The sequence below is a fragment of the Phascolarctos cinereus genome, unplaced genomic scaffold (assembly GCF_003287225.1).
Source record: "Phascolarctos cinereus isolate Bilbo 61053 unplaced genomic scaffold, phaCin_HiC Scaffold_1;HRSCAF=81, whole genome shotgun sequence".
In the NCBI taxonomy this organism is placed as follows: domain Eukaryota; kingdom Metazoa; phylum Chordata; class Mammalia; order Diprotodontia; family Phascolarctidae; genus Phascolarctos; species Phascolarctos cinereus.
Window position 1 is genome coordinate 186135116 of NW_027555514.1, and position 71014 is coordinate 186206129.

General features: G+C 42.8%; 3 protein-coding genes across 6 annotated transcripts in view; all 3 read left to right on the top strand.

The window, feature by feature from the left end:
- Positions 1-8790: 8790 nt before the first annotated feature.
- On the top strand, positions 8791-50281 carry CD4 (CD4 molecule). Of its 2 annotated transcripts, XM_078155600.1 has the most exons (11): positions 8791-9022; positions 23911-24066; positions 24203-24376; positions 40500-40520; positions 44321-44479; positions 45177-45425; positions 46695-47039; positions 47460-47681; positions 47990-48108; positions 48735-48802; positions 49129-50281. In XM_078155600.1, exons 2-11 carry the CDS (start codon positions 24018-24020, stop codon positions 49136-49138), a joined length of 1416 nt encoding a protein of 471 aa, XP_078011726.1. In that variant the 5' UTR covers positions 8791-9022; positions 23911-24017; the 3' UTR covers positions 49139-50281. The 2 variants fall into 2 exon arrangements, with proteins under 2 accessions (XP_078011726.1, XP_020849910.1); XM_020994251.2 differs by lacking the exon at positions 40500-40520 and having other exon boundaries at positions 8792-9022.
- A 9038-nt stretch (positions 50282-59319) lies between these two features.
- On the top strand, positions 59320-63356 carry GPR162 (G protein-coupled receptor 162). Its single transcript, XM_020994250.2, has 4 exons — positions 59320-60277; positions 60687-60876; positions 61683-61840; positions 62588-63356. The coding sequence occupies exons 1-4, from the start codon at positions 59411-59413 to the stop codon at positions 63104-63106; spliced, it is 1734 nt and encodes a 577-aa protein (XP_020849909.1). The 5' UTR covers positions 59320-59410; the 3' UTR covers positions 63107-63356.
- Positions 63357-64347: 991 nt separating this feature from the next.
- Positions 64348-71014, top strand: part of P3H3 (prolyl 3-hydroxylase 3) — a 12360-nt gene continuing 5693 nt past the window's right edge. Inside the window, exons 1-7 of one of the 3 annotated variants that reach the window (XM_020994249.2) lie at positions 64348-65050; positions 66892-67044; positions 67932-68148; positions 68253-68384; positions 68935-69071; positions 70663-70752; positions 70956-71008. In XM_020994249.2, coding sequence (XP_020849908.1) covers positions 64574-65050; positions 66892-67044; positions 67932-68148; positions 68253-68384; positions 68935-69071; positions 70663-70752; positions 70956-71008 — 1259 coding nt within the window. In that variant the 5' untranslated portion in view covers positions 64348-64573. The remainder of the gene's footprint in view (positions 65051-66891; positions 67045-67931; positions 68149-68252; positions 68385-68934; positions 69072-70662; positions 70753-70955; positions 71009-71014) is intronic. The other 2 variants (XM_020994248.2, XM_078155611.1) reach the window with 2 other exon arrangements.

The following is a 71014-nucleotide window of genomic DNA, read 5'->3' on the forward strand; positions in this document are numbered from 1 at the left end:
TGTTTTCCCTCCACTGTAAGAGACTTTTCTTTTCTGGTTTTTTTTTGTGAGATAATTTACCCTGTTCTACCTATCCCTTTATTCTTCTCCTATATAATCCTCTTTCATCCCTTAATTTTATTCTCCAGATATGACCCCTTAATCTTCAACTCACCCTGTGCCTTCTATCTATCTATCTATCTATCTATCTATCTATCTATCTATCTATCTATCTATCTATCTATTATCTATCTATCTATCTATCTATCTATCTATCTATCTATCTATCTACATACATACATATAATTTTTCCCTCCAACTACCCTAATACTGACAAAGGTCTCATGAGTTATAAATATCATCTTTCCATGCAGGAATGTAAACAGTTCAACCTTAATAAGTCTCTTATGATTTCTCTTTCCTGTTTACCTCTTCATGTTCCACTTGAGTCTTGTGTTTGAAAGTCAAATTTTCTATTCAGCTCTGGTCTTTTCATCAAGAATGCTTGAAAGTCCTCTATTTCACTGAATGACCATTTTTTCCCCTGAAGGATTATACTCAGTTTTGCTGGGTAGGTGATTCTTGGTTGTAATCCTATCTCCTTTGCCCTCCGGAATATTATATTCCATGCCCTGCAGTCCTTTAATGTAGAAGCTGCTAAATCTTGTGTTATCCTGATTGTGTTTCCACATACTTGAATTTTTCTTTCTGGCAGCTTGTAATATTTTCTCCTTGACCTGGGAACTCTGGAATTTGGCTACAATATTCCTAGGAGTTTTCCTTTGGGGATCTCTTTCAGGAGGAGATCAGTGGATTCTTTCAATTTCTATTTTGCCCTCTGGTTCTAAAATATCAGGGCAGTTTTCCTTGATAATTTCTTGAAAGATGATGTCTAGGCTCTTTTTTGATCATGGCTTTCAGATAGTCCAATAATTTTTAAATTCTCTCTCCTGGATCTATTTTCCAGGTCAGTTGTTTTTCCAATGAGATATTTCACATTGTCTTCTATTTTTTCATTCTTTTGGATTTGTTTTACAGTGTCTTGATTTCTCATAAAGTCACTATCTTCCAATTGCTCTATTCTAATTTTTAAGGAAGTATTTTCTTCAGTAATCTTTTGGACTTCCTTTTCCATTTGGCCAATTTTTCTTTTTAGGGCATTCTTCTCCTCATTGGCTTTTTGGACCTCTTTTGCCATTTGGGTTAGGCTTTTTTAAGGTGTTATTTTCTTCAGTATTTTTTGGGTCTCCTTTAGCAAGCTGTTGACTTGTTTTTCATGATTTTCTTGCATCACTCTCATTTCTCTTCCCAGTTTTTCCTCTACTTTCCTTACTTGCTTCTCAAAATCCCTTTTGAGCTCTTCCAAGGCCTGGGACTGATTCATATTTTTCTTGGAGGCTTTGGATGTAGGAGCTTTGACTTTGTTGTCTTCTTCTGGTTGTATATTTTGATCTTCTTTTTTCACTGAGGGAAGATAATATAGTCTGATTCTTTTTGTGAGGTTTGCTCATGATGCCAGCCAATTACTTGAATTTTAATCTCTTTGTTCAGGTAAGAGTCTGCTTCCAATGTGGAGAATATACTGCCCCAAGCTTCAGGGGTATATATAGCTGTTTTCAGAGATACTTGTAGGGACCTGTAAATTTTCAGTTCTTGCAAGGTGGTATGATAAGGGGCGAGGTGTTTACTCCTTTCCTGTCCTGTGCTTTGGTCTATTAGTGACCACAAGCACTCCTTTCTATCCTGGAACTGTGAGGAAGGTTTCCTCTCCTCTGCCACTACAAGCTCCACCACGCCAGCACTCCTCCTCACCCCAGGACCACTGCCCAGAACTGTGACCCAGATCCAAGCATGGGCAAAACAAGAGATTCCTACCTCAGCACTGGCAAAGAGATCCCTGCAATCCCTCTCTGATCAGACACTGGATTCCCCCTCAGTCTGTGGGCTGGAAGCTCAGGATGCAGCCACCACCCCTGCTCCCACGCTTTGCACTCTATGCTCTGGAGCTGTCTCTGACCTAGCTCCTCTCTCACCACAGAAACAGACTTTTCCCACCGACCTTCTAAGTTGTCTTTGGTGTTTGTGGGTTGAGAAGTCTGGAAGCCGCCACAGCTGCCCAAGGTTCAGTCTTCTGAGGCCTGCTCCAGGTTCCCTGTGGCCTGTGCGCCCACGCCACACTGCGCTCCTCTTACCACCTGGCATGATATACCTTTCCGATCAATCATCCAGATTGTCTTGGGCTGGAAATTTGGTTCACTCTGTCTTTTTGTGGGTTCTGCTGCTTTAGAATTTGCTTAGAGCCATTTTTTATAGGTATTTGGAGGGGTTGGGGGAGAACTCAAGCAAGTGACTGCTTTCACTCTGCCATCTCAGCCCCACCCCCAGTTTTCTGCTAAAAACAATTTTTAACTTTCATTTTTTAAACTCTGAGTTCCAACTTCTCTCCCTTCCTTCCTTGAAACCCCTACTCATTGAGAAAGCAAGCAATTCCATATAGGTTATACATGTGTAGTCATGCAAAACATATCTATGATAGTCATGTTGTGAAAGAAAACACAGATGAAAAAACTCAAGAAAAATAAAATTAAAAAGTAAAAAACTAAAGTAAAAAATAAGTATGCTTCAGACACTTTCAGTTCTTTCTCTGGGGATGGATAGCATTTTTTACCACAAGTCCTTCAGAGTTGTCTTGGATCACTGTATTGCTGAGAATAGCTAAGTCATTCACAGCTGATCATCTTACAATATTGCTGCTACTTTGTACACAGTGCATTTCACTTTGCATCAGCCCATACGGGTCTTTCCAGGTTTTTCTGAGAGCGTCATACACGTCATACTCATCCTTTCTTTTAGTACAACAGTATTCCAACACAATCACATACCACAACTTGTTTAGCCATTCCCCAATTGATGGGCTTTCCCTCAATTTTTAATTCTTTGCCCCCAGAAATGAGCTGCTATAAATATTTTTGTACATATAGGTCCTTTTCCTTTTTGTTTTTTCTCTTTTGGGATACAGACCTTGTAGAGGTATTGCTGGGTCAAAGGGTATGCATGGTTTTATAACCCTTTAGGCATAGCTCCAAATTGCTCTACAGAATGGTTGAATCAGTTCACAACTCCACCAACAGTGTGTTAATGTCTCATTTTTCCCACATCCCCTCCAACATTTGTCATTTACCTTTTCTGTCCTATTAGCCAATCTAATAGGTATGAGGTAGTACCTCAGAATTGTTTTAATTTGCATAGATAGCTTTGATTACTTTTTCTGAAAACTTATCATATCCTTTGCTCATTTATCAATTGGTGAATGGCTCTTATTTTTATAAATTTGACCCAGTTCTCTATATGTTTGAAAAATGAGGCCTTTATCAGAGAAACATGCTTCAAAGATTTTATTTCACGGTTACTATTGCTAACTGCATTTCCCTCCATCCTATCCCCCCCATTTATACTATTCTCTCTCTCCTTTCACCCTATCCCTCCTCAAAAGTGTTTTGCTTCTGACTACCCCCTCCCCCAATCTGCCATCCCTTCTAGCACCACCTTCCCCTTATTTTATCCCTTTCTCCATCTACTTTCCTGTAAGGTAAGATAGATTCCTATATCCAACTGAGTGTATATGTTATTTCCTCTTTGAGCCAGTTCTGATAAGAGTAAGGTTCACTCATTCCCTCTCACCTCCCCCTTCTTCCCCTCCACTGTAAAAGCTTTTTCTTGCCTCTTTAATATGAAATAATTTACCCCATTGCACCTCTCCCTTTCTTTCTCTTTCTCTTAGTACATTCCTCTCACTCCTTAATTTTATTTTTTTAGATATCATCCTTTCATATTCAACTCACACCAGTACCCTGCGTGTGTGTGTGTGTATACATATCTATATATCTATATCTATATCTATATCTATATCTATATCTATATCTATATCTATATCTATATCTATATCTATATCTATATCTATATCTATATCTACATCTATATCTATATCTATATCTATATCTATATCTATATCTATATCTATACTCCTAACTATTTTAATCATGAGAAAAGTCTTATGAGTTACAAATATCATCTTCCCATGTAGGAATGTAAACAGTTTAACCTTATTAAGTCCCTTATGATTTCCCTTTCCTATTTACCTTTTTATGCTTCTCTTGCTTGAGTCTTGCAATTTAAAGTCAAATTTTCTATTCAGCTTTGGTCTTTTCATCAAGAATGCTTAAAAGTCCTCTATCTCATTGAATATTAATTTTTTCCCTTGAAAGATAACACTAAGTTTTGCTGGGTTGTAATCCTAGCTCTTTTGCCCTCTGGAATATCATATTCCAAACCCTCTGATTCTTTAATACAGAAGCTGCTAAATCTTGTGCTATCCTTACTATGGCTCCACCATCCTTGAATTGCTTCTTTCTGGCTGCCTGCAATAACTTCTCCTTGACCTGGGAACTCTGGGCTTCGGCTATAATATTCCCATCAGCTTTCATTTTGGGATCTCTTTCAGGAGGTGATCAGTGGATTTTTTCCATTTCTATTTTACTCTCTGGTTCTGGAATATCAGGGCAGTTTTCCTTGATAAATTATTGAAAGATGATATCTAGGTTCTTCTTGATCATGGCTTTCAGGTAGCCCAATAATTTAAAAATTATCCCTCCTGGATCTATTTTCCAGGCAGTTATTTTTCCAGTGAGACATTTCACATTGTCTTCTATTTTTTCATTCTGTTGGTTTTGTTTTATTGTTTTTTGGTTTCTCATAAAAGCCATTAGCTTCCATGTGCTCTATTCTAATTTTTAAGGAATTATTTTTTCCAATTTAAAAAAAATAAATTTATTTTTAATTTTCAACATTCACTTTCATAAGCTTTTGAGTTTTAAATTTTCTTCCCCTCCCTGTCTGTCTCCCTTCCCAAGATGGCATGCAATCTGATATAGGCTCTACATATACATTCCTATTAAACATATTTTCACATTAGTCATATTGTAAAGAAGAGTTAGAACCAATAGAAGGAACCACAAGAAAGAGGAAGCAAAACAGAAGAAAGAGAAAAAAAAAGAGCAGATAGTACACTTTGATCTTCATTCAAACTCCATAGTTCTTTCTCTGCATGTTGATAGCATTTTCTATCATGAGACTTTTGAAGATGTCTTAGATCTTTGCATTGCTGAGAAGAGCTAAGTCTATCAAAGTTAGTCATTGTAGAACATGGCTGTTACCATGTACAACATTCTCCTGGATCCGCTCACTTCACTCAACGTCAGTCCATACAAGTCTTTCCAGGTTTTTCTGAAGTCCAGTTGCTCATCATTTCTTATAGCACAATAGTATTCCATTACCTTCATATACCACAACTTGTTCAGCCATTCTCTAATTGATGGGCATCCTCTCAATTTCCAATTCTTTGCCACCACAGAAAGAGCTGCTGTGTACGTGTGGGAAGGAATTATTTTCTTCAGTGAGCTTTTGGAACTCCTTTTCCATTTGGCCAATTCTGCTTTTTAAGTCATTCTTCTCCTCACTGTCTTTTTGAGCCTCTTTTACCATTTGTCCTAGTCTGTTATTTAAGGTGCTTTTTTAACGTATTTTTGTGTCTCTTTTACCAAGCTGTTGACTCATTTTTCATGATTTTCTTGCAGCACTCTCATTTCTCTTCCCAGTTTTTCCTCTACCTCTGTTACCTGATGTTAAAAATCCTTTTTGAGCTCTTTCATGGCCTGAGACCAATTCATATTTTTCTTGGAGGCTTTAGATGTAGGAGCTTTGACTTTGTTGTCTTCTTCTGAGTATGTGTTCGATTTTCCTTGTCACCGCAGTAACTTTCTATAGTCAGAGTTTGCTCATTTCCCCAGCCTATTACTTGATTTTTAACTCTTTGTTAAAGTAGGGCTCTGCTCCCAAGGTGAAGGATGCACTGTCCCAAGCTTCAGGGGTTTTGTGCAGCTGTTTTCAGAAATAGTTATAGTGACCTGTAAGTTTTCAGTTCTTCCAAGGTGGTATGATCTAAGGAGAGGTGTTTTCTACTGTCCTGGCCTGTGCTTTGGTCTGTGAGCAACCAGAAGCACTCTTTTCTGCCCTGGAACTGTGAGAAGGGTCCCCTCTGCACTGTGGCCACAAGCTCTGCTATGCTGGTGCTCCCCCTTGCCCTCAGACTGCCACCCAGGCCTGTGACCCAGATCCAAATATGGCTAAAGCAACAGAGTCCTACTTCAGTGTTAGTAAAAAGACCCCAGTAATCTTCTGACCAGTAGACCCTTACCGTTTCTGGGCTGAGAGCTCTGGAGTGGTCACTGCCACTGCTGCTGACTCAGTCACTTCCAAGGCCTGCTTCTGGTTTGCTGAGGCCAGGGTTGTGCTGGCTTGGCCTGCACTGGACTGCTGTCCTCTCTCACCCTGTTGCAACAGACCTTTCCTGCAAACCTTACAAGCTGTCTTAGGCTATAAATTTGTTTCACTCCATCTTTTTGTGGGTTCAACTGCTCTAGAATTTGTTTAGAGACATTTTTAAAGGGTATTTGGAGGGGTTTGGGGGAGGGTTCAGGCGAGTCCCTGACTTTACTCTGCCATCTTGGCTCTACCTCCAGGTGTTCTCTTCAGGTTTGGGGAAAGATGCCAAGACTTCCTCAGCCTGAAGCAAAAGAAAGCAGAAAACAAGCATTTATTAAGTGCTAAGTGCTTTACAAATATCTCATTTGATCCTCCCAACAACCTTGGGAGGTAGATATTATTATTATCTCTATTTACAGTTGAAGGACTGAGGCTGAGGTTAAGTGACTTGCCCAGGGTCACACTGTAAGTGTTAGCAGCTGAATTTGAATTCAGGTCTTCCTGACTCCAGGTCCAGTCCTCTATTCACCTTACCACTTAGCTGTCTCTGGAGCTGCCCATTATGGAAGGGGGTGGTAGAAAAGGAATCTGTGGTCTGTAACCTATGCTCAGGAAATGGAAAAAAGCAAGTTGTCTACTCTTTTTTATAAGCCCAACCCAAAGAGGGTAGTTTCTTCCATAACAGTCCCAGTCAATCAATTCTTTCCCAGTCACTGAGACCCATCTTCTATGAGGTGCCAAGGAGCATGGCTGTACCTCCATAGGAAGATTTGGTCAAAGGCTTGCCATCTTGTAAGCTCAAGTTGATTAGGCAACTCCCCAGGCTAGAATAAGCAGATCTCAGGCCCTTTTGAATGCACCAATCACAAACAGCCAGGAGATATGCTTATGAATTCATCAATCTTTCTAGCTGTTTCTGACTTCCTTCCATGACCCCACTGGAGGTGTCTAACCAGCCTGCATCAAGCAGGCAGGAAGCGGAGTGAGCACCATCACCTAGGAAGGTGTTGCCTCACCAGTTTGAAGACTCAGTATCCTCAGAACTTTGTCCATCGCTTGACCCTTCCATCTTGGGGTCTGACTGCCAAAGGACCAGACAGGGGAAGACTGGAACTGAGTATTCTAAAGCATGAATTTAGAGTTAGACCACTGTGGCTTTCACTCCTCCAGTGCAAATATATTTTTTTAAAATACAGGGTTCCCTTACAGGCCAGAGTCACTGGGCAAAAACCTATTGCTTCTTGTCCTCTCCCAGAGGAGGAGCATCAGCTCCTCTGAGGGGTGGTGGGGGTGGGGGTGCTGGGGAAAACTTTCTGAGGAAGTGAGGAGAGGGCTGCCTTTGTAGACTGACAGTTTCTGCCACAGCCACAGCTGCAGGTGTCAGCTGCCTCAGCCATCTTGAGATCTTAGGCATTCGACTACCCAGATCTCTAATGGGTGAGGGCTGGGGAGGCCCTAAGAACAGGGAGGAAGCAATGAGTCCGGGAAAGGATCAAGTGGTGTTCAGAAGGATGTGCATGTTTGCACTGGGGGAAAGGAGTCAGAATTTGAGGCAGTCAGGATCAGCTCTTCTTGGCGATGTGAAAAGAATCCCCATCTGGTCCAGTCTTAGCCATCATCTCCCAATCTAGCCTTTACAGAGGAACCCAGGCACAGCTACTGTTTGGTAAAGCACCAAACACAGACAGCTGCACCTGGAGGCCCTTTACTTTCCTCTTTACACGTTCTTGTCTCCTCTGTAACTAACAACCTACATCTTGAGCTTGAAAATTCTTTCAATTAGCTGTATCAATACTAGCTGCCCCTTGAGACCAGGAAAACCTGAGGATCTAGGAGTAGGGTCACCTGGGTCTACTCTCTGACTTTTCCCACCTTAGTTTCACCTCCTCCATCTTGGAACACCATGAATCTTCAAAATTAGTAGTAATGAGGCAGTAGTCCATTATTAAAAAGCCTCCTGGAAGCTCCGGAAAAAGCATTCTCCTATCCCCGAACTTCCAGGAAATGGAAGAAATAAATATATTCTTTGGTCTACTTGGACACCTATGATGAAAGAGGTGAAACATCAGGGTCCACAAAGACCTAACTTAGGATGCCCAGTGGGACAGCTGCTACAGAGCAGTTGGGTATGTTGGCTATGAAGCAGCTTTCTGGTGTGACCGGCCTTGCTGACAACCTTCCAGTGAAGTATAAAAAAATACTAATAAGTCTAGAGGCAGATGGCCCATCAATCACCCTGGGATAGTTCTAGAGATGCTCCTAATCCCTTTTCTTACTCCTACATACCTATGTTCCTTTCTTCCTAAATTCTTGTTTTCCTGGAAGCCCAGTCCAGATGACAGTGTCAATGTCTTTGTGTTTTGAAATTTTATTAAAATGTTGATAACTGTAGGTTTCTATTCCTCATTTGGTCAACTTTTCCCTTAACTCAAGCTATTCCACTTTGACATTTTACCCTGAGTCTTGAATACAGAAAAATGATAGGGGGTGGGGACCCAAACTAGAGAGGTGACGTACAGGGCTAGGCTAGGCCTAGGAGTTTGGAGAGCACTTCACTGACGGATTTCCTGTCTTTTATCACTCCATTACAGTCTTGACAGATGGCAAAACCCTCTCCCTACTGTATTTCTGGGTAAAAAGCTCCAAGTTCTCATGAGGACACACTTGCATCAATCAGTGGACCAGATATTGATCAAGAAGAGAGAAAAAAAGACAACTTGAGGTAAGACAGACAGGAGTTCCACTTTTCATTCCTAGGTCAAAGGATCAAAGTATGGGTGAGGGAAATAAGAAATATCATCAGATCATAGATTCAGAGCCAGAAAAGCCCTTAAAGGTGATAAATTCACCCTCTGTCCCCCACCCTTTTACAGATAAGGAAACTGAAGCCTGGAGAAATAGTGAGGAAACTGGGATGAAGAGGGAGGGTCAAGGAATAGGAATCTCTGGTGACTTGCGGACTTTCCAGGGCAGGAGAGGTAAAGAAAGAAACATACCTACAGGAGAGGAGGGGGTGGTGAAAGGGAAAGAAAGGAGTGGAAATTCAATGTTTAGAGCCAGTTCTTGGAAAGAGAAGGCAGGAATTAAGATTGAGAAGGAAGGAGGTAGAGAAAAAAAATAGGTATGGTAGGGCAGGAGAAGGTGCATATAAATGGAAGACATGGAGAGTGAGGAGGAGAGAGAAGAGGAAAGCAGAGGAGAGGAGAGGAAAGGAGAAGAGAGGAGAGGCACCTGCTTCTGCAGTCATATGTTCAGTGTTTTGGAGTGGTAGAGATGATATGCCACAGTGTGATGAAGACACCGATGAATTGAAGTCAAAGGATTGGGGTTCAAATACTATTTACTGTCTTTGTGATATTGAACAAAACACTTTACTTTTCTAGGTCTTCGTTTTCCTTTCCTATCAAATGCAGGAGTTTGTAGAATCATAGATTCCGAACTGGAAAGGGCCTTAGAAGCCATCTAATGGAATCCCCTCATTTTACAGATAAGAAAATGAAAGACAGAGAGGTGTTAAATGGCTTTTGACTAAGTTCGAACAGGTAGCAGGGCCAGCTTATGGACCCAAGTTTCTCTGATGCCAAATCCCTCATTCTTTCCACTGCCTTCTTTGAACTGGAAGGTCACAAAAGGCCCTTCCAGCTTTCAATTCTGTGATTTTAGGCTTCTTCTCCAGCTGGTTCCTACAAAGTAACAGCTTTCCACCTCTGCTTCCTAATTCTTTCCTCAGGACTGAAGCCAGCTCAGTTCCTGAGGCCCCGATGCTCCCCAGCTCCTCTCCTGACTCCCTTTAAAAAACTAACTTTAATTTTTTTTGTTATTCTGAAGTTGAAAATTATGAACAAGTATGAATATTTTCATCTATTCCAAACAGAAAAAGAGGATTATATATGAAACCATGAATCTATTATATCTACTAACATTTTTTAAAAAATAAAATAAGTTCAACATATTCATTTCAAAGCTGTTGTGCTTGTCTGTTTCTCCTTCAGAACCTCATTCTGTTCTCTTCCGTGATTCCAAAAATGTTACAATGACCTTTTTTTTTTGTCTTTTCTTTCTTTTGGCATCAGGATCGACAGTCTGCCTCTTCCCCTCTAACCCTCCCCCTAGTAAACAAAACACATTTTCTTATAACAAGCAGTGTCAAGCAAAACAAACCCATACTTTTGGCATTTCTGGAAATGTACATCTCAGTTTTTTCCTGAAGTCCCCTACCTCTCTGTCAGATGGTGGTTAGTATGCTCCATCATCAGTCTCACCTTCTTTTAACAGGATAATTCTGGGAGGGAGTCCAAGGAGAACACGTCTACTCTTGAGAAACAAGGAATACCCATATTCCCTGTTTCAGGGTTCTCCCTCACTGCAATTAGGTCAACTCTGCTTTTAAAATAGGGTCAGGACGAGGATTTAATAGTCCAGAGTTCTGGCCCTGCCTGGGATGCACTTACACTCTCGGCAGAGCGAAGTTTGGGGTTGAGAAGTACAGAACCTGGGAGGCAGGGTTTGGAAGTAAGCATTTCATCTTGGACTCATTTTCCTATGAAATGCTAGATTTTTGTCCACTAGACACAAAATGGCTGCTATCAGGTCCTACCTGTCAGGGTTAGAAACACTTTAGAGCTCTTCCCCTTTGCTCCCTCTAGAAAAACCAAATAAAGCACAGATGGGGAGGGGGAAGGCAGGGGTAGTGAACTTTCGGCCTCGAACATCTCCCGATTTCTGTGAAGTTTGGGTTCAGTCAAAGGGCCGCACTTGAGGACCTAGAGGGCCACATGTGGCCTCGAGGCCGCAGGTTCCCCACAGGGGGAGGGGAAGCAGGATAGACAGATAACTCCTTGAGTGGAGGAGGTCAATTTGGAGATTATCTTAAGTACAAAATACCTCTGGCTTCAAATGGAGAACATTTGAAAAAGAGGCCGCTCTGCCACGGTACCCTGGGCCTTGTTGCTAAGTGAAGAGAAGATGGAATGGTTTGCAGACCACAGGATGGGAAACCAGATTACTTTTCTGAAAAGGCACAGATCAGGTGGGGGTGGGGGACAGCAGGGCTGAGGGGAGGAGGACGCTGATCTCAGCTCGGCTCCTCTAGGGACTAGGTAGAGTATGGGGGTATGGGGTGGGGTGGGGCTGTACCCCCCTCAAGTGGGCGTCAGGCAAAGGAGAGGATGGTAGAGGTTGCAGCAACTAGACCACAAAGATCCCTTCAGAGGGATCGTGGTCTCTAGGAAGTTCACCTAAATGAAACCAGTAAGGGGGAGGTGCTTGATATTTGTGTGTGAGGGAGACTGGGGGCACATGCCCATGGTAGGGGTAAGGGGGTAAATGAGCGGTCATAGAGGGGAGATAAAAGTGCCTGTGGGATCATATACAGATGCTGTGGTGAAGCTGTGCCCTCTTCCTCTCCCCTAAGCCTCTTACCCCCCCCCCCACCCGGGGCTGGGGACACAGTGCCAGACAACCTGGAGAGCTCTGTGTATGCGTACATATATTTCTATAAACATAAATGTGTGTATTTTATTATCTCTTCTGTTTCTTTGTCTTCCTTCTGCCCCTTTTCATTTTGGTTCCCATTCTTTATTTGGTCTTTGCCTCTATATTGCATTCTCTCTCTCTCTCTCTCTCTCTCTCTCTCTCTCTCTCTCTTCTTTCTTTCAGTCTCTATTGTTCTCGAATTGTGTGACTGCATGGGGCTTGAGTATGTGCATTGTGTGATGTATGTATGTATGTATCTATCTATCTATCTATCTATCTATCTATCTATCTATCTATCTATCTATCTATCTATTGTTTTAATGTGTTGCTCTGGGGCTCTCTATCTTTATCTCTCCCTAGACTTCCTTACCTTCTCTCTCCATCTGTCCTTTTCCCTTTCTGTATGTGTACCCCTCCCTTTGTTGCCTGCCCTGCCCTCTACCTCCTAGGCCCATGTCTGAATCGTGGAGTTTCAAATTGTTGTGTTGGTGGTTGTTTTCAGTTCGAAGACCTGTTTCAGATCAAAGCTTATCAAATGTCTGGGTTCCTGCTAGGGAACAGGATGGTGTTTACAGACAAGAGAAAGAAAGAACAGAGTGGCAGCCGGAGATGGGGTTGCTAAGAATGGAGCAGAGGGGCTGGAGCTTAGAGCAAGGCTGGGAGGCGCAGCCTCTTGAAGTAGGAGACAGAAATGCAGTGGCAGAGAGTTCTAGGTATCAGCATCAAAAAGCATAGATGCAGGCAGACCCACTTAAGGCCAGACAGAGAGATATGCAGAGACCCTTGGCTAGATACACCAGAGCTGACATACGCATCTCTGAGGATGAGGGCTGAGGAGCAGTGGGGCACAGGATGTATAGTCTAGCTCCATGGTGGCTGGAGATTATAAGAATCAAAGACCTCTCTCTGGGGCCTCCCAGGCTCAGCGGAAATGTGAGCTCCAGGCCCTCAGCAAAGGCAAACAGGCAGCTGGAAAACCTTAGCCTCTGGTGAGCCCTGGGGCCCAGAGGTGGCAGAGAAGACAACCCCCACACACATCCAGGGACTACAGGCTCTCAGGTGGGGGATGTGCAGGCTTCGAAGGAGAGTGGAAAATGTGCACCCTCCTCACAAGGGAGGATTGGGGGTTGAAAGACAATAACCCAACATGAAAGGAGGCAAGGAAAGAGGCAATCTCCAAGCTAGAAAGTCCTTCCTCCCTCCCCCCTCAACCTGTCTAGCATCCAATATCCATCCTTCTCTCCTCCAACCTGCCCCAGGCCCCATTCTCAGTGCTATACCGATTTTACAAATGACCTACTTTCAGCCCTTCTCAACTCTCATTTGTTCATTTGGCAAATGTTCATTCAGCGTCTACTATGTGCAAGTCTTTGTGTACCTACATATTCAACCTCCTCTTGCTGGGATGTTTATTTTATTTCTTTAAATTTTATTGATATCTTTTGTTTTTATATCATCTTCATTCCCCAGTATATCTCTCCCATCTCCCCACACAGAGAACTATCCATTATAATAAATGATAAAGAAAGGAAAAAAGCAGTTTAGTAAAACTAACCAACACATTAACCAAATTGGCTATTATATACAGTATTCCCCATCAACAGTCTCCTACCTCTGCAAAGAAGGTAGGGTGGTACATTCTCATATCTCTTCTTTGAGGTCCAGCTTTGTCACTATAATTATATAGCAATATGTTTCTTTTTTTCTTCTTTTTTTTGTTCTTTTCCTTTATATTGTTGTAGTCACCATGTATACTGCTTTCCTGATTCTGCTTACTTTCATTTGGATTAGTTCACTGTCTTTCCATACTTATCACTATTCTTCATATGTATACTTTCTTGCAGTGTAGTAATAATCCATTATATTTATGTACCACATTTTTTTTTAACTATTCCCCAATTATTGTCCATTTACTTTGCAGTTTTCAGTAAGGAAGTGGAGAGTATAGATGGCCCCTTGTGGCTGTGGGTGGGTGCCTAAGGCACCTTTGCCAACTCCCACTCTTCTCTGCTTATAGGCTTCTTTCCTTGCTAAATTTTTCTTCAGGTTCATAAATAGTCTAGCAGATGTGAATCATAGTTAATGACCACATACTTTAAATCAGGATCACATAGCATTAAAATAAGGTATATCAGGCTGCAATAGAACTTGAGGCAGGGAGAGGGAGGGTGACTTAGGTCTATTATTCCTGCCTTTTATCTTTACTAGTTGGTGGGGGAAAGGGAAGCAGAAAGTTGGAGAAATGAGCTGTGAGTTAGGCATCCTTTTTGCCAAGCCCTGCAGCTGCTGGTTCTCAGTGAGTTCGATTCTCCTTTGTTCATTCCCAGTCTCACTTCTGTAATCCCCTACTTTGGGTAGCATGAAGGCCAGTATTCCTGTCACAATTCCTCTGAGCTTGACAGAGAGAATCATGACTCACACTTCTTCCTTCTCTAATTCTCTATGTGGCTTCTCCCTGGAGAAAAATTCCCTTAAGGCCAAAAGTCCCCCACCCCAAACCTAGGGAACTCTCAGTAATGCTTACACCACTCCTGTTACTTACAGCAAGCCTCCATGGTATGATCAGTTCATTTTTTTCAGCTTCCTCTTCAACCCAGCTGGCAGTCTCAGTCCCTTAGCACTTTCTCAGAGAAGTGTGAAAGAAATGGTTTACATAAAATCATAGAAATTAGAGCTTAAAAGGATTTTATACACAATCTAGTCCAACCCTCCTTATTTTTACAAATGAGGATTCTGAAGCCTAAAGAAATTCAGCGACTTGGCCAAGGTCACACAGTTTAATTAGTAGCAGTGCTAGGATTTGAACCCATCTCCTCTGCATACAAATCTAGTCTCTTCCCACCACACAATATTCCCTTTCAATGTGCTCAGTGTTTGTTCACGAATTAGGATGAAGCTGGTTCTGTTTAGGCTTTTGTCTGTCCCACAGCAAGTGCATTCTCAAGGTCCCGAGATCCATAAAGAATAATCAGAAACTCATTTCTCCTATTCTAGACTTTGGAAACAGGAAGCCACTAATTTCCCTCTTCTTGCTATTTCCTTAACCGCTTCCCCCAAACCCTCCCCCTTTTCTTCCCTCCCTCTCCAGTCTGGTTCATATTGCTTCTTTCCTAGAACTGAGGAAGTTGGGGGTGGTGAAATGCTGAGTGGGGGGGAGTTTTCTAGTCAGGAAATGTAGGGGTGTAGGAAGGATACAGAAGTGGAATACAGGGGTGGAAGGAGTAGAAAATGGGGATGGTTGACAAGAGAGCCCCTTTCTCTTAGGATACTGATCTGGCCACTCTTGTGTTTGTGTGTGTACATGTGCCCACTTCAGTTTACTGGCTGCCAAACTGATCTTCTTAAAGTGATGTGCACCATCAGCCGAAACTACTCTTTCAGCTGATTCTGTTTAACTCTTTTGGGGGAGTAGACTTTGTGTGCTTGTTCATTAGGATGTTATCTGCTATGTCGAAACAAATAAAATACAAATATTTTTAAAAAGAAGAAAAGTTAATATTTAAAAATTATCTTTTAAATTAACAAGCATTTATTTTCTCTCCCTCCTAACCCTTCATTGAAAAAAAAATCCTTATAACAAATATACATAGTTATGCAAAACAAATTTCCTCAATTGGCCATGTCCATTACTTCTCCAACAGGCGGTAAGTAGCATGCTTTGTCATCGGCCCTCAGGCATCATGGCTGGTGATTACACTGAAAAAATTTCTTAAGTCTCTCAAGGTTGTGTTTCTTTATGATGCTGTTATTATATAAATTGTTTTTCTGGTTCCTTTCATTTCATTCAATAATAATGATAGTTAGCATTTATATAGCACTTTAAGATTTACAAAGTGCTTTGCAAATATGATTTCATTTTTATCCTCACAACAATGCTGGGAGGAGGTAACTACTATTTTCCCCATTTTATAGCTGAGAAAACTGAGCCAGGCAGAGGTTAAATGGCATGCCCAGAGTCGCATAGTTAGTGAGTATCCAGGTCCAGTGCTCTATCCCCTGGTTGCCTCTCAAATTGTATACAAGTATTCCAAAATTTCTCTGAAGCCATCCTTTTTGTCATTTCTTATGTCATTATATTATATTCATATATATATATATATATATATATGTATACACACATACATACATACATACGTATATATATATGTATATATAATGTATATATGTTCAGCCATTCTCTGATTGACGGGTGGCCCTTTAGATTCTAGTTCTTTGCCAAATAGAGCTACTATAAATGGTTTTATACATATGTGTCCTTAAAGAGAAATTAATCTTGGGGGCAGGTAGGTGGCGCGGTGGATAGAGCAGTGGCCCTGGATTCAGGAGGACCTGAGTTCAAATCCGGCCTCAGACATATAACACTTAACTAGTTGTGTGACCTTGGGTAAGTCACAACCCCATTGCCTATCCTAAAAAAAAAAAAAGAGAGAGAGAGAGAAATTAATCTTCCTAAAGAACAGCTTTGCTCATGTTTCCCCCCCCCATTCAAATACCTTCAATGGGTCTCTTTTGGGAATGATATATTTATTACATGATAAAGATGGAAGTCCTTATTGTGGCATTCATGGCACACCACAATATGACTGAAATCTCCCTCTCCGATCTCATTTCTTGCTTCAACCTTGCATAAACTCCCCACTCCAGCCAGACTTATGTCTTCACTGTTCTCACAAATATTGCTTTTGTATTTGTTCTCTGTATCTTTGTATATGCTGTTGTAAAATGCTTTGTGAATCTTGAAGGGAGAGGTAGGGACTGGGCCTGTGATTTCATCGGCACAGAATTGTCAGGTGAGGAAAATCCTTCTACCAATTCAGGTGGGTACTAGCAGGTTAAGGGATGGACCCAGGGCAACCCAGTCATGCCTTTCTGGCTTTGAGGAGGGATCTCTAGTCCTTTATATTACATGACTTCTACATGTTAAGTTACTACCGCTGGTGGTGGTGGTGGTGCTGGTGCTGCTAGTCTTTTACCTCCTATCTATAAAGTTTAAGTGTTGGGGCAGCTAGGTGGCACAGTGGATAGAGTACTGGCCCTGAATTCAGGAAGACCGGAGTTCAAATCCGGCCTCAGACACATAACACTTACTAGTTGTGTGACCCTGGGCAAGTCACTTAACCCCATTGCCTAGACCAAAAAACAAAACAAAAACCATAAAGTTTAAATGCCATCTTCTCTGTTAAGCCTGTCCTATTCTTCTCAGCCCATTGTCATTTCTTTCTCCTTTTAACTTCCATTTTTCTCCTAATGCCTCTTCATTACTCATTTTCACTTATCACGCATAGTATGAAGGCGGAAGGGACAGCTAATGTATTGAACAACAGAGTTCCATAAAGATGTCTATAGCGGAGGATGTCAGGCCAAATTTAATAAGATGGAATTCAATAGAGACAACTTTAAAGCATTAAAGATAAGTTCAAAAAAATCACTTGCCAAGCATAGGATGGGGAGGCATGAAGAGACTACAGTTTTAGATGAAAATGATGCAGGGTTTTTAGAGGGTGGTGCGTTTTGTAAGGGAAGGGAAACATAGGATCTAGAATGAGGACGGTGATAGGCACACTGTACCCTGGACTGGGCAGTCATTTAGTCAGTCAGCAAACATTTATTTAGTGCTTCCTATGTCCTTGGTGAGGCAGCTAGGCAGCTCAGTAGATAGAGCTCTGGGCCTGGAGTCAGGAAGACCCAAGTTCAAATGCATCCTCAGACACTTACAAGCTGTGTGACCCTAGGCAAATCATTTAACTTCCATTTGCCTTAATCTACTGGAGAAGGAAATGGCAAACCACTCCAGTATCTTTGCCAAGAAAATGTCATGGACAGTATAGTCCACAGAATCTTGATCTGTCCTCAAGGAACTCATTCAAATGAAGGAGACAACATGTAGATAGCTATTTATATTAAGGATCTGGAATGCCATTTTCCATTTTGAGCACTATATATTTTACTTATTAATTTTTTAAAAATCCAGTTCATTAGCACAAGGAATTCCTAGGGGAGGAAACTCCTCTTCCAATGCAGATCAACAACTGTTTTACAAATCATAGTCACAGAGAGTCCCTAGGGGCACTGAGAGGTTACATAATTTGCCCAGGGCCTGGTAGCCAGTATATGTGGGTATGTGTGTGAACCCAGAGCTTCCTGATTCATCTGTCTTTCTCTCCATTACTCCATTCTGCCTCTATTGGGCACCTCATTTTGAAGAGGGATGCTGACAAACTGTAGTGGATCAGAGACGGGTAATCCGGATGGTCATAATACTGGTAAACTTGCTATTTGTGGCAGTGAACACCTGGTGCTGGTCAAGTCAATACACTTTGCCAGAGGGTGAGATCATCCAGAGTGCAAAGGACTGTTGTTATGCCAAGCTTAGGGCACAGACTGCTTGCTGGGCCTTAGCCCTGGGAAACAGGATGCCTCTAAAATATTTTGACATTTCCCCCTTTTGGCCAAAGGGAGGGGGTCTGAAAGAACTCCTATCCTTATGACCAATAAAAGAGAGGCAGATAAGCCAAGATGCCATTAGAGGCCAGCTGGGCCATGACAAGATGTTGCCCATGATGGGGTTAGTTCCTTAAGGGGCCCAGGTATCACTGTTAACCATTGTTTGCTTGCAAGCAGAAAATAGAGGGAAGGGCAAGAATGTAGGGTGAGAAAATGATAAGACATAATTACATTAAGTTAGTTACAAATCAAACTACTTAGAGGGCTCACAATGGGATGGTTCTGAGAAGGGAGATTTCCATGTCAGCCAAGATAGCCAAGAAAATTTAACATAAATATCTTGGAACAAAAGACCGAAGCAATACAACAGTTATCACTGATATTAATTATTATCAAGTCTCCTTGTATCCTAGTAATCCATTCTCAATATTCATTTAACCACCACATTTGAATCCCACATGTCTCCCATAGTTATCAGGTCCCTAAGTATCTTTTACTTAATATAATTTAGTACAATCACTTAAATTCGGTTCTGCAAGTTTGAAACTTCAGAGAATTTCAGTTCTTATACCTTTTACTGTTTCTATCCTTACCTAAATCCTATACCTGATATAAGAATCTTTTAAAAATTTATGAGGGTCTAAATGAACTCTTCTGCCCTTTTTAAATGATCAGACAGATATTTTAAAATTGGTAAAATAATTTTACTTTCTTTACTATTATCAGTATAATTTATGTGTAAAATTCAATTAATGCTTAATTAATAAAACCTTAATCCAATTTTGAGAATTTATTACTGAAACTTAAAACTCAAACTCAAAGCCTAATTTCCATGATAAATAAATTTTGGAAGCCAATTATACATATATATGTATAATTCTTAGAGAAAAGTCTAATCCCATTGCTTTTTCCAAAATTTACTATTAATTAGAAAACCTTCACATTACATCTTTGTCTTATTACTTTATCTAATCATTTGCTCCTTTGGAGAATATCATTCCTATATTATAATTTGACCACAAATATAGGTTAAAATTATAAGATGTTCATACTTGCATCCTATCATAGTAACTCAGAGATGTTCCAGTATCAACTTATTATTTAAAAGATTAGTATTGTACTCACAAAACTTCTTCATTATAGAAATTTGCTATAAAAGGAAAAAGAGGGAAATAGTTATAACAATGTCCTATATCATAACAGAGGGGGAAACTGCCTTGCCTCTGTTTGATTCCAGGCATGAGTCATATCTAACAGTCAATCATGTAGTCACAACTGTTATAAGCAAGGCTTAGGATTAACCAGGTGAGGAATTTTCCTTTTCAGAAAGGAAATAACTCAATGGGGAAATAGAGTCAGGGGGATCCTATGTAGTCTGTGTCCGAGGTCATCCCCAAAACCTTTCCCAGGCATAGACATGCACTTTTAACCAGTTTTCAAACTGCTTCACATGCCATTTCTACTATTGACTTTGTGACATATAGATATATGGACATCATATAACTATCCCTGTAATCAAAACTCAAAACAATAGTAAATTGCAGTCCTAGAATTTTTTTTTTAACCTTAAATAACAAAATTTCACTAACCACAACTTAGGGCTTAAATGTCTTTCTTGATGTTTCCCTAACAGTTTCATTAATCTTTTACTTATAAAGCTACCCATATTCTGGGGCTTCAGAAATACAGCAAACACCTAATAGTTGACTCATCATTAATATGCTGAAGCTACATCTTTAAACCACCTTATACACTTTCATAATTGCCAAGATTTTCAAAAGAAAATTTGTTATTATAGTAAATATTATCAGTAGTAGTAGTATTATGTGTTTTATAACTAAAATAACTTATTAAATTTTAAACAGTTTTCAATTATCTATTTTTTAATCACATCCTTTTAAAAGCCCAATTCATAATCTAATAGCATCCATATTAAAAGGGAAGTTTTGTCTAACAGCATTTCTGTTACAACGATCTCTCAAATTTCACAATGTAAGAGAATTTAGAAATATAAAACAATTTAGAAATACAACAACATAAACAATATCATGTATTTAAAACATGACACAAAACTTCAGATGACATCAACTGCATTTCCAAATTATCACATATAAAAATCATTGATCTTATTACCTTTAGCATTTAAAAACCACTTTAGAGTTATCAGGCATGGAACAATTACATTCAATTAAAGAAATAATAATAATTATGAGTCAGGAAACTGGAGCAGAGATAAGATAACTTGCCTAAGATTACACAGCTAATAAGTTTCTGCAACTGGAAGAGAAAAGGGTGAATTTACCAAGGGCAGAGGCAGGCTGGCTGGCTCCCCCACCATTTACTGCCATGCTAGGTGCTGCCAGGGGCATCTGGACCCTCCTAGGCAGTATCTAGGTGGGGCCTGCTAAGGGCAGGGCCCACCTTGGAGACACCAACTGACTGGGCTTTGGGGGTGTGGCAAAGGGAAAAGCCTAGGGGTTCGGGTGGCTGGTGCCAGGACCTTCCCATTGGTAGTAGTTCCTGGTGGCAGGGCAAGGTGAATGCTGGCCGTGGGGTCTGACTCCCTTCCCTCCCCCAACAGCTGAAGGCTGTGGGACCACTTGCAGCTACTGGAGCAGGGTGGGCAGGATGTACTGTTTCCCTATAATTCTCTAACATTCTCTTTTCTTAATCTGATCTGAGAACACAGGGTTAACAAGATAAAAGGGAAAGGGTATCTGACCTGGGGAGGGGGAGGTTAACAAGAGGTGGTCTTAAAGTGCCAACCATTTAACTATTTTTTTTCCTTCACTTTCTTCATTCTGGAATTCTACCAACTAGCTTTCCTTCATGGTCCTACAACAATGAAACTATTAAGCTTGCCAACTACTTTTTAAAAACTTTTTAAAACATTTATAAGATTTAATCCTTATTTTTCTTTAAAACAAATTCTACAGAGTGGTACTCCAAAACTTGCTAATATGTTTCAGAAGGGAGTGAGTTTCTGTAATTACTTTGAAGTCTCAAGAGTTTTGTCCTGCAATCTTCTTTTTTCTTTTTTTTTAAAAATTAATTTATTTTTAGTTATCAACATTCACTTCCATAACTTTTGAGTTTTAAATTTTCTCCCCCTCCCTCCCCAAGATGACATGCAATCTGATATAAGCTCTACATATACATTCCTATTAAACATATTTTCACATTAGTCATGTTGTAAAGAAGAATTAGAACCAATAGGAGGAACCACAAGAAAGAAGAAATAAAAGAAAACAGAAGAAAAAAAAGAGCAAATGCTATGCTTCAATCTGCATTCAAACTCCATAGTTCTCTCTCTGGATGTGGATGGCATTTTCCATCATGAGACTTTTGGAGATGTCTTAGATCCTTGCATTGCTGAGAAGAGCTAAGTCTATCAAAGTTTGTCATCACACAACATGGCTGTTATTGTGTGCAACGTTCTCCTGGTTCTGCTCACTTCACTCAGCATCAGTCCATACAAGTCTTTCCAAGTTTTTCTGAAGTCTGCCTGCTCATCATTTCTTATAGCACAATAGTATTCCATTACATTCATATACCACAACTTGTTCAGCCATTTCTCTCTTGTAATCTTAAAAATGACTAAATTCCAAAGTCCTTAATAATTAATCTCCAAACCTCCAGAATCTGCTAAGATGTTTTTAGCAGTTCTACTACTTTGATTATCTGACTTTATTTCTGTAATTCCAACTGGGGCCAATGATTGAAATGACAGGGGGAAAAAAAGTGTCTTACAGGTTTTTCTTATAACCTAATCTCCCACAGAAAGCCTAAAGTAAGGGTTAATCTTGCTTACTGGGACAACCTGCTTCAACTATGAAAGTTCCTCATTAATCTTTTCCAGTGTTCCAGCTATAGTTGTTAGAAGTTTTTCTGGCTGGCTGCATTTTAAATTTTTCAAGGTAACATAATCTAGCTCACAGCACAAACATGACAGACATTCTGCATCTTACAAAGACACACAGACAAAATGACAAGACAAAAACAAACAACAAAGTGCACAGATCTTATTTTACCCAGTTGATACAAGGCACACAGTGTAAGCAATTACCCCATCTAGAGGGTTATGCAATTTACAAAACCAATTGCCAGAGGCATGAAGAGGGGCCAAATTACTGTGGTAAACCATTAGCTAACCAAACACCCTCTTAGCCTGTATGGGGGATGGAAGCTGGAACAGAAGCAAGTAAAAGCTTGCTGGCTGGGGGGTGGGCACACTGGCACTGGAATGTACAGAAAAACAGAAACACACAACAGCAAATTTACCAGAGACGTGCAAAGAACCACAGGTGTGCATAGAATATCCTTACCAGAAAAGCAAACTCAATCAAGTCAACGATGGACTGGGAGTGACAGCAGTGAACTTGTCAAAGGAGGCGGAGTTGGACTCCATAGAAAGCTCCACTAGCACCTAGCCCATTTCCACCCATACCAGAGGGCTCCAGGCTTCACTTCCACATACACCCATGAACTTCCGCCACCAATTAATGTCAACAGAATTTTGAATGCAGGCCAGACTCAGACAATCTCTAACCTAGGAATGGCCTGAGCCGAACAGAGCAGGCCAGACGCAGGCGTGTCAGGACACAAAGTAGTGTTATAATTTATTTCAAAGTGAGAAAAATGACTTGTAAGCAAAGAAGCTCCCCCTCCTGCGAAGGAGGGCTTAATATGTTGAGTAAAGGCAATGCTTATATACATAAGTGGGCTGGACTATGACATAATCATTCTTAGACCTTGAGTAGCAGTTTCCCATGGCAGGCTCTTGTGTGAACAATGCAGGTGTTCCTGAGTCCTGTGGGAACAGTCTCCAAGTTGATTGTCTCAGAGTAGGGTATAGTATCTGGTTCAGTTATCTTAGCTGTTACAAGGAATAGGGATCATGAGCAAGTCAATCTAGGTGATGGATGGCTCTCAGGTCCTTGGGAAATAGGGGGCAGTGAACACCTGGTGCTTGGTCAAGGCAATCACTTTGTCAGAGGGTGAGATCATCCAGAGCGCAAAGGATTATTGTTATGCCAAACTCAGGGCACAGCCTGTTTGCTGGGCCTTAGCTCTGGGAAACATAATGCCTCCAAAATATTTTGACAGTGGATTGCTTGAAAGAATTAGGGTTAGTTCAACTTGGGGCTGGGACAATAGGGACACTTCAAGTACTTGAAAAACCACCAGCGAAAGAATTAGATTTGTTCTAAATATCCCTAAGGTCCCTGCCAACACTTAATACATGATTCTATGCATGAGAATCAAAGGATGAAAGCTGCCCAGAAGCAGAGTTTGGCTTGATTTCAGTAAAAAAATTCATACTTATAAGCTCCTGAAGTAAAGTTTTGTTCTTCTTTGTATTCCCTGTAGTGACTAATTCAGCGCCCTTCACATAATGATTGTTCAGTTGAGTGTTGACTCTTCATGGTTTTCTTGGCAAAGATACTAGAGTGCCATTTTTTTCTCCAGCCCATTTTACAGATGAGGAAACTGAGGGAAACAGGGTTAAGTGACTTGCCCAGGGTCACACAGCTAAGTAAATATCTGAGGCCAGATTTGAACTCATGAAGATGAGTCTTCCTGATTCTTAGTGCTCTACCCATTGCACCACCTAGCTACTCCAATATGCCTCAACATGATAGACCTGCTATGAAACAGTTGTTAGTTAATTGAATTCTCTTGAATCCACAGAATCACAGAGAAGAGACCAGGGCTCTGACCAGCTTCTCCCAGACTTCCTTCCCACTCTAGCACCTCTGGCGGAAGGTCTAGCTCCTCATTTCCTTGACAAGGCCAGAATGGATAGAAGAACTACCTTTGCAATCTTGCTCCTGGCTCTGCAGTTGGGTGAGTGATTATCCTTGAATTTGAGGGCTGGGGTGGCAGAGGAGCTAGATCTCATTGATGGGTCAGGGGAGGAAATAAAAGTCAGCAGCTGGGCTTGCTTCTGGCCCTTACCTACTTCTCAATCTCTGGAATCCAGTTCTGTTGCCTGCTCTGACCAGAGGAAAGGAGTTGATACTGGGTGAGGCTGGGGGTATCGCCGAATTGCCTTGTAAGGCTTCGAAGAAAGAAAATATGGACTTTACCTGGAAACAACCAGACCAACTTGTGCTTCTCAAGGGTTTCAGAAAAGGTTCACCATCAAAGATGATAGGTAAGTGTAGCCCATGGCCCTGGGTCCCCCCAAAACTTTGACCTTCTACAGACTGGGTCTGATCCTGAGGTCTAACTACCAAAAGTCCATTTTCCCTTTTACCTCTCTGCCCCGGCTTGGGGTTTCTCCAGGAAAATCTACAAAATATAACTTATGAATAGGTTTCCCTAAATGCGGGCGATGGTGTCCCCAGCTCCCAAACAAAGTATTCACTGTAATAAATGCATATCATGTAGGACAGCCTTGATTTCATTCTATAGAACATGAGATTCAAGGGTACAAAAGACTCACTGGAACCCCTAAGCATCTACAGAAAATACATAAAGCACTCACAATGGTTCAACGTTCCGTGGAGTGTCTCTTTAGCCCCTCTGGAGACTTTCTAAAGCCCTGGATTCCTGTGGAAGGGAAATGCACTTTAATGGTAACACTCCTTTCCATTGTCCAAATAATTCACTGTTAACAATGGAGATTGGTAAGGTCCAGATCTCTTGGCCCATCTCAGCCACCATTATGTAGCTTTAATACATCACTCAGAAATTCTACAGCAATTCTCTTCTTTCTCTAGAAGGTCCAATGCCTGAATTCTCAAAGTTGGGGTCACCCGGGATTCAATACCTAAGACTACTCCCTCTAAAATTAGTAGTGAGATCTTAATTTACAAATCTGATGGTCTTTTTTCAGTCTTCATCCATCTTGACCCTTACATTTGACACTAGTGACCACCCATTCTTCTTAGATACTCTTTCTTCTCTGAGTTTTCATGGTACTGTTCCGTCTTGTTTCTCCTCCTATCTATCTGACTATTCCTCAGTCTCTCTTGCTCTGGAATGTTATCATTAGCACATCAGGCTCTAACTATGGATGTATTCCCAAGGTTTTCTACTAGGCTCTTTTATTATATCTCTTTATACACAGGCTCAGTGATTTCATCTACTTCTGAGAGGGCTTAATTATCCTCTCTATGTAGATGACTTAACCAATCTATATATTTAACTGCAGTTTGTCTCCTAAGCCCTAGTCCTATACCACTAACTGGATATCCTAGACACTTTTCAGCATCAAAATATCCAAAACAGAACTCATTATCTCTTCCCCCAAAACCACTCCTCATATTGAACTTACTTTTTTTTTTTATTGAGGATACCACCATTCTTCTAGTCTTCTAAATTTGTAACTTCAACACTATTCTCAGTTTCTCTTTTTCTCTCATCCTGCATATCCAATAAGTTGCCAAATCTTGCCATTTCTACCTCTTCATCTTATGACTCTCATGAACATTTTACTCACAGAGATCCTATTTTAACTCATATCCTCATTATCTCTTACATAGATTGTAACAGCTTTCTAGTCTGTCTCCCATTCTCAGTTTTTTCTAAATTAATTAATTAATTAATTCATATTTAGTTTTCAACAATCACTTCCATAAGCTTTTGAGTTTTAAATTTTTCTCCCCCTCCCTTCCCACCTCCCTCCCCAAGACAGCATGCAATCTGATATAGGCTCTACATATATATTCCTATTACACATATTTTCACATTAGTCATGTTATAAGGAATAATTAGAAACAACAAGAGGAACCACAAGAAAGAAGAAACAAAACAGAACAAAAGGGAAAAAAAGGGCAAATGCTTCGATCTGCATTCAAACTCCAGAGTTCTTTCTCTGGACATAGATAGCATTTTCTATCATGAGACTTTCAGAGATGTCTTAGATCTTTGTATTGCTGAGAAGAACTAAGTCTATCAAAGATAGTCATTGCACAATGTGGCTGTTACTGTATACAACGTTCTCCTGGTTCTGCTCACTTCACTCAGCATCAGTCATTCTCAAGTTTTTCCTGTTCTAATCGTCTTCCACATAACTATCAAAGCAAGCTTCTATGTTACTTTCCTAACTCCAGCAACCATAAACTCCTTTGTCTTTTAAGACCCTTCACAACTTGGCCCCAACCCAGGGGTGGGGAATCTGTGGCCTCCAGGCCACAAGTGGCCCTCTAGATCCTCAAGTGGGGCCCTTTGACTGAATCCAAACTTCACAGAACATATCCCCTTAAAAGGATTTGTTCTGTAAAACATGGACTTAATTAAAAGGCTGCACCCAAGGACCTAGAAGGCCATATGTGGCCTCAAGGCCATAAGTTCCCCACTCCTGCCCCCACCTATCTTTCTAGTCTTATTAGACATTACTTCCTTTCCCATACTACTGTTTGCTCAGACTAGACTTTTCTGTGTTCCTCACACAAGACACTCCATTCTCCCACCTCTGGACCTTTGTGCTAACTGGTCCCCATACTAGGAATACACCCTGTCCTTAGTTCTATCTCAGAGAATCCCTAACTTCCTTTAAGACAGAATTCTGGCACTACCTTCTACCTTTTCTGATCCATCCAACTGCTAGTGCCTTCCCTCCCTTCCTCCCTCCCTAATGACTCTGTATTTAACAGCTTCTTGTTTATTTTGCATGTGTGTGTGTGTTCATCAGTTTCAGTCCCATCTGATGCTTTGTAACCCCATTTGGGGTTTTCTTGGTAAAGATGATGCAGTGGTTTACCATTTCCTTTCTCAGCTCATTTTACAAATGGGGAACTAATGCAAACAGGGTTAAGTGACTTGCTCAGAGTCACACAGCTAGTAAGTGTTTGAGGCCGGATTGGAACTCAGGAAGATGAGTCTTCCTGCTTCTCAGCCTAGTCCTCTATCTACTATGCCACCTTGCTGCCCCATTTTTTTTTTTTGCATGTACTTAACATCTTTCCTATACCAGAATATAAGCTCCTTGAGATCAGGAACTGCTTCATTTTTTGGTTTTTTTATAATAATGCCTAGGTCAATGCTTAATAAAGTAGGTGCTTAATAAATGTTTATTGATTGGTAATTGATTGATTTAATAGAGATCTGTGAATAACTGACCTTTTTATTAATTGGGTAAAACCACAATTCTATCACTGAGTATTAACCTTTTTCTAAGTATAGGTATAGAAGATTGGAAAGAGTCTTTTTTACTGATCTCAGACATTTTATTTTATTTTTTCAATGAGCATTGTTTGCCTTTTTCTCATTAAAAAGTTTAGAAAAAATATTAATTGGATTCTGGTTAATCATATATATAAACATATACACATATACATACATATATAAATAAGCATTTATGTATATGTATTTTTGATAGGACCTATGATTGCATTGATATTTTGAGTTACTAATGAAGAACTTTCTCTACCAATGGAGGGAGATAGCTGCTCTGCAACTTCTACTCTTAGTGAGTGACTTGGGATGCTAAGTGGTCAGATGGCAGTCACAAAGCCAACATTTGTCAGAGGCAACACTTGAACCCAGTTCTTCTTCACTGTAAGGCCAGATTTCTATCCACCTATCACCCTGACTCTCATTTAACATGTACAAAACCCCCAGATAAATTAAAGGCAGTTTTTTTTCTTGTTACAAAATTATTAATATGCACAACTTTTTGTATATTATATAAAGCAAGGAAGGCATGAAGTCTGTCTTGGGTAACTCAGAGTCTCATGGAGTTATCTTTCTGTTCAAATCACTCTGTTCCTCAAAATAACTCTGGCAAAAAACCTCCCTGACTAACTTGGCCTGATTCTGATTGCATCATTACTCCGAGTCACCTTGTATATATTTCCATAGCTTGCATTATGGGTTAAAGTCCATGACAATGACAATTCTAAGGAATTCTATTTAATTTGCTATACTAGAATTATTCTCCAGCTGAATACTGCTTGAAATGTAGGATTGCCAAATGAAAGTTTACAAGTCTATGTTAGAAAGATTTTTATTTGTTGTGAAGGAATTTCACAGAAATTTCACATCAGCACTGATCTCTCCTTGGCCAATCACTTAACATCTCAGTGCTCTAGGCAGGTGATCTAAATATAAGCTGAAGAGTAGTTCCTTGCTAGCAGTCCCCTATGTAGATGAAATTGAAAGTCTAATGGAAAAAAGTCTCCGTGAGCTAGAATCGCACTTTACTTTAACTTTTCCCTGAAAGGTTGTTGGACTAGATAGCCTCTCAGGTTCTTTCTAGCTATGACCCATGATCCTAAGGTAATGAAGATAATCAGGTACTCATTCACCCCTACCTCCCCAGGTCACAGGCTCAATACCATGAATTTTCCATGGGATATTCATAAACTTTCTAGGAGATGACTTCCTGCTGGTCAACCAGCACTCAGATCCAGAAGTACCTAATCTCTTGAATTCATGAAGTTGTTCCCAAGGCTAGATCATAGAACCCAGGGCTTATGGCCCCCATTTCATGTATTCCTCGTTCTATTGCTGCTGCTGCTACCGCTACCACTACAATTACAGGTCTCCAATATTTGAGAGGCAGATTCAATTATTATCCTCATTTTATTGACATGGAAAACTGATGTTCAGAGAAGTAAATGTCTTGATCATAGTGGCCAAACAGTTTTTGCCCATTTGGCAAAGTCCACTTGGGCCAAAACTCAACATGTCTAACAATCCCTCATCCATAGGACAATTCCCCAGATACCTGAAAATAGCTACCATGTTCCCCCCAACCAAGTCTTCTCTTATCCAGGCTAAATGAACATTCTTAGTTCTTTAAATTGATCCTTGTATCGGCCATATCCTTTGCCATATTTTTGAACCCCCCTCATAATACTGGCTGCCCTCCTCCTGCCCCCCTCTATAGCAACTTGTTAATGTCTTTCCTAAAATTTAATGCCCAGAAAGAAACACAGTAGACAAAGTACTTCAGAATGGACTATCACTTCTCTCATTTTGGATACCAGGCCTTCATTGGTGCAGACTAAATTCAAATGAGCCTTTTTTGGTTGCTACATCAGTAACATCATTGACAATGCCACATTATTAACTCAGACTGGGCCCCATGTTTTTTACACATGAACTGCTCACTCCATTTTGTATTTGGACAGTTAATTTTTTGAACCCAAGTATAGGACTTTACATTTACCTCTACTTTTGGATCCCAAGTCAGTCATCCAAAGCCTTAGATATTTCTCTCAGCTTGGGGGCAGCTAGGTGGCACAATGGATAGAGCACCGGCCCTTAAGTCAGGAGGACCTGAGTTCAAATTCAGCCTCAGACCAAACATTTAACACTTACTAGCTGTGTGACCCTGGGCAAGTCACTTAACCCCAATTGCCTAAAAGCAAAAAATAAATAAATAAATAAACAAAATAAAAAAGATATTTCTCTCAGCTTTATGACATTCACAAATTTTATTATCATGCCATGTATGTCTTCATATAGTCTCTGATAAAAAAAAAATTGAACAGAACAAAGCCTACAAAGAGACTTGTAGAACTTTACTAGAGACCTTCATCCAAATTGCCAATGATCAATGTCAATACTCTTTGGGTTCGGCCAGTCAAAACAATTAAATTCAAATGATTCCAAAAACATCTAACTGTACTATCATTCAGTCTGCATCTGTGAATCTCACCTACAAGTATAACTTTTGTATCAACTGTCTTTTTGAAATCAAGATATACTATGGTTATAGCATTTCAATGATTGACAGATAAAATAAATAGATTAGTCTTATAGGTTGGAATAAAACAAATTAAGAGGGCAGCTAGATGGTGCAGTGGATAGAGCACCAGCCCTGAAATCAGGAAGACCTGAATTCAAATCCAGCCTCAGACCAAACACTTGACATGTACCAGCTGTGTGACCCTGGGCAAGTTACTTAACCCCAATTGACTAAAAATTTTTTTTAAAAATTTAAAAAAAGAATAAAACAAATTGGGTTAGTCTCATATAACTTGTTCTTTTTTTTACACTGCAATGGAAATTTATTTTCTTTAAATTTTTGTTTATTTATACCAGATTTTTCCTTCTATCTCCAACCACTACCTTAGAACCTTCCCTTATAACAAAGGAAAATAGCTAAGCAAAATGAACTGAACACAGCAACTTTGTCTAACAGCAACTGCAATATTCCACACTCATAGGTTACTGCCTCTCTATCAAGAAAAAAAGAAGTATGTTTCAGTATCTGCCTTTTGGAATAAATATTTTAAATTTCATTTCATCTAAATTATAATATATTTTGCTATTTTTTCATTCATTAAATGAGAGGATGTGGTTCCCTCCCCCGCCTCAATTGATATAGTCACAGAATATAGTTTCACAGGATGAGGTTTCAGAATAAACAAGATTAATTTACACCCTGAACTCTTCATGAGGTTTAAATGTATCATTGATTTGGTCAGCATAGGAACATTTCATTTGGCTAAGCAAGCAAGTTTCGTTATGCCTCTGGCAGTTTCAAATGCCTGAGTCCTAAAGGAGTTTTCAAAGTTCCAGAGTTGGAGGCAACTGCACAGGAGACCTCTTAGGATTATACCATAGAATAGCAAGAAGAGATTGTCATCTGAACCACTGGATTAGTGAATGCATTGCATCCAGTGGAAAGCAGAGATGCATACTCCAAACAGACAAAGATACTGAGAGGCGGTTATCTGAAAAAGGAAGCAGCTTTGAAGAGCAGGAAGTCTGCCCATGGACACTAGGTGTATTTGTGAGAGAGTGCTTCCACCCCAGTTTATGAGGGGAATGTCTTATGATTACTGTTCTTGATATACCATTTGAGTAAATTGCCTTAGTAAGAGTTAATTGAATCTACTGGACGACTATTAATGGGAAGCACCCTGGTAGGATTTTGTGAGCCAAATGTAGGAGTACAGATCCACGGGGTTTCCTCTAGAACAGGAATGGGGAAACTGTGGCCTTGAGGCCACATGTGGCCCTCTAGGTCCTTATGTGTGGCCCTGAATCCAAGATTCAGTCAAAGGGCCTCACTTGACGAACTAGAGGGCACATGTGGCCTCAAGGCCAGAGGTTCCCCAACCCTGCTCTAAAACCGGAGGTAGTAAGTAGCTTTTCTGTGGGAATGAGTGAAAATTGGGAGAGTAGTACAGAAGTATATTACTTTTATATTACTGTAGTTATTTTGCATATTATTTTCCTGTCTCTACTTTCTTCTTTTTATCAATCCACATAAGTCCTCTCATGTTTCTCTGAATTCCTCATAGTCATCATTTCTTAAAGTCCAACTATACTCCATTATATTCACATACTAAAGTTTTCAGCTAGTTTCCAATCAATGGACATCCATTTTGTTTCCAGTTTTTCCTCATAAAAAATAATGCTACCATGTATTGACTTGATCTTAATTAAACCATGCTGGCTTCCACTGACTACAATTTCTAAGTGCTTAAAAATAGACCCTTCCATTTTTCCAGGCATCTCCATCAAGCTTGAAAGCCCATAGTTTGAATAATCAACCTTCTTTCACTTTTTGGAAATCCAGACAACTTTAATCCTGTGGCACCTCACTCATCTTTCTTTTGTACTACTCAACAACTCCCCACAGACCACTAACAGATATTAAATAATCACATCCTCAAACTTTTTTCAGTATCCTTGGATATAATTTGTCCAAGTTGGGTGACTTGAATATACTCACTGAAGATTGACAGGTGCTCCTTACCTTTGCTTAATTATCTTAGTTTTCAGTTCTCTGTCAACCAATTTTATTTTATCCTTCCTTCTCTGAAGACTATTCTCCTTGATAAAGGAAGCAAAAATACAATAAAAGTTCTGTCTTCCCTCTTTCATATACTATCATCATCCCATCCATACCAAGTGAAGGACCTATGTGTTTCTTATTTCTTCTCTTGCCCCTAACATAGCTGTTTTTTTTAAAAGTACTTTTGGCTTGTCATAGCATTGACCCCCACTCTCAGCTTATATGGGGCGTTAGCTTTCCCCACCCTATTCTTCAGGGGCTATCATTCCTTTAGTTACCTGATCATAACTATACCTGTTCTTGTCTATTTTTTAAAATTAATTTTGTCAAAATTCTGAAGTTAACCACCAAAAAGGAGAACATTTCTGTATACAAAGTAGAGCGAAAAAAAAGAGAGTGGAGAACATTTCTGTGTCCAAAGTAGAGCAAAAAAAAAAAAAGTAAAACGACAAATTGCGATCATGTACAGTCTGCTTTTTTTTTTTTAAAGTGTAATAAATTTGACATTTTGCTTTCAAAGCTGTCTTGCTTGTTGGTGTTTCCTACTGAACTTCCTTCCATTCTCTTCTGAGCTTTAAAAAAATCTTTCAATGCCCTTTTCTTTCTTTTTTTTTTAATCAACACTATTACTAGCTCTTATCTCCTTCTTCCTCCCTCACACATTCTATTGAAAAACAAGAAAACCAAAACTCTTGTAACCACCAAGGGTCCCTTCTGTCATTTCTTAAGGTGCAATAATACCCCACGTCATTAATATGCCATAATTTGTTCAGCCCTTCTTCAGCTGAGGGGCATCTCCTTTTGTTTTCGGTTCTTTGCTACAACAAAAATTGCTGCTAAGCAGTCTCTTTAGACCGCTTTTTCTCCCTCATCTGAATAATTTGTGAATCATCTAAAGTTCCTTCTTCGGTGTCTCCCACTGCTTTTGAACTGTCTTCCCTTTCAGAATCTCAGGCTCACGGGACCCTTGCTTTTCTCCGTACCCTTTGAAATCTACTCTTTTAAAGTCTAAAGCACACATTAGGCTACACCTGGTGTTCCACTTTTCTTTTTTCTCTTACAAATTCTAAGATGACATTCCCTTCCAAGATTCCCGAAGTTTCCTCTTTGGCAGCCAATTTCTTCTCAACCAATTTGGCAACCATTCAGGAATACCGAATAGCTTCTAAGAAGCCCCCTGATTTCTTTAAAAGGAATATCCTATTGGCAAGAGAAATATTCTTTAAATAGTGGCTCAGGCACAGGTACACTGAGCCTATGGCCCATTATTTTGGCTGCCCTGTCCATGGATGAGACAGTCCAGCAGAACACATTTACTTAGAAAGAGGAGGATGCCTACAAACTCAGACCACCATGACTACCCTGTCCTGCTGCACCAAAGATACTCCATTTCTTCTGTCCCTTGTATTTGCTTTCGGTCTGATGACACAGCTGTGGGGGCCAGCTGAGGGTCAACTCCAGCAATGAAACTCTTCCTTATTTGTGCTGACTATAGGCAGCCCTAAAGAACCTGGTGTACTTCCAGGGATTAGGACAGTAGCTGCTGCCTTTCTAGGTGGCACAGTGGATAGAATGCTGGGCCTTGAGTCGGGAAGACTCATCTGTTGTTCAATTGTTTCAGTTGTGTGTGATTCTTCATGACCCATTCTGGAGTTTTCTTGGCAAAGACACTACAGTGGTTTGCTCTTTTCTTCTCTAGTTCATTTTACGAAGGAGGAAACTCAGGCAAACAGAGTTGAGTGACTTGCCCAGGGTAGCACAGCTAGTGTCTGAGGCTGGATTTGAACTTAGGTCTTCCTGATACTGGCTGTATGACCTTAAGCAAATCACTTAGCCCAGTTTGCCTCAGTTTCCTCATCTGTAAAGTGAGCTGGAGAAGGAAACAGCAAACCATTCCAGTATCTTTGCCAAGAAAACTCCAGAATGGGTTACAAAGAGCGGGACGCGACCAAACAACAACAAAAACTGCCTTTCTGTCCTCATAGTTCAGCTGTCTTACTTTCTTTGTTAACACTCATTTCTTCTATCTTTTGAAAGATGAGATTAACATCAAGTAAACAAAATTTATCTGCTTTTAGCAGATATACCTCCAGCAGATGCCTGGGTGGTTTAATATGCCTGGCACTTCTTCCCTACAAACTATACCCTATGCCCACGCCAACTTCGTGTGCATTTTTTTCCAATAATTCATCATACGTTATTTCAGTCTAGATGGGCAATCTATCATATATTCCCTTCATGATAATGCGTCTCTATTTTGCCCTTCTTTTGTAATCATGTTCTTTCTCCATCATGATCTCCTCTCAAGTTTGTAGATTTCTATACAGCAATACATCCTCCTTATATGCAAAACCACTCTGTAATCTATTCTTTTTTATTTTCCCCCCAAATTTATTCATTCGTTTTTATGCTGCAGAATCTTCCTTGCTCCATCAAACAACAACAAAATAATGAAAAATAAAGCTCTCATAACAAATATGCATAGTCCAGCAGAACAAATTCCTGCATTGGCCCTGTCCAAAACTGTATGTCATATTTTGTACTTAAAGTCCATCACCTCTCTGGTAGGAGGTGGGTAGTGTGTTTCATCTTTAGTGCTCTGGATTTATGGTTTGTCATTGCATTGACCAAAGTTCTAAAGTCTTTTAAAGTTATTTTGCTCTAAAATGTTGTTATCATTGTGTAAATTATTCTCCTAGTTCTGCTCACTTCACCAGTATCAGTTCACAGACATCTTCCCAGTCTCCTCTCAAACTGTCCATTTAATTCTTTTTTTTTTCCTCTTAGGCAATTGGGGTTAAGTGACTTGCCCAGGGTCACACAGCTAATAAGTGTCAAGTGTCTGAGGCCAGATTTGAACTCAGGTCCTCCTAACTCCAAGGCTGGAGCTCTATCTACTGCACAACCTGGCTGGCCCTTATTTAATTATTTCTTATGGCACAATAATATTCTATTACAAACACATGCCAAAATTTGTTTAGTTATTACCCAACAGTTGGGCACCCCCTTAATTTCCAGTTTGGGGCTACTACAAAATATTTGCTATAAATTTGTTGTTATTGTTGAATAGTTTCAGTTATGTTCAACTTTTCATGACCCTATTTGGGGTTTTCTTGGCAAAGATACTGGAGTGGTTTGTCATTTTCTTCTCCAGCTCATTTTATAGTTGAGGAAACTGAGTCACAAACAGGGTTAAGTGACTTGCTCAGGATAACACAGCTAGAAAGTGTCTGAGACCAAATTTCAGCTTGGGTCCTTCTGACTCCAGAGCCAGCACTATCTACTGTGCCACCTCACTGCTATAACGATTTTTGTAAAAATAGGTCCTTTTCCTCTTTCTTTGATCTATGTGGGTTATTGTTGTTGTTCAGTTGTATCCAACTATTTGTGACCCTGTGGACCATATCATGCCAATACTGTCCATGGGGTTTTCCTGACAAGATACTGGAGTAGTTTGCCATTTCCTTCTGATATTTCATTGAAACCGTCTTTTTTCATCATTTCTTGTCCTCTCTCCTTTTCTTCCTTCCTTCCCCATTCCTTTTTTTCCTCGAAGGAATTGCATCTCAGAGACCCCTTCCAGCTGTAAATCAGTGAGCCTACTTTGTTAGGAAGAGAACAAAAGGATGGAGGCTGGGCTTAGGTTCTGCAGAGCTGAGGCTGGGGTAGCAAGTACTGTACTGAGGTATGGCAGGGGAAGTGAGGGGACTGGAATAAGGAATGAATGGCTACTGGAGGCATAGGGATAGAAAGATGAAGATGGTCAGGAGGAAGGAGGTTGGGGGAAAGAATCAGGGAAGTTAGGAGCCAGACTTCGAGCTGGTGGAACACTGAGCTGTCCTTAGTGAGGAATAAGAGAAGTCGTTGAGAGCTGGTGTTGAGGAAGGAGCTGGGATGGACCTGATTATTAGGCAATGTATCCAGGAGAGGTTGGTGTTTCAAAAGCTAAAGAGAGGCCAAGTAGGATGAGGACCAAAATATATGTGTGTATATATACATATGTATGTATGTGTACACATAGATATGAGACAGCTAGATGGCACAGTGGATAGAGCGCCGGCCTGGGAGTCAGGAAGATCTGAATTCAAATATGTCCTCAGACACTTACCAGCTGTGTGACCTTGGGCAAGTCACTTAACCCTATTTTGTCTCAGTTCCTTATCATGTAATATGAGCTGGAGAAGGAAATGGCAAACCACTCCAGTATCTTTGCCAATATAACCCCAAATGGGGTTCATGGAGAGTCAGAAATGATTGAAATGACTCAACAACAACAAATACACACACATATATTTGGATTTTAATTGATCCTTTTTCTTTTTTAACCTCACTATCATTTCTGTATATTATACCACTCCATCCCTAATGAACTCGTCCTTATAGAAAAGAAAAATAGTTAAACACATCGACTAGCCCAGTGATCAAGTGTGATCATACAGGAGGCATTCCACATCCATATTCCCCCAACTCTCTAACAAGATGTGGGAGGTATGTTTCATCATCCAGGCCCAAGACTGGTGATTACAATTACTCCACTTCCTTTTAGTATCTTCCCATGTTTCTTTTTTTAAAATTTAAATTAATGTTTTATCGTTCTTTTTTTACATTGCTGTCACTTTGCATTGTTTCCTCCCTACTCCTTTACCCCCTAAAATAGAACCCTCCCTAGCAACCAAAGTATAACTAAGTAAAACAAATCAACATATTGGCCTTTGTCTGACACTTACGCTTCATTCTGCACCTAGAACCCACCATAATAGGTGGTAGTTTCAGCCTGGCTCTTTTCTCTTCATGGGTCTTCGTCATTGTCTCTCTACTACAAGAATTGGAATGTCTCCTTGATGTAATGCCTTCCCCTGGCCACTTTGATCCTTGCCAAGGTTTTAATCTGGCACTGTTCATGGTGGAGTCCTTTTCTCTCTGTGTGGTCCATCGTCACACCAACTGCTCCCCTCTTACGTCTCTCCCAGAAGTCTGAATTGCAAGGTCAGAGAAAGGAAGTAGATAAAAAGTGAAAAGACATACAGAGGGCATCCCTTTATCCTGTTGAATGATTTGGGAGAAGGGTGGGATGAGGGAGGGAATAAGAGTAATCATCCTCTGATGCCAGGAACATCAGAAAGTGCTTCTCTTCCAGTCTCTCTCTCCCTAAATCCTCTCTTTGGGCCTAGGGAAAAACAATTCAGAGAGATCAAAAGCCAGCTCATACTGGGCTACATGAATATGAGGGGGGTTAGTAAGATCCAGAGGAAGACTACGGGCCAATCTGCTTTCTGTTGGCCATGGGTGAGGGACTCATGGCTTAAGGATTCAGACATTTGGTTGATGACCAAGCAATCCCCTTATCAGCCGCTGAGCAGAAAAAGCAATTTACTCAGTGGACCTTTAAAAGGGGAATGAATCCATTCCTGTCATTTTTTTCCTTTGATCCTTCAGATGGCATTGTGCAACTCTGGGACTTCCTGTGGTGGTGAGGAGAGAGCTGGGAGATGTGGCTTTTCTTTGCCCCAGAAGTGTGGCATCCGCTTGCAATGGTAGCTTGAGCTTACAGATCAACCAGCTACTAGCTGGGCTTGATCCTGGGTTCTGGATCTCTCTTCTGCTTTGTGTTTCTTTGATCACCCAATAGACGACCCACCCAGCAGTCATCCTGACATGAACATTTTCAGCCTTGGAGGCCACCTTGTATGTCTGAAAGGTCCAGAGATCCTGGGTCCTCAGTCACAGTGGGAGTATCCCCTCTCGCCAATGTAGAGGTTCTGCATTGGAGAAGGTATCCACCAAAGAGGAAGGTGGAGGGGGCCTCAAACCCTGGCCTGGCTTTTTAGAAGTCACGGACCTGGAGAGAGTTGTTCAGACAGTGAAGAGCTGAGACTCATTATGACAATTCCAATTTAGCAATCCTGAAAACTGCTTCACATTCTGAAGTTTAAGGTTCAGCCTCATGCTATAATGGTAGTTATTATTCAAGGCTTACATTTCTGTCAGTGTATGCTTGTGAGAGCCAAATGTGTTTCCTATTTCTTTTGTGTGGGGGAAATAAATACCTCTTCCATACCCACTTTACACTGTATATTGCTACCCTTCTATGGTCCCTTTGGAAGACTCTAGACATGAGCCAAACCAAAGATTTAAGAAAATCAGGGTTGGGGCATAATAGCCAAAGAGTGCAAGAAGAGCCTGAGCCTTCTTTTCAGAAAAGACAGAAGGAAGAAAACACATATTTACTGAGCACCTGCTATGTGCTGGGCACTAAGTATTTTACACAAAGTATCCATTTGATCCTCAAAGCCACCCTGGGATATCAGTGCTGTTGTTATCCCCATTTTACAGATGAGGAAAGTGATACAGACTGAGGTTAAATGACTTGCCCAAGGTCACGCAGCTATTAAGTGTCTGAGGCTGGATTTAAACTCAGGTTTTCCTGACTCTAGGGCCCAGAACTATTTTAGGTGATTAGGCCTTCTTTGGACTGAGTCCAATCCAGACCACATGTATGTGTCCAGTGCAAGGCCCCTTTAATGGAGAGGACGAAGGGGAAGCACCTCTGCCCCTTGGGTCCAGCAGGGCTTTTAATTGTTAGGTACAAAATGAGTTTTATGTACAGGACAATTATTTAATTTTCTCTTCCACTAAAGAAACATTTAAAATAAAGAAAAACCATAGGCACTCATTATCAAATACAAACATAAAACAATAACCTAGACCCAATCTATACCTATATATCCTCCTTAAAGATCAAGTCAAGAAGCATCTGTTAAACACTTACTGTGTGCCAGGCATTGTGCTAAGTGAACTTTGTGGAAAAGGTATTTTGTGAAACTACTTAATGGATATCTCACTTTCACTTCAGACCTGCAAAATCTGAGATAGTCCAGATTTTCTGACCAGTTAGGCCCAGGAGTGTGTCGGTAATATTTAATGGCTAGTTGGAAGGATGTACACAGTTTTAAGTTTAATCTGCACTATTAAACACTTTTTCTCATCATTTCCTTAAGTCTAGAGAGTCAACAAAATAATAAATTAAGCCCCATTTATAGCATCTGCTGATTTCTGAAATGTATATGCTCACACTGAAAATTTAACAATTGGCTTGGAGGCTGGCTCCAGTATATTCCTGCCTTTCATTTGCTCAAGTTCAGGATGATCTTGCCAATTTACCCTCCTCTGAGAATCAGTATAGCTGCAGGTATCATTCCTGTTGGGCTGTAGGTACTGCCTTAGGAACCCAAGGACTCTCAAACTCATAAGGCTGGAAATACCCATTCTTCAGGATCTTGGGATTCCTGGACTCAGGGAAGAAACACAAAACAGAGGAGGCATCCAGGGATTTGAGGTGCAGTCTCAGGCTCAGCTAGGCAGGCACATGTTCTCACTGCCATATGCTCAAACTGCAGGCTGCCTTGCTGCCAGTGAGTGGGGGAGGGAGAAAAATCCCCTTCTTATGTTGCTGGCAGTCCAAGGGAGAGCTGGCAGAATCCCAAAGTGACCTGCTCAAAAGATGAGTGGAGATTTTCTCCTCTATGCCCAGAGCCTGCTGAGAAGGGAGGTTCCTCTTGGTTCAGTCACCAATCATATTTAATACAAACACAGTCAATGCAACCTCAGCCCCAAGGATAGACCAATCAGGAGTTGCTGTGTCATGCACGTCCTTTAGCAAGGGGCCAGCTCCATAATAAGTGCTGCAGTCCATCTCTGTTATATTTTCTGCCCAGTTAAATATTTGCTGCTCAACAAATCATCTGAGATGCTTGTCCACATCCCCCATTCAATATAGTCCTCTGGGTACTTGGGAAGGCACAAGCATTGTCCTTCTGAGTGCCTCCCCTAGTGCCTTGTGCTAAAAAATCTTAATAAAATCCAAGTGACATTTTCCCTCCTGGATACTCTTTCCTGGTTCTCCTCTTCACCGTATGACCATTCCTTCCTAGTCTCCTTTGTTGACTCGTCATCCACATCATGACGCCCAACTCTGGGTATTTACCTAGGTTTTGTCCTAGGCCCTCTTCTCTTCTCCCTCTATACTCATTCTCTTGATAACCCCTTCAGGTCCCATGAGTTTGACTGTCACTGTTTCTTTCCATTTGAGTTACAGCTGAAACCTCCAATATGTGTCATCTCCATCGATGAGAATGTGACCTCCCTAGAACAAGGGCTGTCTTGCTTTGCTAATTCATATCCTCAGTGCTTTGTTGTTGTTAAATTATTTTTCAGTTGTGTCTGACTCTCTGTGACCCCATTTCGGATTTTCTTGACAAAGATGCTAGAGCAATTTGCCATTTTCTTCTCCAGTTCATTTTACAGATAAGGAACTGAGGCAAACAGGGTTAAGTGACTTGCCCAGGGTTACACAGCTAGTAAGTGTCTAAGGCCAGATTTGAACTCAGGAAGATGAGTCTTCCTGACTCCAGGCCAGCACTTTATCCATTGTGTCACCTAACTGCCCCTCAGCGCTTTTCACATAGTATAATTTAATAATTTTTTCATTCATTCATTCATATGTTGATTGTTTTACTGAGTTCCTTTTTTCTCCTTTTAAAATCTTCAACACAACTGATGGCTTACTGGAATGAAGGAGTGTATGCTGAAAATGAAGGTGATATAAAAATAAGATACAAAGAAAAATAAAATAAACAAATGTTGTGTGCCTTAAATTTAGTAAGATAGCATCAATGTCCATTGGAGGTGATTGCAAATTAAAATTGTCTTTGATTATAGAGTAGTTGTTGTGGATGTGTGGGTTAGTTTTGCTGCACTACTTTTTTTTCTTTCATTTTTTACTCTTTATTATAAGGGATGACTCAATGTAGATAGAAACGAAGAGATAGATTTGGAAATGAAGGCAAAGTGAAAACAAAGGAAGCCTGGGCTCATTAAAAACATCATTCAGCTTCCCAAAGGCAACCCAGCATATTCTCTTTCTCCTCCTGTTCAACTCTGGGCCTAGCTTTTTGTTCTTGGGTAATATCTGTGCAAGATTACACATTACGTATGCATATACACACATGTATGTGTATATACAGGTATGTACACATATGTAAACATGCATATACAAACCCAGATAAGCATATGTGGTGTGGTGTATGTGTAACGTGCATGTATGTGTATATGTGTGTCCATGTGTATCCACATATATATGGGTATAACGTGTATATTTTGTATATAATATTGTATGAATGTGCATATAAGATATAATATACAGTTATTCTTCTACATTGCAGGGGTTGGGGTGAAGTCACCTCCACCCCCCTGCAATCTGGAAAAACCATGTAAAATTTTTTGGCCCTCCCTTTGTACCAGAGAAGAAATCTGAATCATTTTGGTATTAAAAGATAAAATACGTTGATATTACACAATGCTATACTTATACTTTATTCATTTTTGAGTTTCTAAACTTTTTCTGTTTTGTCGGCTGGCCTTTGTGTGTCACCTACGACTTTTGCAAAACTCCCCCAAGATTCTCATTTCTTATGCTGATCCACAATATATCAAAATCACAATGGAGAAAGTTGCGATGTGGAAGGGATAACTATATGTCTATAATATATGTATATATATGCATGTATGTATAACATATACATGTGTGTATATAATATGCACAAATATCTAGGTGTGTAATAGGTGTGTGATATGATATATACACATATCATATGAACATGTACCCATGTATGTATAATAAAGGCATATGTGTGTAACATGTACAGGATACATATATGTAATATATACATGTGTATATATGTATGTGTGTGTTGTGTATATATGTATGCATTGTGTGGAGAGAGAGAAGAGAGACTGTATGTATGTACATACATATGGTGTATATATTCATATGGTAGGAGATTAATAAATGCTACTTGACTGACATGTAGGCATATAAATAAATAAGTATAATACAAGGTAAATTGAGGAGGGAGAGAACACTGCCAGCTTGGAGCATCAGAGAAGGCTTTACAAAGGATGCCACCCCCAAGCTAAGCCTTTAAGGGAAGGAGGACAGGAGCAAGTCATGGAGAGGCAGCCTTTTGCCTCAACACCAGCAGATCTCCACAATCAATTACATCATGAAATTGATAAGATTAAAATCAGTTTCACAACAAAGCACCTAGTTGAAGCCGGAAAGGTCATGGGTTTTTTAGGGAAGGAACAAGTTTTTACTTTAGTGAATCTGGCTGGTATCACAGATTGGGAGAAGCTAGGAATTGTTATACAACTCCTGGATAATTGAGATGGAAGCTTCCAGAAAAGAGAAGGTAAAGGGTTTATGTCCGAAGTCCATAGCAAAAGTAGCCTGCTACAAATGAGCATTATGGGTCTCAGAGAACCCCACAGATTCTAAGTCTTTTTGAAATTTTGCATCTACTTAGAGATGATCCTTTGGAAGGAGAAGAGATAATCAGGCAAGAGAGTGAAGAGAAAGAAGAGGATGCAGGAGAGATAAAAGATAGATTTATCCAGGGTCACCAAAATGGAGGAGTCAGACATTTAACAGGTAGGAGACCCAGGTGACTGAAGTATCAAAGCCAAGGGAAGAGAGAATGAATACTCAGGAGGAAGGGCTGGTCAACAGCACCTAAAGCTGTAGACAGACCCAGGAAGACAAGAGCTAAGAAAAGAACGTCAGACTTAGCAGTTAAGCTCTGGATCTATTGGACAGAAAAGCTTGGAGATAACTTCAGTAGAGGGGTAGAGTTGGAAACTCCACCTTGAATGGTTGAATTACATAGAATTCTACAAAATGAGAGGGTTAGAATTGATGTTTTCTGACATGTTAACAAATGATAAAGCTGCCCAATTTCTACTAGACAATGGTCTAAAATTCTAGTTATACGTTGAAATTGAAGTAAATTTAAAAAATTAATCTTAAAGTAAATCCTAGAAAAAGCATACTCTGGTTAATTAGCTGCCCCCAACCCCCTTGGTGGAGAGGTTAGCTAGGGGGTGGCTAGGTGGTATGGTAGATAGAGTGGAACACCTCCACATTGAATAGGGTTTTTTTAAAAAATGAATAGCTGGTGAGGAACTGAATGTAGAGGAGTTTTTAGAGTTTACCAGTGACATCAAATTGTGGTACATGAATGGACTGGAATAGTATTGGGCAATAAGTAACAATAAGAATTCAAAGATGCATGGTATGACATGAACTGATGCAAAATTAAGGAACAGAATCAAGGAAACTAAATACTCAATGACTACAACAAAATACCATAAAAAGTTTTTAAAAAACTGAATGCAACAGAATGACCAAAGTTGGCTCAGAAGAAGAGAAAATGTACATCTCCCCTTTCTTTAGAGAGGTGGGGATTATGGATGTGGAACATTGTATATACAGTCGGATTTAATTAGTGTGACATTAGTTTTACTGAAGTGCATTTTATCTCCTCTCTTACTTATTCTGTTTTTCTCTCCTCTTGTCTCCTTTCCTTTCCTTTCTCTTCTCTCTTTCTCTCTCCCCTCTTCTCACCTCTTCTTTCATCTCCTCCTCTCTCCCCTCCCCTCCCTTCTCCTTTCCTTTCCTTTCCTTTCCTTTCCTCTCCTCTCCTCTCCTCTCCTCTCCTCCCTCTTCCTCTCCTCTCCTCTCCTCTCCTCTCCTCTCCTCTCCTCTCCTTTCCTTTCCTTCTTTTATTAAAATGGATGGCTCTCTAAATAGGGAAGAGGGAAATAGTATATTCAGAAATGAAGGTAACATAAAAACAAAAGATATCAATTAACAATTTTTAAAGAATTTGTTAGTGAAAGAAAGGCAAGATATAGGTGCAATGAGTAGAGCTCTGGGCCTTAAATCAGGAAAACTCATCTTCCTGAGTTCAAATCTGGCCTCAGACACTTACTTGCTATGTGACCCTAGGCAAGACCTCATGTGTAAAATGAGCCCCCATACTGAATTTAGAGATTAATAAATGCTACTTGACATGTAGGCATATAAATAAATAAGCATAATACAAGGTAAATTGAGAAGAGAGAGAACACTGCTAGCTTTTTTCCTCTGGTTTAGAAGAGATGTAGTTCATTCCACAGAGAGAAATGGAGCTTCAATATGACAAATTGAGGATTCTCTGGACAGAATGAAATCAAAGAATTTGGAGCTAGAAGGAATATTAGCAATGATTAGCCTATCTCCTTCTTTTTGTAGATAAGGAAACCAAAGCCCACAGAAGCAAAGTGATTTAGCCAACTTCATACCAATAGGAAGCAAGCTACAGAGCTGGAATCTGAACCCAGGTCTTCTGACTCAAAATTCAGTGTTTGCCCGCCCCCACTTCTCCACCACTCTAGCCCACTCTGATGACAATAATCTTCAGCTGGCTCAAAGAAAAAAGTCATGGGTGTTTAACATATTATAATAGTCAATGGGTGTTCCTCTACCCAGAAAAAAAAAGTATATTCTTTTATTCAAAGGAAACACAAAAAAGAAAGATAGAGTGGATTCCTTAACAAACCAATGGGATGGCGGCAGCTTTCCTCTGATCATCAAGAAGCTGGAGATGGCAGACTCGGAGACCTACTTCTGTGAGGTGGAGGCCAGGAAGCAAGAAGTCCAACTCCTGGTGTTCAAGGGTGAGTGGAAGAAAAGAATGAGTAGATCCCTCCTTTCCTTCTCCCTAGATTCTTCCCATCCCTGTCTTCTGCCCCCTCCCCCACTAACAGAAGGCACCTCGGTATCCAATGAGACCTTTCAGAAATTCTCATAATAATAGCTAGCATTTACATAATACTTTCAGGTTTGCAAAGCACTTTCTATATGTTATAATTGTTTACCATATGTTACAAATGCTTACATCTGATCCTGACAACAATACAAGGTAAGTGTGAGGACACTGAGGCTGTTAGTGAGAGGTTAAATAATTTTTCCAGAGTCACACAGGCTATTAAGTGTCCAAGGCAGGATTTGAACTCAGGTTTTCCTGAACTGGAGTTGGAATTCTAGCATTCCACACATAGCCCCATCTGGTCACTTCTCCCTTTTATCCATGGATAAAAGGGACAGAGAAACTGGGATGAGAGGGAGAGGGAAAGGAGAATAGGGACAAAGAGAGAGGAAGGATGAGGAAAAGAAGGAGGGATAGAAGAAAGAAGATAGAGGGGGAAAGGACAAAGAGAGGGAGGACCTTGGGGACCCAGAAAAGTGGCATGGTGGGTGGGTGTGAGGGGCTAGGTGTCCTGGGAGAAACAAAACTTCTGGGTGTTCTGTCTGTTCCCTTTTTTGGGTGTATACGGTGTATGTAACTCGGAGCTGCCTCCTTCCCCTCCCCAGTGACTGCCAACCCAAGTGACTCTGTGTTCTCTGGAACCAACGTGATTTTAACCTTGCACGGCTCTTCCAACCTTCCTGCACTCAAGGTGGAATGGAGTGGTCCAGGAGACAAAAGTAAAAGGATCCTGAGTCAAGACAAGAAAACTCTGAAGTTGGTGCAAATAGAGACCAGCGAAGGGGGTGTGTGGGACTGTACCGTCTCTGTGAATGACAAAGCCCTGAAATTGAGCATCACAGTCACAGTGTTTGGTAAGAGAAGCAAGTCCTTTCTTCTACTGTCACTTTCCACCACCAACTTCGAATGCCTCTGCTCCCTCGACTTTCAGGACCCCTCTTCATTCCCTCCCTTAACCTTTGTCCCTGGGGGAAATAAGTCTTGGGACCTCAAGATGGACATTCATTACTCCTCCTCCTTCTCCATGCCATCTGACACATGAGCAACAAGGAGATGGCCCTGGAGATGCTGAGGGCCATTTTAATCTTTTCTCGGGATCAGTGTATGGAAAAATGGGCAGAAAGGAAGACCTTCAGTGCTCTAGTGGCTTCTTGACTTTCTACAACTCAGAAAAGGGGAAAAGGAGGGGATCCTTTCCTTTTTCTTCATCAACATCCCCCCTTTCCCAAAATCTACTTATTCTACTCAAAAGAATTGGTTTTTGTTGTTTTAATAATTCATTTTTTAAAATAATTTAATGCTCTAATAAGTATTTAATAATTTTATTTAATAATTGTTTAATAACTTTTTGTTTATTGCCATATTGAACTCAAAGGGGAAAGAAATTCCATCTACCAATGCAAATTGACAACTTAAAGTATTAGGCAGTTGCTTGGTTTGCTAAGAAGTTAAGTGACTTGCCCAGGGTCACAAACACCTAGTAAGAGTAAGAAGCTGGAGTCAACTTCATTAGCATAAAAAAAATGTAGTGAATGCCTACTATTGAATCTTGATTAAGTCCAGAGTTAGATGCTAGCTTCAAGAGAATATCCAAAGAGGTTGAAGACCAGGTCCCTGCACTCATGGAGTTTAGAATCTAGAGAAGAGATGAGATGATGGGGGCAGAAAGATAAGCAAGATAGCAAACCCTATGGAAATTGTGCTGCACTTACAATGAATGTTATAGGAGAATTCTACAGAGATTCAGGGAAAGTAATGACGCCTTTGAGAGAGGGGAAGTTTGCTTAGAAGAGGTGAGACTTGAGCTGGAGGAAGGACTAGACAAGTTTCAGGGAATATGAAGGACATTCTGGGCAGAGGGACTAAAATAAGCAAGCCAAGACAACAGAAATGTGCATGGCATTTTGGGGGAACAGTGACTAAGTCAGCTTGGTTTCAGTGGAAGGGTTCATATAGGGGCAGTAGTGCAAAGGTATGTATAAATATAATCACTTTTTTTTTTAATTTTGGAAGGTCTTGAATACTAGGCTGAGCTTGGACTTACTTTCATTCTCTTCTCCCTCTTCTTTACCTCCACCCCATTCCTCTGATCCTACCCTTCCTGTCTCTATCACCACCTACAGGTTTCACATCGTCCTCCCAGACCTTCTACATGATGACAGGCAAACCTGCCAAATTCTCCTTCCCTCTGAATTTAAACGAACAGGATCTGAACAGGGAACATCCAAATGGAGAACTGAGGTGGCAGGTGGAAGGTGCTGCCTCTCCCCCCCGGTCGGCCAAGTTTTCATGGAAGGGTGACTCTTTGACTCTAGAAAAGGGGGCTCCAAATTTCAGTCGTGATCCTAAGTTCCCACTCACCATCACTCTTCATCCTGTCTTGCCTCAGCATGCTGGCTCAGGAGTCTTCTCACTGAAGTTTTCTTCGGGGACCCTGGAACAAAAGGTCAACCTTGTGGTAATGAGAGGTGAGCAGGTGAGGGCTGAGCACATACCCTCTCCCTTACTAATACCACTGAGCTGGTCACCCCTAGAGTCAGAGTGGAGAGCGGAAAGAGATCCCAAGGACCTGACTGCCTAATCCTTCATGGTAAATTTCCTCCATGCCTCTCACTAAACTCCAGCAACCAAGGAGGGTTCTTATCCCTCAACCTCAACTTTCTTTACACTGGGATAATAGCTCCCCCCTCCGCCCAGGCACTTTACATAGCTGTTTTGAGGATAAGGTGAGTCAATGCAAGTGAAAGAGCTGTGAAAATAATATAGTGCTACATAAATGTAAACACTGTTGTTTTCACTATTATCCTATCCCTATCTCATACCCCAAGAGGGAATAGGAACCCATTCCCCATTCCAAATCCCCAGTTTCTGTCTCTTGTTCTCTTCAGCTGTATCCCAGGAATCATCACGGCTACTGTGCTGTGACGTGCAGGGTCCCATAATCCCTGGGCTGAGGCTGAGATGGATGCTAGAAAACCAGACAGAAAAAAGCCTGGAGGTCTCGAAGGAGCAAAGGCAGCTGGAGGTGAACGAGCCAAAGGCTGGGACGTGGGAATGCCAATTACTATCCCAGAATCAGAAACTACTTAAATCGGATTCCTTCAAACTGAGTAAGAAACCAGGTCCCTGCCCCTCTCCTCACTCCCCCCCCACCTTGGCTCAGTTCTTGTAAGAATACAAGGAGCAATGCTTATCCCACTCAGTCATGCTACCCTCCCGCCATCCCACCTCTTAAGATAGCTGCTGCCTCTCTGGGGGTCTCAGCTAACCCTCTCCAGCTGGGACCCAAGAGTCCTACTTCCCAGCCTAGTACTCTGTGCACCATCTCTCCAACCCTCCTCCCTTTTCCGAATCCTTCTTAATGTTCAAGACTATGGCCCAGAAGGTGAGAGGGCCTCTGTATGTGTCTCTCCTCCAGCAACAAAGCAGGAATGGAAACTACCCTTTCAACTGGGCATTGGTCTGGGGGCAGGAGCAAGCCTGTTGCTTCTCTCTGGACTCTCTATATTCTGTTGTGCCAGACGAAGGCACAGACTGGTGAGTAAACTTCTCCTTCCCACTTTACTCCCCATTCCACTACTTCCCTAACACATACACGCATCCGGTTGTCCTAACCCACCGTGGTCAAACTATGGAGCCCACAGAATCATAGAACCATAGAACATTAAAGCAGAAATGGACCTACTAGGCCGTCCAGAGCAAATCATTTTAACTTCTCTGGGCCTCAATTCTTCTGTCTATAAAATGAGGTGGGACTGGACTAGCTGCCCTTAAGAGGTTACTTACAGCTCTAAATCTACTAACCCAACCTCTTCATTTAAATGGATGAGTAATATGAGGACCTGAGAGGTAAAGGGGCTTGTGTACTTTGCATTGGAGGCTTGGGAATGAATACTTTTATCTTGCAAAATTCATAATTGCTTTTATGTTCCTTACCTCTGCCTCCTACCTCCTTCTTCCCCCACACCCCAATGTCCTAGATCCAAGCTAGACAGGGAAGAAGTAACAGCAAGCTTATTCTGGGACATATTGCCTTGGCAATAGTAACTCCTCTAGCCTGAAACCTCCCCCTACATCCCTATTTTCCACTCCGGTCTCATGGACCCAAGTCCTTCATGCCTCTCTCTCCTTCCCCCACCTCTCCCCTCATTCTCTCTGGACAGCGCCGAGCAGAGCGGATGTCTCAGATCAGGAGGCTCCTGAGTGAGAAAAAGACCTGTCAGTGTCCCCAGTAAGTTACAAATGGGAGAAGCAGGAAGATTCTGAAGTAAGGGTGAAGATGGAGCAGGGACTGAGGGATTTTTTAGGGTTCAGAATAAGGAATGTGGCCAGAATGCAAGAGAAGATTAAGCAGATGAATGCAAGAGAGGGTCCTAAGGGAGGGGGACTGAGGACCAAGAAGGGATACAGCGAAGGGATTCACAGTGAAGAGATCCAAGAATACTGGGAGGAGATGGGGGTGGGGGTGAGGGGAGATGTGTGTGCAGCAGAAAGAGGAAAGAAAGGACAGAACTTTCTGAATTGCCCTTAAACCATCTTTATTTTTTTCCCCTTTAGTCGTTTTTAGAAAAATGATAGCTTGAAGAGTTGAAGATGGAAGACTTGCCTGATTTGTGAAAATCCTCCATCCCTGTCTCCGCCTACTGGGAAGAGTAGGGAAGGTGACTGTAGGAGGATTGAGACATTTCGGCAACCTTGTCCTTCCTAACCTACCCCCTCGTGATAATCCTGGACATTGTCAGTGGGACCCTGCTCCTTATTCTGCTGCCCCATGATGCATCCTCAACCTGATCACTAAGTACTCCTTCCTTCCTCTGCCAGCCCCTAAAGGCCTCTGCATGCCATTTCATCTCATCTTGCCTTTGGGCAGGGGGCAGGATGACACCTAACTCAAACCAGAGACTGAGAACAGGATGTTCTGGATTTTCCAGCTTCTTATACCCCTCAGTCAGAAATGCTCTGAGTCTACACTTACTCCTCCTGCTACTATGCCCTGCTCTATCTAGTGTCCAGACAAACTTGTGGGCATGTACTCAGGGTGTCCCTATCTCCATCTCACCCTACCCAAAAGCCAAAGTAAATATTCATCCTCGTGGTAAGCTTCTTGAGGGCAAGGTCTGTCATATGCCTCTTTTTGTATCTCCAGCACTTAGCACTGTGCATGGCACATAATAGGCACATAATAAATATTTTTGATTGATTTGATTAACTGTCTTCCCTCCTCCCTCATGACCTTAGGCCCTTCATCAAGCTGATTGATCTCTCTTTCTCCTTCTGATATGCCAGACTATGGATACCAGTTGGGGCCCAGAGACAGGCCAGAATTATGTTTGTAAACTTGTGAAGAGGTCTGGCTTGGGTGCCTATATTCCTAGGTAGCTATACTTGACTCTGGGCCACAGTTCTCCATATTTCACCTAGCCTCTTCTCTCCTTTAGCTCCCTAACCCCCATCAAGACTGGAATTTGGGGGCTGGAAATCAATCTTTTCTTCCTGGATCAGTCTTCTCTCCATGCCCCCTAGCCTTTGTTTCCACCCTGGTCTCTATTCCTCCATCTCTTCATATATCCTTTCTCTTCTTTCCAGCCTGCCTCATTTAAGTGGCCTGCTCAGGAGTGGCTCAGGTAGGGCTCCCTACCTCTTCCATGGAGTGATATTTCCCTTCTCTTCTGAGTCAATGAAAAAAAGTTAATAAACAATACAAAAAGAATGATCTTCATTTTATTTTGTTTCCAGTTGGATCCTCCCCGTGGGCTTATGATGACTAGTGGCTTGGGCAGAATGCAGGAGGAACCTTTCTCTGAGGGCCAGGTTCTGCTAGGCTCAGGGTTAGGGAATAAATACAGGGAGCCCTCCCTGAAGAAGAGGCTCCTAGCCCCTCAGGAGCCAGGAGAAGTAGTCTGGGTCCTAGAGAAGGAAAAAGGGCTTTGATTGGCCAGAGTATTAGGGCACTGAGGGAAGATTCCCCAGGGAATCCATAGTTCATATAAGACCAGTCCAGCTTCCTAGGGGTGAGAACTCTCCATTGCCTTGTACCTTATCCCTGACCTTATTAATAAGGTAATTCTTCAATAATTCAATGGATTTGATCTCATCAATTGGGGTACTCCTTTCAATTCTATAGACCAAGGCTCATTCATACCTTCTAATCATAGGTAATTCTTGTTCATGCCCTTCCATAAATCTTCCAAAGAAGATCTCCCTAAAGCCCTGGAGTTCTTCTTCTAGGGCTTCCACTATTCTGAGAGGACCAGTGCAATGCTCAGGTTTTTCATATAATCCCTCACTCTTAATACAAATGACCAACTCATTTCCTCTTCTTATTATCTGTTTTCTGAATGATATCTTTCACATAACTTCTTGTACACAAGTCATTGTTGGTTATAACCTGCAGCCTGATTATGCCCATCATTTCCTTTGGGTTACTTGAAATTTTGAGGTTTTGGAGATAATGATGTTTCATGATTTGAGGCCACATAGAATTATATAGCATAACTGAAAAAATAGATTGTCCCATAATACAAGGTACCATTTTGATGCCTCATAAAGATATGGAGGCAACCCTTGGTTCTTGAAGGCTAATGCCAGGGAATCAGAAACTCTGGCAGATTCTACCATGTTGGAAAGTCTTTGATTATGGCTCTAACAATGGCCTGTTTCTGTTTCATGAGGACCAACCTAGCTCAGTACGCAGAGGCATATCACCAGCTACTTGTCACTTAGTAATGAATTTTTCATCATGGCAACCCATGAAACAAAGAAAAAATTTAAATAAGGCCCTCTTCCCTTCTCAGTTATGGTGGAAGAATGGTGAACAAAGGAGCATAAAGTACTAAGAAGAACACAGTTTCTAGAACATCTATAAACTTCAAATGGACTGTTGGCACTCTAAATATGAGCTTCTTATTCAATGACATGCTGTGGACATGCTGCCAGAGGAAATTAATCATATAAATCTTGACATTCTTGCTATAAATGGAACCAGTAGAAGGAAAGAAGTTATAGTTGACTGGAACACCTATAGTTCACAGGTATTCACTGAAGAGGCAAAGAATGAATGGGTAATGCCATACTTTCAAAGGCAGCAAGAAACCTCATTTCATGTGATATTTGTTAATCACAAATTACAGTACCGATTATAAGTTATTTGCAAAAAGACCACCAAGAAAATAATTATAGTTTATGTACCAACATTGGTTGAAAAGGCAGAGAATTTCTACGAAGAATCTGATAAGACCCTCTAATTTAAATCAACATAGTCTGATACTTGGTGACTTCAACGTAAAGGAGGGGAAAGGTGAGGATGGGGAGAAATATATGAGAAAGGGGGCAGCTAGGTGGTGCCCTGGATACAGGAGGATTTGAGTTCAAATCCGGCCTCAGACACATAATACTTACTACCTGTGTGACCCTGGGCAAATCACTTAACCCCATTGTCTAGTCCTCCCAAAAAATAAAAATAAAAATAAAAATAAAAGTGAACCACTTGGAAGAGATATGTAATCACTCTAGTTCATCTCTTCCCATCATACAATTCCATGAAAGATCCTGTTTGTCTCAGTTTCCTCATCTGTAACTCAAGGAGAAGGAAATGGCAAACCACTTCTGAATCTTTGCCAAGAAAACCCCAAATGGGGTCATGAAGAGTTGAGACAAGACTGAAATGACTGAACAATAAACAGTCTCAAACTATTTCCTAACTTTTATATTTAAATATTCTAACTGCATCATTGTGTTTATGCATTTCAGTATTTATTGATATATTTGCTTTTCAAAAATCCCGATAGTTCCCAATAAACACCCAAATGAACCCCCTTACAAAGAACATTCCAACTATTTTTTATTGTTGACAGAATAATCCTTTAACTTTGACCATTAATCGTGACCATTTGATTTGACCGGAGTTTGGTTGCTTCCCCATTTTCCTATTTCTGTTCCCAACCCCCTTGAGATAATCTGTTTATCCACTCCTTCCCCCTCCCCCACCCCTAGGCCTCCTCTATTGATTTCCTCCCCAGACTCACTGATGGACTTTATCTTCATCGGTGTAGAGATCAAGGAAAGATCAAGCAGATAAAGCATGTTGCCCCGATTACAACATACATTTGAACGGACAACCTATTGTGCTTAGTACGACAAAATGTATTTCTGAGACATACAGTACAGATGGACAATATGTTGGACACAGAATTGAACAAAAAGAGGACAATAGACTGAATTGCCTTTGGGAAATTGCAAAGTCCCTTTAATAGCCCCAGGCTTCTGATGACAGCAAAGGCCCATATCTTTCATACCAGAATTCTAGTGGTGTTGCTGCATATCAGTGAAACCTGAAATACATTTCAATAATCTCCAAGGAATATCACACAGGTGGCAATGTGAAGGCACATGATTGGTATGAACAGCCTGTAATGTACTATTCTAACAGATAAGGGCTTCTTTATTGGGAGGTTTGGTTCATTGAAGTCACTGGGAGATAAATGCATGAGTTTCTCTGTAAGCAGCTGACCCTGAGATTTCCCAATTATATCCTATGTGAGACTTAACCTTTTCAAGCTCCCCCTTAGCTTTAGGGACCATCCATGTTAGTTCTAGAGGTATATATTACGGTTTACATTTATGTGCTCTCCAATGTATGTGTGAAATAAATGAATGAACAAATGAATAAGACATTTGTTAAGCACTTAATATGTATCAAGCACTGTGAGATACAAATAGAAAATCAAGAGGTCTCACTCTCAAGGAGCTTATTCTAGTGGGTGAAATAAGACATACAGAAGGTCTTAGCTGTAAGTCATATAGAAAGTCCCACAGTTCTTAGGGTAAAGAAACAAAACAGATAGTTATACAACATCTCTAATGTCATTTCCACTGATAGATTATCAGTTTCTGATGTTGAATTATTTGATTATGCCAAGGGCTTTGATGACAAGAACTCTCCTTTCTAGGTCTTCAGTACCTATGGCTTTAGCACTTGTAGGAGTAGCCTAGGAGAATAATTATGGTATCTCTCTCTTAATGATGGGAAACTGAAACAGGGTCCCCATGTCCACTCATCTGTCTCTTATCTCATTTAAAAAATCAGAGACTTCTTTCCAAATTAATATCCCCAGGTAGCATTAATCACACAAACAAGGATGTAGGTGGCGGACAGGTTTTTGCTTTTATCAGATATGTGGACATAAGTAAAGGGGTGCCACTGGGAAGCAAACAATGTAAGCAATGACCACTTTTGACTAGCAGAGACTTTTAACTAGAGGGACAGAAGAGATCCCAATCTCTCCCTCTGTCTCCTCCTCTGCCAAATCGAGCAGAAAAGAAGGTAGGGCCAATAGCAAGCAGTTCACCTGGGAATGAGACGAGGTTTTGCCCTTTACCAGGCTTCCAGAAAAAGCATAACACTGAGGCAATCCCAACAGTTCAAACCTCACCAAGGCACTGGCCAGCTTTTGTTAATCTGTCCATATCCCATCAGTTTCAATTGTTACCATCCTGCCACAGCCCCTACATGAAAGCCAGAAGAAGTGAGTATGGAGAGAGAAATGCATCCAGAGATCTGTTGTGCACATTTGGTTCTCCTGTACTCTTTACCCACATGGAATCACTTCCAGCTTTTCTTTTCCAGAAGTCTTGATGTTGGGGTACCTAAGTAGTGCAGTGGATAGAGCTCTGGCCTTGGAGTCAGGAGGACCTGAGTTTAAATCTGGCCTCAGATACTTGACACTTACTACCTATGTGACCCTGGGCAAGTCACCTAACCCTGATTGCCTCACCCTTCCCCCCCCCAAAAAAAGAAGTCTTGATGTTAAGTAAACCATCATCAAACTGGTAAACTCTGATATAGAATTCGGCCATTTTCAGAACCTTGAGATTTCTATGGGCAACAGCATGGGAGCTAAGGGGTTACATACCAGTGAGGAACTGAAGAATAATGAAACTAAAAGATGTCATCATGGAACTGTATGATGGGAAGAGATGAACTAGTCACATGGTGAGGGTGACAGATGATAGGTGGACAGCCAGAGTGCTCCACGGGTACCCTAGAAATGTCAGGAGAAATAAAGGGAGGCCTTCAGAACATAGAGTAGACTACTTGTGGTGAACTTACAGGAGGACGTGGGAAGGCCTGGATGTGTTTTAGTCTGCACTGTGGGCATGAGCTCCCATCCATCTGGGTAGCCTCATGGCAGCATTACCTGTGATGACAAAAAGCTAGGCACAATGATTGGGGAAATGACTGAACAAACTGGTGTATGAATGAAATGGAATATTACAATTGCACTAGGATTGAAGAATATGAAGAATTAAGAGAAATCTAGGAAGGCAAAACCAAAAGAACAACATACACACAATCTCTACACGGATGAAGATAAAGTCCCTCAGTGAGTCTGGGGAGGAAATCAATAGAGGAGGTCTAGGGGTGGGGGAGGGGGAAGGAGTGGATAAACAGATTATCTCAAGGGGGTTGGGAACAGGAATAGGAAAATGAGGAAGCAACCAAACTCCGGTCAAATCAAATGGTCACGATTAATGGTCAAAGTTAAAGGATTATTCTGTCAACAATAAAAAATAGTTAGAATGTTCTTTGTAAGGGGGTTCATTGGGTGTTTATTGGGAGCTATCGGGATTTTTGAAAAGCAAATATATCAATAAATACTGAAATGCATAAACACAATACTGCAGTTAGAATATTTAAATATAAAAGTTAGGAAATAGTTTGAGACTGTTTATTGTTCAGTCATTTCAGTCCTGTCTCAACTCTTCATGACCCCATTTGGGGTTTTCTTGGCAAAGATTCAGAAGTGGTTTGCCATTTCCTTCTCCTTGAGTTACAGATGAGGAAACTGAGACAAACAGGGTTAAGTGACTTGCCTGGGGTTACACAGCTAGTAAGCGTCTGTGGCTGGATTCAAACTCAGGTCTTCCTAACCCTAGGCCCTATGCTCTTTTCACTGTGCCACCTAGCTGCCCAGTTTGGAACTACACTGTACAATTTCCTGAAGCATAATAATGAATAATAATAATTTACATTATAAAATCCATTAAACCACTTTACCTACAGTATCATAGACTTTAGAGCTGGAAATGACCTCATTTTGCAGGTCCAAGAGGTTGTAGCTTGCCCATGACCACGGTGCAAGGCTCAGGGATTGAATCTCCTGACTCCAGGTTCTATGTCCTTACCACTATACCATGTTGCCCTAAAACAGCCCTGTGAAAAAGGTACTATGGGGGCAGCTAGGTGGTGCAATGGATACAGCACCAGCCCTGGATTCAGGAGGACCTGAGTTCAAACCTGGCCTCAGACATATAACACTTATTAGCTGTGTGACCCTGGTGGGCAAGTCACTTAACCCCACTGCCAAAACAAACAAACAAAAAAGGTACTGCACGTATTATCATATCCATTTTTTTAAGTGAGAAAAAGTGAGCAAAGGGAAGTGACTAGCCCAAGGTCACTCAATTACATGCCAGGATTCTTCTGACCCCAATCAAGTCAATTAATCTACTTGGACCTTGGTGTTCTCCTCTATAAAATGAGGTTAGACTAGATTATCTCTAAGGCTCTTTCCAGCTCTGATATCCTATGAATTAATGACTCTACACATCCCAAATCCAGAGCTCTTTCCACTGAGCTGCATTGCCTTTCTTCTGGTTCAAGTGCCTAGACTGGAACAGGAAAGGTGGGACACAGTTCTAGAGCTTTCTAAACCTATCCCTAGCTTAATCAGTAATGCCAATCCTCATCCAGAATTCCTGTGACTGACTCTTTTCAACTTCCCAAGGGTCTCCCCACTCTCTCATTCAGCCCAGAAAGGGCATGGGGTAAGGGGATGGGGTGGGTGAAGCTTGTTTCCCTAATGTGTATTGAATATATGTGAGGGTCTGTGTGAGACGGTGATAGGATCTGGGCTGGGGAGGGAGACTGCGAGACTATATGGGAATCGAAGTATTTGTGTACATTCTCTGTATCCATGTTTGATGGGTCTTGTGTTGTTGATAATGTATGTGTGAGCATATTCTCTCCCCCCCCCCACGCTCTCATACACACTGCACAATTAACCACAGAACCAATATGGATGTTCCACATTTGCCAACACAACCCGCAGTGCACACATCGTGACACATCCCCACCCATAAGCCATGCCAAGAAACACATGCATACACAGTGACACCAATGACACACATTCCCCCCCTTCCCTGGATACATCCCCTCAGCCCCCACAAAAAAATACCAGCTGCATGCTGCCTCAATATGTATGTCCGGAGGGAGTGGGAGGTTTTTTTTGGGGGGAGACATACACATCACATCATCAATGAAGCTGACTCCCTCCCCCCAACTCATCAGTGCCCTCCCCTTCCCTTCTGTCTGGCTTCTCCCTTTGCCTTCCCCCCTCTAAGTCAGAGCCTTCAAGTCTCTATCCTTTCTAGCCTTCCCTCCAAGAGCCCTCCCATCCTTCCCCTCCTCCCCCCCAATTAAAAATTCCCTCAGTCACCCTTACTGAGACTGACAGGCAACAGCCAAAGTAAAGCAGGGGGATCCAGAGAGACGGGGATAGACAGAGAAGGAAATAGATGTGGAGAGAGAGAGGAGAGGAGGGAGGGAGAAAGAGAGAGAGAGAGAGAGAGAGAGAGAGAGAGAGAGAGAGAGAGAGAGAGAGAGAGAGAGAGAGAGAGAGAGAGAGAGAGAGAGAGAGAGAATAGGCGGGCAAGGAGAAGGAGCTGCGACCGGAGAGATGCTCTAATCTCCATGGCAGTGCTTGGAGCAGGCAGAGGTAAGAAGCCGACCCTCTTCCCTAGGCTCCCCACTCCCATTGCTTTCTCATCCCACTGCTTCCTTTCCCCTTCCCCGTCCCTGAGTTCCCCTCCTCCCCTGGCCACCTGCTGTTCCTAGCACTGGGGGTGGGGGTGGGGGTGCGGATTCCTGACCTCTCTAAAGAACATAAGAACACAGGGGACTTCTTAGCTTCCCATCCCCACACCCTGACTTGCCATCCCTTTTCCCCCTCCCCACTCTGTCCTTCACCTTCTCCTCTCTGTCCTTCATCCTCTTTCTCTTCCTTCCTTCCTTCCAGCTTTTCTTTCTCCAAATGTGCCCCCTCCCCTCAGGGGAGCCAAGGGAGAGAGAATGAGCAAGGGTCTAAAATGGGGAAAAAGGCAATAGAGGGGGTACTTCTGCCCAACTCTGGTTGCCCCACCCCCCTGGTTAGCTATCACCATAGCAACTCAGATTACTGGGCTCCAAAAGGAAAACAAAAAGGGGGGGTGTGCTATGACCTCATGGAAGGGTGCAGAAAAGGGGCTGAGGGCTCCTCCATAAGGAATGTCCTCCACTTTTGGTTTTTCTGCTTTTGTACCTTTCCATTTCACCTCTCCCAATCTCTGTATGTCCCTTCTGACACCTCGCTTGGACCCTCTCCCCTCCTTACTGTGTTCCTCTGATTTACTCCAACTGCCTCCCTTGGGCTCTGTAGCATCAATAGCCTCATTGCTTTTGCAGCCCCCCACCCCCACCCCAAGAGGAGAGAGCCAAGGTCACCTAGTGGGGCCCCAGATTTTATGTCTTTAGCTCCTTCCCAAAACTCCCTTAGCAAGAGGACCCTTTAGTTCCTTCTCAGTCTCTGGATCTCCCATCTACTTTCCCCTTTCTTTCCTCCTCCCTTTCCGTAAGCTCTCCCTTTTCTTCTTCTTCCACCTCCACCCACCCATTCTCTATTCTCTCCCTTTCTGGATCATTCTGTTCTGAGGTCAAACAGTTTCCCCTCCTTCAGGTCCTCCTGCCGTCTGCCTTCAATTCCATCTTCCTCTTTCTGGTACTCCCCTAGGTCAGAGAAAGGGAAAAGTTAAGTCTTGAGAAGACAGGAAAGAGATGATAAGTCACTAACCTTAGGAGAATGAAGGGTTTGGAAAGGGATGGAGGATACCTACCCTACCTCACTTCTACCCCTTCCCCCCTTCATTGTCACCTACTATGAACCTCCAGTGGAGCTGAGCTATTTACTGTTCCCCTATATCAGTGAATCTGGGGGGAAATTAATGGAGATGGGGTTGGGTTGGGGGAAGATTGGATAAGGAGACTGTTGCAAGGGGTTTGGGAACAGGAATAGGAAAAATGGGTGAGCTGGGATTCTTGGCAGGAGAACACTGTTGAAGTTAAAAGGAGAGAGGGAAATGGCAAATGATGGAGTGAAGCTGAAATACCATTTTCCCTAGCAGCTTACAGGAGCACCACTGACCCCAGGGTTTCCTTGTAGAGCCAGAGAGATTGACTAAATGACATCTGCAGGTTGCAATCTTTCGTGATTTCAAATGAAGGAAAGGAAGGAAGCTCAGGAAACCAACTGAAAAAAAGGAAGCCCAACCCCTGGCCTACCTGCAGCTCTCTTTACCACAGCAGGTTCTGTCTGCTGAAGACCCCCACACTCATGGAGAGACCCAAAGGAGCCGCAGCCCACTGAGTCTGTTGGAAGACGAGACAATAGGAAGCCAAGTGGGAATGGAAATCAGAGGATCCCACCCAGCGTCCTAGCAAGGGTGCTTTTTCTCCACTCAAGGGAGAGGAAAGACAAGATATATAGAGAGAGGGCTGTCTCTTTTGACCCTTAGCCTTGGAATCCTCCTTCTCCTTTCTACCACAGCAAATGACATCTTAGGGAAGCCATGAAAGACAAGGCAGTGGGGTAGGCCACAGGGACTTTTTTGCCTCATTCTAGGGGGGGAATTGGGAAACGGGGATCATAAGGGTCATGGGGGGCAGCCTCAGTGGGGCTCCTGGGTGAATCCATTCCCCCAACCCCCCAGAACTTAAGGGGGGTGGGGGCAGAGGAAGAAGAGGAGGATGGCTCGGGGCGGGACAGGGGTGGAGGAGGCCTCCCTCCGCTCCAATGCCCTGTCATGGCTGGCCTGTGGAATGCTGGCCCTCCTGGCCAATGCATGGATCATTCTCAGCATCTCAGCCAAGCAGCAGAAACACAAACCCCTGGAACTATTGCTCTGCTTCCTGGCTGGCACCCACATCCTCATGGCAGCAGTGCCCCTCACCACCTTTGCTGTGGTGCAGCTCCGACGCCAGGCCTCTTCAGACTACGACTGGAATGAGAGCATCTGCAAAGTTTTTGTCTCTACTTACTACACGCTGGCCCTAGCCACCTGCTTCACTGTGGCCTCGCTCTCCTATCACCGGATGTGGATGGTCCGCTGGCCTGTCAATTACCGGCTCAGCAATGCCAAGAAGCAGGCACTGCATGCTGTCATGGGCATCTGGATGGTCAGCTTCATCCTATCCACGCTGCCTTCCATTGGCTGGCACAACAACGGCGAGCGATATTATGCCCGGGGCTGCCAATTCATTGTCTCCAAGATCGGGCTGGGTTTTGGGGTCTGCTTTAGCCTCCTGTTGCTTGGTGGCATCGTCATGGGGCTGGTGTGTGTGGCCATCACTTTCTACCAGACACTGTGGGCCCGACCCCGTCGGGCAAGACGGGCCCGGAAATCAGGGGGTAGAGAGGGATCAAGAGGGGGAGGTCCAGGGGGCCTAGGAACCCGGCCAGCATTTGAGGTTCCAGCCATTGTAGTGGAGGATGCCCGAGGGAAGCGTCGTTCTTCGCTGGATGGCTCTGAATCAGCCAAGACATCCCTGCAGGTCACCAACTTGGTCAGCGCCATCGTCTTTCTCTACGACTCACTCACTGGGGTGCCCATCCTGGTGAGATCGGGATTCCACACTCCACTTCCCTCTCCCTACCATCCAGCCTTTAACTTCCCTGTTTAATCTGTCGTTCCCTCCATCTAGAATAGAACCTTCTCCACCCTAAATAGAAGTAACTTTCACCACCACCCCAGTCCCTTCTGTCCCAACCTCCAAGTCTCCATCATACCTCTATATTATGGCTCTGCCTCCCCTCCTCAAGCCCCATCTCTCCACCCCAGTCCTCTTGATCTTCCTCTAGTTAAGCTTCCTATGCTCCTCCTCTTTAGTTTCCTTTCTCCCTGATAGAAGCCCATCCTCTAGCTGTCCCTTAAATCCCACTGTCAGAGGCAGACAACTGGGCTGGAAAGACCATGGCTCTGACCTTTGCAGTCATTCTGATGAGCCTCCTGCCCTCCTTCCCCAGGCAGTGAGCTTCTTCTCACTGAAGTCGGACTCTGCGCCCCCATGGATGGTGCTGGCTGTGCTATGGTGCTCCATGGTACAGACACTGCTCCTGCCCTCCTTCATCTGGTCCTGTGAGCGTTACCGAGCCGATGTGCGCACCGTGTGGGAGCAGTGTGTGGCTATCATGTCCGAGGAGGACGGCGAGGATGGTCAGAGAATGTCTACCCTCTCCACTGCTTACACTGTGCCCTCCCTGCACAAAGAACACTCCTACAGACTCCTAAACTCTGATTTCACTAAATATACAGCTCCTTTGCTGCCAAGTGTCTGTAAAGGGCACTGTATTGCCACCCTCACCTTATTATCCCTCCTTGTCCATCAGTTTTCTCATCTATAAAATGAGGGGGATGGCCCTCTTTTGAAGCTCTGACTTTTCTTGTGCACAAGGTTAGGGTCCATACACTGCACTGTAGCTCCCCCTGTTGGACGCATCTCCATCACTGTATTTATGGTCCCTTCAGCCTTCCCTGCCACCATTCACACTGGGCAATCCTGCTTCACACTAAGTCTCTCAGTTTTGATTTCCAGGCCTTTCTTTTCTCCTCTGTTACTTCTACCCCTTACATGCTCCTTACCCTCCCTGCACAAGATACATCAATTCGAGACCCTCTCTTCTCCTCTCCCTTTACCCGGCTACAACTTCAAGCTCTTTTCTCCTCTGTGATCTATTCACAGCCTACCTTCTTTGTCAGAAACTACACACACACACACACACACACACACACACACACACACACACACACACACACTCACATACATACACACACATATACACACTCACAGCTCCTTTTTCAATCAAAGGGTTGGGGTCAAGAGGGAAGTGGGTATCCAGGGTCAAATCATAAGAACAGGTCTGGGGGAAGCAGGGTGATGGGCGTCCTGGGGACAATGACTGTTGTAAACATTGGGTGGTCTCACAATGGAACCATTACTTTATCCCTTTTTTCTTTCCAAGATGGAGCCTGCAATGACTATACTGATGGACGGGTCTGCAAAATTCGTTTTGATGCTAACGGGGCTGCTGGGCCAGGGGGCCAAGACCCCACCCAGGTGAAGATGCTGAGTGGGAGACACATGCTATTTCCTCCTCATGAAAGAGTCCACTATTTGCAGGTATGGAGCTGAGAAAGGATGGGGTGTTCTAATCTCCTATATAGATCTTTCCCTGTCCTCTTTACCATCATAGCGCAGCATGAAGGACAAGGAAGACCAATAACTGGGAAAGAGAGAGATACTTGGGCTCTGTCTGTCTCCATTTGCCAACCCCTCTCCCCCAGTGATCCAATGGTTTTCTGTATTCCTTGGCCAGGGGTAGGAAGTGAGGTACCACTGACAGTCCTCCTACTACCTGCAGAAGGACTAAAACGTACAAGGTTAGATTGGAGGGGCTTCAGGTGCTTTTCTTGTGTAGGTTCTACTTAGGGCAAGTCACTTCTCTTTGGGCATCAGCTTCCTCATCTGTAGAGAGAAAGTGTCGGCCTGGATGTGTTCTCTAACTCCCTTAAATCCTTGAAACCTAAGAAATCAATAAAGAAAACACATAACTGGAATGGAGAGAAAGAAGGTCGTATTCTAGCCTACTGTGCAGTTGTGTGTGTTTGGTTGTGTGCGTGTGCACATGTGTGTGTGTACACCCATACATGCATGCAATGTAAAGGAGAACTATAGGGGAAACCTACTGAAACTGGTTTTTGAGTTAGTTCTACCAAAAAAAAAAATGCAGGCAGAGAAAGAACGGTGGAGAATCCACACCAATGAAAAGCCCTCACCATCGTTAGGATACATACCTCTCTATTCCAGAAGTTGTCCTATATATTACTCCATGAAGTTCCTCAATATCTCACCTTTCCTCCACCCCAGGTCCCACTGTCCAGACGACTATCCCATGATGAGACCAACATCTTCTCTACTCCTCGTACACCTGGCTCTTTCCTGCATAAGTGGTCATCTTCAGATGACATCCGGATTATCCCATCTGCAAATAGGGAACATGGGGCACTCCGGGGCATGGAAGATGATGAAGAGGAGTCTGGAGCATTGACCAATCTGCATCAATTCCTGGAAAGCAGAATGCTAGGAGAAGGTGGAGGACCTCCAAGGGGCCCCGGCTTCTTCAGAGATGAGATCACTACCTTTATTGATGAGACACCTCTGCCTTCTCCAGCTGCTTCCCCAGGTCCCTCTCCCCGTCGGCCCCGGGCCTCGTGTCTCTTACCCCGTCGTCTTTCCCTAGGGTCCCCTGATACTGGGGTAACTGGAGTGTCTACGGGGCTATATACAGGGCGACGGTGCTCCCTCACTGGAGTTGAGGGGGACTCGCAGGCTTGGGGGGGAACTTGGGGCCCAAACACACCTATATTTCACCCATTGAGCCTGTGAGTCCATGGCGAATCCAACAAACTTAAGAGGAAGAGAGCCTGGGATAGACGTCTCCCTTAACCTAGCCCTGTCTGCAACTAGCCACAGACTTGAACCCAGGACAACTGTCAGCAGCAGACTTAGAGGGGAATGGGGGAATTGGATTTGGGGCATTATAGCTCTGACTACTATGTCTATAAGACTGGACCCTGCTCCTTACTTCCCATCATCCCCAGCCCAATGTATTAAAATCTGAAGTGTTACTGTGGAATTAGTTGCAGCCACTGTGTCCTGGTGGGTAGGGGTGCTGGTGGTCCAAAGGTCAAAGGAATAGCTCACATTTATACAGTGTTTGAAGGTTTTTAAAACCTTTTCCTCACAACTCCCTGAGGTAGGAAGAAAGGACTATGGAGAGACAGATCCAGATCCAGAGACAAAGAGACACACACAATCTCACATACACAGATATTCCTAGTCCCACCTATCAATCATTCAAGTGTGCATATAGGTGCTTTGCAGTTTACAGAGTTGGTTGCTCATAACAACCCTGGTAGGTAAGTGGTAAAAATGTTTTTCATGTTTTATAAATGAGGAACCTTAGAAAGGATAAGTGTCTACTCAAGGTCACAGAGCTATTAAGTGCCTGCCCAGGCACTTAAATTCAGGGGTTCTGACTCCGAGTTCCCAGATGAGTCAGGACCATGAATGAACAAGATCTATATATGTAGGCTGGTTTGTTAAAAGTGGTATGGGGAACTCATTTATATGTATAGGAAAAAAGAAAAAGGTGATGCCTTTTCTGCTTCCACCCCAATTCTATTCTGAGAATCACTTCCCTAGTGAAAGGTCCTCTCATTTGATTTAACAGACTCTGGGATACCACCGTCTGCCCCATTCCGCTGATTACCACTACACCTGGTCAGAGCAAGACTCGACTTCTTTGTCCTAAAGGGCTGCCATTCCAGATGTCTTGGAACCAAGCGGCCACTTCCAGAACATTCCACTGACTTCTGGGATGGCACAGTCTCCATTCCTTTCACTATCCAATTCCTACTCTCACTCCACTGTCCATCTCTCTTAGCCCAAACTCCCAGGACTTGGTGGTTTACTCCTTCCTCCCCATGCCAAACCTCCCAAAGAATGAATCTCCCTCATTCTTTCGCCTGACCCAAGTTCCCTACTTTTTTTTTCTTACATATTTTTGAGATCCTACTCTTCCCTTCTATCCAGTTCTCTTCTCTCTCTCTCTCTCTGCTTCTGTTCTACATCCCTGGGATTCTCTCTTCATTCTCTATTGATCATCCCAAGGGGAAGAGATGTTCTGTTCCACTCCATCTCTCCTTCCTTTTCTCTACCGCCTTGCTTTCTCCTTCTTTCTTTCTCCTTCCCCATCCCCCCGCTTCCTCTCCAGCTCTCTCTCCTTCCTCTCCCCTCCCTCTTACATTCCTCCCTTTCCTCTCTCTCCCTCTCCTGCCGGACCTCCACATCATGCTGTCGCTCCTCCTTCTCCTACTGCTCCTGCCCGCCCGGGGCTGCGTGGAAGCCCCCGGCCTGGCCAAGCTGCCCCGGCTTGCGCCTCTCCAGTCCCCGGACCTGCTGTACGCGGACGGGGTGCGCGCCTATGCCACGGGGGCCTGGGAGCGGGCGGTCGCGCTCCTGCGGGAGGCGCTGAGAAGCAGGGCCGAAGTGGGCCGCGCGAGGCGGGACTGCGGGGCACGGTGCGCAGCGGAGCCGGGCACCGAGCTGCCCCCTGTGCCCTCGAGCGACCCTGGCTCCGACTTGAGCCCAGGGCCCTGGGAAAGGCTGCTCCTCCGCGCCGCGCTGCGCCGAGCCGAATGCGTGAGCCAGTGCGCGGCCCGGAGGCTGGGACCCAGGGGCGCCGCGGGGCACCGGGTGGTGCGTGCGCTCCAGAACGCCTTCCGCCGCCGGGAGCCCTACAACTACTTGCAGAGGGCCTACTATAAGGTGCGGGCAAGGGCTGCGGTGGGGAGCGGCTCGCGTTGTTTTGGAGCGCAGGTTCTCCTGGCGCTAACTGGGTTGGAAGTTCGGTTACCGACCCTGCTCCTCTTCCTGCCTTACCTATGTGGCCAGAGGCAAATCACGGCACCTCTCTGGGCCCCAGTTTCCTCCTCTGTAAAGTAAGCACTTTGGGCTAGATTTTAAGGTTTCTTCCCGCACGAAATCCGATGATCCTTTGAAAAACAAAAGCCAGAGGGTGTAATATTAGAACGACTGTGTAGGGGGAGGCGAGAGCCATTTGAGGATTCCCTAATCCATTCCCCCTGCTGCTCATATTACAGAAGAGGGATGCGAGGCCCAGAGAGGTTATGAGGTTAATTGACTCAAAGTCACATTGGTAGTTAGGAGCAGAACTGGACTTGGAACACGGGTCTTCCGAATCTGAGCGCCCTTTCCACGGCACCACATTAAAACCAATGCAGGAGATATCAATGCATTGATGTCATGTGTAAAACTGGATCCTGTACAGTTGCGTCATCGGAGGATTTTTAGGAGAGAAAGGAAAGGAATGAGGAGCTCAGGCCTGAGAGACCCTCTAGAGGGGAATGTAGGGGGAGGAGTGCCTGGGGGTAGAGGTGGGTGTTGGGAGAGCTAGGATGTTAGAGCAAGACAAAATGAGGGGAAGAGGGCTGGGTGAACGTGTTCCTGAGGATGCAGAAACTGGTGAAGGAGGAGAGAGGGGGTGGAGATGGAAAATACAGTTTCCTGCTTTTTCTGCTTATGTGGCCTGGACTCCTACTCTGCCTAGCCCAGTAGGCCCTCTGGTCCTGCTTTTATACACACTTCGGGGTCCTAAAAGCCTACATGTTCATACGGCATGTGTTCCCAATCGCCTCCCCCCCGCCCCAGTTTACCCCTTCCACTGACCCAAAGAATCGGGAGGAGGGTGACTTCTCACCTTCCCCTACTTTGCCTATCCCACTCAACCTGATACCTAATGGTAATTCTGCAACACCTTGGCCAGCCCAGCTGCCTGCTTTTCCTAATATTTCTTTACCCCAAACCTAGCTTTGAATTAGGAGTCAGGAAGCCTAGGCTCGAGTCTGCTGTGCTTTTGTGACCTTGGCTAAGTCACTTTCCCTCTTTGGTCATCTCTTCTCTCAGTAATAGCTGATTACCTATATGTATATTAATTTAGCTCTTACTACAGCCTTGTAGGAGAAGTCACAAGGTATTCTTATCCTCATTTTGTAGTTGAGGAAACTGAAGTTTGTTGAGGTTAAATGACTTAACCAGTGGTCCCGGCTAGTAAAAGTTGGTGGTGGGATCTGAATCTAGATTTCTCCTGACTCCAAGTCAGAGCTTTAAATGAAGGGGTTGGAGTAGAAAAGGATGGTTTCTAAAATCTCTTTCAGCTCTACGGCTTGTCAACAAGCACTTACACAGGACTACTCCCATAGATGTGGAATGACAATATTTGCCGCGTTAAGATTTATTCAAAATCGGGGAGGGGGCAGTGGTCCTCAGCAAGGGGAAAAGACTGGCTGCTGGATGTATAGGGGCGGGATTCTGCATCTTGGTTTTGAGTAGGTCCTAGGAGAATAGGCACCCAATAGTTTGGGAACCTACCCCAGAGTTGGGATGTGTGGGGCATGGAGGGTAGGCAGTATGATATGTTGAAATAAAAACTGTCTTGATTATAGGATGATGTCCAGCAGGAAGGGACCTAGGAAACTGTTGGAGGGTGGAATGTGTGTTTAGAGAGAGCAGGTATGTTATATGAGGGAACTGCCCCTGGGGTTCCCTCTCACAATGCCCCTTCCATTCCTCCAATGACTGACTCAAAGCTGAAGAAATTGGACCTGGCTGTGGCAGCAGCCCACACCTTCTATGTGGCAAACCCAAAGCACCTCCAGATCCGGGAGGACTTGGTGAAGTATCATCGAATGTCCGGGGTACGGCGTCAGAGCTTCCGGGACCTTGAGAAACCCCTTCACTGGGTGAGTTACGTTCTCCCACCAAGCCCACTCTCTGCTTCTGTAATCTACCCCTTGTCTTGCTCTCATCCTTGACAGACCAGAGTTGTAATAGAAAGATCACTTGGATGGACTGGGAGACAGACAGTGGATCTGGTTTCCAGCCTCAGGTCTGCTACTAACCACCTAAGTGACCTTGGGTGAATCATTTCCACTCTCTGAAGAGTTTGGACCAGGATCCCTTTGAATTTTAACATTTTATGATTCCAAGACTCCAGTCTCCACCTCACATCTCCTTTCCCCCAAGTAAATTATAAAATGGCATTTGCTCCATACCTCCAAATGAAACTTATTTCAGCCTGCTAAGATACTCTTTCCACTGTTTCTAGCTCTTATATCCATTCTATCCTATGTATTCATGCAGGACCTACCTAAACAACAATAGCCTAATATTTGTATATTGCTCACTGCGACCTTGTGAGATAGCTATTGCTAGTATCACCATCACCATTTTGCAAATGAGCAAAATAAAGATCTGGAAAGTTAATAACTTTCTCATGTTTACACAGCTGGACAAAATAGGTGTTGTAGTTAATAGTAATAATAGCTAACATTTAAATGGCAGTGCTAGTCACTGTACTAATGGCTTTACAAATATTGGTTCATCTGATCTTGACAACAACCTCAAAAGGGAAGTGCTATTATTATCCTCAATTTACAATTGAGGAAACTGAGGCAAACTAAGGTTAAGTGACTTGGCCAGGATCACACAGCTAGTAAGTGTTTGAGGCTGGATTTGAACTCAGGTCTTCCTGACTCCAAGCCCAGAACTCTATTCACTGCACCACCATTAGAGGCCCCCAAAAGATGGTACTTAGGACTACAGCTTGAATCCGTGCTCCCTCCCTTAGGTGGCATATGATGAGGGCCTGGAGCTGCTGAAGAGACAGGAGGTAGCAGCAGCGCTGCCTCTCCTTGAAGAGGCCCTTAGGGAGAGCCTGGCCCAGATGGAGAACTGTCGAGCACAGTGTGAGGGCCCAGAGGAGCAGCTCACAGAGGAAGAGGAGAAGGAGGAGGAAGGGGAGGCTCAGCCTGACAGCCAGAGTGGCCTCTATGAGGCCATTGCAGGTTTGAGTCAGGTCGAAGGGGAGGGATGTTGAAACTAAGGCAAAGGAGTGACTGGACTGCTAAGCTAGTGCTGCGTGAGCTTAGGTCCCCTCTTTCTCCCTCAGGACACTGGATCAGAGTTCTGCAGTGCCGGCAGCGCTGTCCTGGGGCTGTAGCCACACGACCTGGCCAGGACTCCCCCATCTCGGACTTTCTGCCCATCCAGCTGTGGCAGCTACAGAAAGCCCATGCTCAAGGTGAGTAGAGTTGGAAATGGGGCCATCTTTTCTTGGCTTTCAGCAAGGGGTAGCATAACTTGTCCAAATGGGAGCTCCTTAAACCACATCTTTCCATTTCTGTAGCTGTGTATCCAGGTCTCTGTTTTTATTTCCTTCAGGGCTGCCTCCAGTCTTCTTTGGAGCAGATGAGAAAGCCCTGGCAATGTCCTCTACAGCTCCTTGTAGCCTCAATTCCTATATCTTCCCTTTTTTCCTTCTCTCTCTGTTCTCTTCTTTGCTCTTTTCCTGAACTAGGTAAGTTGTGAGTCAGATTTTAAAGGTGGTGAACACAAAAAAACTTCCCCCAAGTGGGATTGATAGTGTCAGCAGAAGATGGGGGAGAAGGGGGGAGAACCATTACAATCCCTTCACACTCCCCAACAGAGATGGCATGCTCTCCATCGCTCTCTGTTCTTCTCTTCTCTATCTGTATTTCCATCTTTCCATCTCCATCCCTCCTGTTTTGTGTCTTCCCATTGAACCTACCCTGTATGTTTCTCTGTCCCTGCCCCCATCTCTCCATCTCCAGTGGGGAATCTATCCCAGGCTATGGAAAATGCCTTGAGTATCCTGCTCTTCTATCCTGAGGATGAAGCTGTGAAGGGAACCCTGAACAAATATCAAAAGCTGTTGGGAGAACAGAGACCTGACCTTAGTGCCAGAGAGGTAAGCTGTAACACTTGGTCCCAACATTTCAGTCTCCAAACTAAACACCTAACTTCTACCTCCAAAACTTGGGTTTCTACCCTGGATTCTATTCTCCTCCTGGCATAACCAAATCCCCACCAAATCCCTTTACTCTTTTACAATCACTCTTGACTCCCCCAATCCCACATGTAAGGTTCCTTCCATGACTACATCCTGTGTCCATTGACACATGTACCTACACAAACACACACACACACACACACACACACACACACACACACACACACACACACACACACCTGAGTCCAATATGAGTTTTAGCACCCTTGGAGCTTCTCATGAAGGGAAGCTGACCCTGGCCCACATAGAATTAAAAGTATTTCTGAGTACTAGGAAAGAACAGTGAATGGAAAAAAAAAATCATGTGAAGGCAAAATTCCTAGAGGCAAAGGATGAGCAGTCATGCTTGAGTTTTGACTTCTTTCTCTGCCCTACCCCCTTCCATTCTCGTAGTGAACCAAAGCATACCCTGCCATCACCAGGCTGGTTTCTTTAGGTTTGCTCTGATCTCCAAAGTTATTCTTGGGCTAAATGTGGATAAATCTCTTTTCTCTTTAGATCAGTACAAACAAAGTTAGAATTTTTTCAATGGAAGTTTTACTAGGAAATTAAGGTGAGGAGTAAACCCAAAGCAAAAAAAAAAAATGCAGAAAATAGGAGTGGACAGATTCAGAGAGGACAGAATACTGTCCTGAGTTAGTCAAAGTCCAACCACAGGTTGCCTGGGCTGGGTACAGCTTACAGAGTCCCAAGATTCACGTTCTTTGTCTCAGTTCTGTCTGGGTTGAACACGAGGCCAAATGAAGAAGATACTATTTTGAAGCAGGTTCTGGATGGTACCACTGCTAGGTTTGGGGATGGTCTTGATCCCTCCAGAATTTATTTCTTAGTCTTCTCTCTGGGGATGCGTATCCTTTCTGACTGGGGCTGCATTTCACTTTCACTCTGTAATCTTCTTGGCCAGTGGTGGCCCTCTTGGTGTCTGGATCCCCAGATGAGAAGGCATCTTCTTACCTAACCTTTGAAGGTTCCCTCCCTAAGGCTTCAGGCCATTTTTTTCAGTGATTTTGTAGTCACCTCTTACTATGGCTCTGAGCCCCTTTGCCTGTGATTCAAGGTATCTTCAGCCCCTTGGGAATGGTTATTCCAGAATACTACATCATAAGTTTATGATATCAAAATCTCTTTGGATATGCATACTCAACAATAAGAGAGTCAGAGGATGTAGGTTCAAATCCTAATTTTTCTACTTACCATCTGTGTGATTTGGGGCAAGTCCTGCCACATCTCTAGGCCTCAGTTTCTTTATATGTAAAATAATAGGAGGTGAGATTACATAATCTCTAAATTTTCTTCCAGCTCTAAACCCCATGTTATATAAATGATAATCCCTTCACAGAGGAAGTTGTACAAAGATTCCACAAAGTTCACCCCCAGATTCCATAAAAGTGGCTCCAGACTTGTTCTAGGAATATAATTGGGGTAGGGGATCTCCTCACGTCTCTGTTTTTTAAGTTTCTTCTCTTTGCATTGGTCCCCAACACCCCAGGACATCAGGCATTTTGTCTTTCAATCCCTGGGGGAGAAGAAGCTGCTATACTATGCCATGATACACCTAGGGACCAGTTTCAAAGATCCTGTGAGTAATGTCCCTCTGAATGTCTCCTGTGGAGGATACCAATCATATTCCCACCCCAAGAATGTCCACCATCGTGAAAATCCTGAGAGGACATTTGGGTGGGAAGTACAAAGCAAAGTTGTCCAAAGAGGGAAGGGATTTTGGGGGATGGGAGAGTGCCTGGGGTGGATTGGAGTTAAAGGAATTGTTCCTGACTGTTACAGGATCCCTGGACCCCAGATGATCTTATCCCTGAGGGACTGAGAAAGAAGCTTAGGTAGGA

Excerpts from the sequence above, each read along its gene's own strand:
- CD4 (XM_078155600.1), top strand. The coding sequence starts at position 24,018 with ATGGATAGAAGAACTACCTTTGCAATCTTGCTCCTGGCTCTGCAGTTG. Across the intron at positions 45,426-46,694 it reads CATCACAGTCACAGTGTTTG|GTTTCACATCGTCCTCCCAG; the intron begins GTAAGAGAAGCA and ends CACCACCTACAG. Across the intron at positions 48,109-48,734 it reads CCAGACGAAGGCACAGACTG|CGCCGAGCAGAGCGGATGTC; the intron begins GTGAGTAAACTT and ends CTCTCTGGACAG.
- GPR162 (XM_020994250.2), top strand. The coding sequence starts at position 59,411 with ATGGCTCGGGGCGGGACAGGGGTGGAGGAGGCCTCCCTCCGCTCCAAT. Across the intron at positions 60,278-60,686 it reads TCACTGGGGTGCCCATCCTG|GCAGTGAGCTTCTTCTCACT; the intron begins GTGAGATCGGGA and ends CTCCTTCCCCAG. Across the intron at positions 60,877-61,682 it reads CGAGGAGGACGGCGAGGATG|ATGGAGCCTGCAATGACTAT; the intron begins GTCAGAGAATGT and ends TTTCTTTCCAAG.